General features: G+C 46.2%; 2 protein-coding genes, 1 non-coding gene and 1 pseudogene across 3 annotated transcripts; 2 read left to right on the top strand and 2 right to left on the bottom strand.

Moving 5' to 3' along the window:
• Positions 1 to 21626: 21626 nt before the first annotated feature.
• On the top strand, positions 21627 to 23428 carry LOC109780937 (uncharacterized). The gene is made up of 2 exons (XM_020339518.4): positions 21627 to 22870; positions 23149 to 23428. Exons 1-2 carry the CDS (start codon positions 21656 to 21658, stop codon positions 23215 to 23217), a joined length of 1284 nt encoding a protein of 427 aa, XP_020195107.2. The 5' UTR covers positions 21627 to 21655; the 3' UTR covers positions 23218 to 23428.
• Positions 23429 to 26232: 2804 nt separating this feature from the next.
• On the bottom strand, positions 26233 to 26314 carry TRNAS-CGA (transfer RNA serine (anticodon CGA)). The gene has a single exon. It is a non-coding gene; the product is annotated as a tRNA-Ser (tRNA).
• A 14669-nt stretch (positions 26315 to 40983) lies between these two features.
• LOC109780940 (F-box protein At5g03970) lies at positions 40984 to 45284 on the bottom strand. The gene is made up of 3 exons (XM_020339521.4): positions 44146 to 45284; positions 43006 to 43105; positions 40984 to 41242 (listed from the first exon to the last, which is right to left on the bottom strand). The coding sequence occupies exons 1-2, from the start codon at positions 45242 to 45244 to the stop codon at positions 43053 to 43055; spliced, it is 1152 nt and encodes a 383-aa protein (XP_020195110.1). The 5' UTR covers positions 45245 to 45284; the 3' UTR covers positions 40984 to 41242; positions 43006 to 43052.
• LOC109780935 (uncharacterized) lies at positions 41923 to 42817 on the top strand (annotated as a pseudogene).
• Positions 45285 to 59621: the final 14337 nt, after the last annotated feature.

Genomic DNA, 59621 nt, shown 5'->3' with positions numbered 1-59621 from the left:
AGAATGAGCAAGCTAAGGGCTGCAAATGTCCACAAGGCTTCAAGGTTGACGGCGTACACTGCTGCAAAGGTATCGCCAGTACAAACATTGATCTGCATCCTTGTGGCCAATATTGTTCCATGTTTGCATGTGCTTATGTACTCCGTCAGTACAAACATTGTTTCTTGTAGTATTTTTTAGCATTATTTGTGTTTCATAATTGGTTCAAGACTGATATTTGTGGATGGGGCAATGATAGAAATTCATCATATGTGTAAACTAGTACCGGCAAACTGGAACAATGGCTGAAGTACTGAACTGTTTGAGCTTCTTAATTCAGTAAGATTTGTACTGTACTTGAACTCTAAAATTTGGTTTTGACTGAAGATCAGTAAGATTTTGACTATGATAGTGACAAAATATCATGTTTATTCTTCAGTCAAAATTCAGTAATCTGATAGTGACTTTGATACATTATGTTTGTTTCACTATTTAGACATCACCAATTTTCATGACAAGGATGATGAAAGAGTAGATGATCCGGAAGAAAACTTGACAGTTTTCAGTACTGTCACAATTCAGGCATAAGGCATGTTTGCATGCTTTCAGTACTGTCACAATTCACATTGAAAACTGACGGAGTATAAATTCGCATGGCACTCTGAATGTAAATTCACATGGGCAGATTCATGGACCCTTTAATCATTTCATCCCAAGTTCACTTAATAATCTTTTTTTTGCATAAAGTTCACTTAATAATAATCTGAACTTTCAAGTTAACCAAGTGAGGATTTGACCCCATATGTCTTTTTGGTAAATTCACATGGAAGAGTAAGTCTTTTTGGTGCCATATTTGAACCTTCGGAGGAACAACTGAAGCTTGAATTGTTGTTCAAAACTAAAGTTATCATGCAATTTGACCGATTTTTGTTACTCCCAGAAAGCAAATGTGAAATACTGCAAGGGCCAAGGAAAACAGTGTCATTGCTTGGGTATGATGTCAAGCTAGAGTGGTGTTTTTCCTCCACTTTCTCTATGCTATCCTCGAATGAAAGTTTCCAGAAACTATATTGTTTATTTCCAAAAACTCCTCACTTATTGATTGTTTCCAAAAACTCCTCTCTGATTGTATCCAAAAACTATATTGATAGTTTCCAAAAGCTCCTCACTGATTGATTGTTATCCAGGAGTACCTACAAGAGGCGGGGCGAGGAAGGAGCAATGATTGGAGTCGCCGCAACAGCAGAGGCGAGAGCAGGGAAGGAACGATTCCGCCAGCACTGCGACTAGCTCGTTCCACGGGGTGGCGATTCCTCAGGTGGCCCGCGGCTGAGGCGGGCGGCGGAACCTGGAAGATCCTGGGCGGCGGAATCGTGTAGGTGGGCGGCGGCGCAGTTGCTGGTGGCGTAGATGGGCGCCAAAATCGCGCTGGTGGGTGGCGGTGGCATCATGAAGCTGGGCAGCGGCTGCCCCCTGGCTATGCGGGCGCGACGGACGAAGGAAGAAGGAGACGGGGACCTATTTCAAACAGTTTTGGAAGTATGTTTTTTTTGTTGTTGCTAAGATGCCAGTACACTAGGTGCGCGGCAATCTTTTTCGGAGGGAGTATTATCTTGTGAAATTCTGACCTAAATTTGGTGTGCTTTGTGTAATATAGACCAAGAGATTCGTTTGCCTTCTTCCCCACGTGCCACCTGCACCACCGGTGAGTGGTGTCTGGCATCACTTTCTCTATTGCTATCTCCATTGCTCTGCATATACATGACAGGATACATTTTATCTAAGTAACATACAGAAAGGAGAGTCCTATGAACAAAAGAGCCTGCTGGCAAGAGTGGTAAAGCAAAAAAATTAGGCATCATTGACGATCGTGAAAGATGGGTGACAGTCAGGGTGGACGCTAAAGAAAGTTTTCACTACTACATCATTTTTTCTCTCACCTGTGAACCACTACCAGAATAACTGGCGATGCCGACGGCCCCCGTCGGCATAGATTGGCCTATCCCGACGGCCCAGCCCAAGCCGTCGGCATAGAAAAGCCGTCGGCGTATATCCATCTATGCCGACGGCCCCCGTCGGCAAAGCTCAGCCGTCGGCGTTGCGAGAAATATGCCTACGGCGGCCGTCGGCATAGAACGTAGGCCCGGCTACCCAGGCGGAAACGGCCTTTTGACGGCGTCAGTCTACGCCGACGGGCTAACGGCGGCCGTCGGCATAGCCCCCACATCATCGATCCGCGTCGCCCGCCACGTCATCGATCTGCGTCGCTCGCCGGTCCGTAGGGTGGCAAATCTATGCCGACGGCCTGGCCGTCGGCATACACCTGGCCCATGGATGTTGCCACGTCATCGATCCCCGCCCTTTGCCACGTCATCGATCCGTGGCCGTGTGCGCAGGTCTTGCCGTCGGCATACTTCTATTTTTTTATTTTTTATTTTTTATTTATATTATTTACTTTTTCCTGTTTTTTTTTCACAACATAAATGTGCCTTATCTAACAAAAAAACATACCCCGATGGTATATCGATTGCCCCCCTCACGGACGTTGGTGCCGCCGTGCCCCACAGCGACACCGGTGAGGGGGGGCACACCCCGGAGCTGCGTGCCGGGTGCCTGCGCCAGCCACCACGCTTCCACAACCGTAGGAGGGCCCAAAGCAACACCTAGCAGCATTGCTACCCCCCCAGGTACACCGTCCCGTCTAACCGGGCCCTCATACATGTGGGGCGGTGTGGTGCCATGTCTGAAGAGGCGGGACGGGGGCCCTGGGGGGATAGCAATATCACCGGAGCGTCGCACCGGGCCCTCATACATGCGGGGTGGTGTGGTGCCATGTCCAAAGAGGCGGCGCGCATCTCCGTGGTGTGCCCCCCTCACGGACGGCGGCGGCGCCGACACCTGGAGGGGGGAAACGGACGCGTCGGGTCTACACGGAGGGAATCTTGCTGTGGGTCTGGCCCGGATGTTGCTCCAAAGTGTTCCTATGGGCTGACCTAACACAACCGGGTGGAAAGTTCCACTGGTCAAAGCCCGTCCGTGTAAAGTCAAAGGTCTGGATCTCGTGGTCTAACGCTACATGGTTAGGCGGGACGGGGCCCCTGGGGGGATAGCAATGCCACCGGAGCGTCGCACCGGGCCCTCATATATACATGCAGGGTGGTGTGGTGCCATGTCCGAAGAGGCGGCACGCGTCTCCGGGGTGTGCCCCCCCCACACGGACGTCGGCGCCGCCGGCACCTGGAGAGGGGAAACGGACGCGTAGGGTCTACACGAAGGGGATCTTGCTGTGGGTCTGGCCCGGATGTTGCTCCAAAGTGTTCCTATGGGCTGACCTAACACAACCGGGTGGAGAGTTCCACTGGTCAAAGCCCATCCGTGTAAAGTCAAAGGGCTAGATCTCGTGGTCTAACGCTACATGGTTAGGCGGGACGGGGCCCCTGGGGGGTAGCCATGCCACCGGAGCGTCGAACCGGGCCCTCATATATACATGCAGGGTGGTGTCGTGGCATGTCTGAAGAGGCGGCACGCGTCTCCGGGGTGTGCCCCCCCTCACGGACGGCGCCGCCGCCGACACCTGGAGGGGTGAAACAGACGCGTAGGGTCTCCACGGAGGGGATCTTGCTGTGGGTATGGCCCGCATGTTGCTCCAAAGTGTTCCTATGGGCTGACCTAACACAACCGGGGGAGAGTTTCACTGGTCAAAGCCCGTCCGTGTAAAGTCAAAGGGCTAGATCTCGTGGTCTAACGCTACAGGGTTAGGCGGGACGGGGGCCCTAGGGTTAGCAATGCTACCGGAGCGTCGCACTTGGCCCTCATACATGCGGGGTGGTGTGGTGGCATGTCCGAAGAGGCGGCACGCGTCTTCGGGGTGTGGCCCCCCTCACGGACGGCGCCGCCGCCGGCACCTGGAGGGGTGAAACAGACGCGTCGGGTCTACACGGAGGGGATCTTGCTGTGGGTTTGGCCCGGATGTTGCTCCAAAGTGTTCCTATGGGCTGACCTAACACAACCGGGGGGAGAGTTCCAAGCCCGTCCATGTAAAGTCAAAGGGCTAGATCTCGTGGTCTAACGCTACAGGGTTAGGCGGGACGGGTGCCCTGGGGGTAGCAATGCCACCGGAGCGTCGCACCGGGCCCTCATACATGTGGGGTGCTGTGGTGGCATGTCTGAAGAGGCGGCACGCGTCTCCGGGCTGTGGCCCCCCTCACGGACGGCGCCGCCGCCGGCACCAGGAGGGGTGAAACAGACGCGTCGGGTCTACACGGAGGGGATCTTGCTGTGGGTTTGGCCCGGATGTTGCTCCAAAGTGTTCCTATGGGCTAACACAACCAGGGGGAGAGTTCCACTGGTCAAAGCCTGTCTGTGTAAAGTCGAAGGGCTAGATCTCGTGGTCTAACGCTACAGGGTTAGGCGGGACAGGGCCCTGGGGGGTAGCAATGCCACCGGAGCGTCGCACCGGGCCCTCATACATGCGGGGTGGTGTGGTGGCATGTACGAAGAGGCGGCACGCGTCTCCGGGGTGTGGCCCCCCTCACGGACGGCATTGCTACCCCCCCCCCCCCCCCCCCCCCCCGCCCACAGGTACCCCGTCCTGTCTAACCCTGACACAGAGGACCGCCGGGTCTAGCCCTTTGACTTTCGCCAGACGTGGCATGTCCATCTATGCCGACGGCTAAGCTCCAGTGGCATTGCTACCCCCACGGCCTCCGTACCGCCTAATCCCCAGGGCCGGTGTCACAAGCGTCGCACCGGGTACCGGGTCCCATACAGACGGTAAACTAAGAATCTAAAAATGTAATAATTGAATTGATTAAAAACTCCGGTATTCATCATTGAAAATGTACTATCACTGTGAAACCTTTAGTGCCCGGGCACCGGGCCGGCTGCCCGGGCACTGAAAGTTTCACAGTATTTGTCCATTTTCTTCATATAAGTCTAATGAATACCGGAGCTTATAACGTATGGATTAGTGAACTATTTAAACAGGTCAAATTGCTATTCCCTCGGCGAGGTGGGACTATTTTTTCAAAAAAAAGTAGTTGCCATCTATGCCGTCGGCATAGGCCTCCTATCTATGCCGATGGCCTGGCCATCGGCATAGAGCCACCCTTATCCACTCGATGGCCCTCTCGCTGTCAGGTGGGACCACTCCCATGCCGACGGCATGGCCGTAGGCATAGATCCACCCTTATCCACTCGGGCCACGCCGTGGCCACTCGTTCAACTGCCCCTCCTCAACCACTCCTCCTACTCCGACCCACGCCGCGCCGCCGCCCGACCCCGACCCCCACCCGCGCCGCCGCCGCCACCGGATCCCGACCCTGCCGCGCCGCCGTCCACCCCTCCACCCGCTGCCGCCGTCTGCCCCCTTCCACCCCAGTCCCCCTCCACCCGCCGCCCCGGCCGCCCCTCCACCCGCCCCCCTCCACCCGCTGCCCCATCCGCCGCCTCTACCCGTCGCCGCCCTCCATCGTTGCCGCCGTCCGCCCCCCTCCACCCAAGCCCCGGCCGCCCCCTCCACCCGCCGCCCCGTCCACCTCCTGCTGCTGCTGGTGAGCTGGCCGCGGCCGTGGCTCCGGCGAACTCCGGCGCCCTCCCGGCCCTCCTCTGCTGCTGGTGAGCACAGGGGAGGCCTCGGCCGCCCACGCTCCACCGTCCGTCGCCGGCCCCTCAGACACCACCTCCGCCACCACGTCCCCCGCCGCTCCCCTACTGCCCCCTCGGTGAGCTCCCCCGCCACCGTGCCGCTCCCCCCGCTGCTGCCTTGCTCCCCTGCCGCTATTGTGTTGCTAGATGAATGGATGGATAGATAGTTAGATAAATAAATAAAAATTTGTATGTTTTTTGTTCTTCTTGCTACTGTTTTTAGGTGGATGGATGTATGGATTATTTTTTGTTAGATGGATGCATGGATGTTGTTAGAATCATAGATGGTGGATGGATGGAATGTTGGTGAATTTTTTTAGAAACTTTGTTTGTCATAAATTTAATGTTAGGTCATGTTGATAAATGGATGTTGGTCAAGTTAATGATATATGAATGGACGGATGGATGTTGGACAAAATTTTGACACTTGACGGAGATGTGATGATCTTGCTTTTTTTTATACTCATAATGATCTTGATAAAATAATTGAAGACAAAATTTTGAAACTTACTAAGATGTGATGATCTTGCTAAAAAAAATGATAGTCATGATGATCTTGCTAAAAGAATAGAAGACAAAAGTTTGACACTTGACTGAGATGTGATAATCTAAGTTGTTTTTTCGGTGGAATTTGCAGGCTTTGTGGTGTCACATTTCACCGGAGTGGCCGTTGTCCGACGCGTTGGTCCCTGAGCATCCCTCTGTTGTTCGACTACTTCCTCTACAGCGGAGGGTGAGCTACAAATCCATCACCTCCTTTTTCATGTGACTAGATTTCATTCTCAAGTCAACTGGCGTAACCTAGGCGTCTCCCGTCCGAAAGGGTTGCATCGACAAATATGCATTCAATTGCATATTTATCACCGCAGCTCTTTCGGATTGTCCAGCGTTTTCCACGGACAGCCCGAGGATGTGTAGATTGGGTATGTTCTCCATGTTCTACCCCGTTCCGAGACAGGATTTCGGCGGCGCCTCCCCATTGTTCTCCGGAGCACATTCTCTCGGCTATTTGCCGAGACGTGTATCTGGAGAACAGTGGGGAGGTGCTGCCGAAATTTTGTCTCGGAACGGGGTAGAATGGAGAACGTACTCAATCTACACATACTCGGGTGGGATTAGGACCCATCTTTACCTATTAGAGATGTAGGTGCATTCAACGCGGTAGAAACTGAAAATTTGATGTGATTAATTTAAATGAATCCTTAACTATGTTGTGTGGCTTGCAAAAAAGCAGAGGATGGCAGATAATCAGTGGATGTACAGTGGTTTTATCCGTCGGAATCGAGTAACATCAGATTGGATAGCGAAAACCGATGTGTATTTGAAGGAGATATTCCGTCGTCCAATGAGAATTATCCCACCATGCCCCTGTGCGAGATGTGCGAGACGTCACCGTAGAAATCAGACGGACATGAGTGAGCACATTCGCACGCACGGATATATGCCAAACTTTGACATGCCACCGATAAACATAGCCGAGCAGGACCGTGGTAGAGAGGAGGTGATGCGACAACGCATCGATGGATATGAGGACGACGGGGTCAGGGACATGCTAGATGATGTCATTGTTGCAGAAACGGGAAATGCGACACCTTCAGAGAATGAACCGGAGGAGCCGGAGGCAACCGCAAAGGCCTTCTTGGAGGTCTTGGCCTCGTCGAAGAAACCTCTTTATGCGGGTGCGAAAATATCTCAGCTGGATGCCATCTCGTAACTGATTGCAGTCAAGGCTGAGTACGGTTGTAGCCAGAAATGCTTCGAAGCATTCTTGGGAGTATGGGCTAACAGCCTCCCTGAGGGTCATGAACTGCCGAAAAGCATGTACGATACAAAGAAAATCATGAAGGCACTCTCTATGGATTATGAGAAAATAGATGTTTGCCCGAAGAATTGCCTTTTGTTTAGGCACGAGTATGCGGATGACAAGTACTGTAGGCAGTGCGGTTCGTCTCGGTACATTGAGGTGGTCGGTGAGGATGGTGAGAAAAAGTAGCTAACCATCCCCGTTAAGGTTCTTCGGTATCTTGATTTTATAAAAAGACTGCAGCGCCTTTTCATCACGAAGGAGTCTGCCAAAATGATGAAGTGGCACAAGGAAGGTATAAGGTACAATCCAAAAAAAATCGTACATCCATCGGAAGGGGAAGCATGGAAGTCGTTCGATGAAGAATACCCCGAGGAAGCAGCCGAGGCTGGGAATGTCAGAATAGCCATATCAGGTGATGGGTTGAATCCATATGGTATGTCGTCCAATCCATACAGCTGCTGGCCCGTGTTTGTAATTCCGCTCAATCTTCCTCCCGGTGCCCTAATGCAACACAAGACCATGTTCTTGTCGCTCATCATTCCGGGGCCTGATTATCCGGGGAAGCAATTGGGTGTGTTTATGTAGCCGCTGGTGGATGCTTTGCACCATTCTTGGTACTTTCCGACATTGACATACGACCGGGATCTGCGGAGAAATTTCTTGATGAAAGTTTGGTTGCACTATTGCATGCATGACTTTCCCGGCTATGCTCTATTCTGCGGATGGTGTACAAGTGGGAAGATGCCATGCCCAGTGTGCATGCAGGCTTTGCGAATGATTTGGCTGAGTAAGGGTGGCAAGTATGTAGCCTTTGACCTGCATCGACAGTTCCTCCCTCCAGACCATCCAGACAGGGAAGACAAGAAGAACTTCACGAAAGGCCGGGTTGTTCATGAAGTAACCGAGATTCCAACATTTTCGGGGGCAGATGTTCTTGCTCAGCTAAAAGCTCTCCAACCTAAAGTCAAAGGCAAAGCCAAAGCCAAAGGCTTCGAGGGATATGGTGAGACGCACAACTGGACTCACATTACCCCCTTCTCGCAGCTTCCCTATTTCAAGGACCTCAAACTTCCTTACAATATCGATGTGATGCACACCGAAAAGAATGTGGCAAAGTCCCTTTTCCACACGATCCTCAATATTCCTGATAAGACGAAGGATAACGTTAAAGCTAGAGCCGATCAACAGAGAATTTGTGATAGACCACGTCTGAACATGAAGCCTCCCACAGGCGGTCGAAAAAACTGGTTCAAGCCAGATGCTGACTTTGTCCTTAAACCGGCAGAAAAAAAGGAAGTACTTATCTGGCTGAAACACATTTTGAAGTTCACCGATGGTTATGCATCGAATATAAGTAAGGGAGTCAATCTTTCAACGGGCAAAGTGACCGGCCTGAAGAGTCACGACTACCATGTATGGATTGAGCGGATAATGCCGGTGATGGTTCGAGGCTATGTCCCCGAGCATGTCTGGCGAGTGCTTGCCGAGCTAAGCCATTTCTTCCGCATGCTCTGTGCTAAAGAAGTAAGTAAAGAGGTGATTGAAAAATTGCATAAGAAGGCACCGGAGTTGATAGTCAAGCTAGAGAAGATCTTTCCGCCAGGCTTCTTTACACCGATGACACATCTCATTCTGCACCTCGCGAACGAGGTATTGTTGGGAGGGCCTGTGCAGAATCGCTGGCAGTACGGCCCTGAGAGACAGAACAAGCATCTCCGACAGAAATGTGGAAACAAAGCTAAGATTGAAGCTTCCATAGCTGAGGCAGTTATCCTAGAGGAGGTGTCAGACCTCAGGACATCATACTATCCAGACCACGTTCCCCATCTGCATAACAAGGTGCCTCGATACAATATAGAAGAGCCGAAGTATCAACCCAGGCTCCATCTATTCAACGCGCAAGGTGGGAGGGCTAGGGCTCGAAACCTTATAACATGCCACGACAAGAGTGGGAGGACCTCATGTTCTATATCTTGCACAACATCAGGGAAGTTGAGGAAGTGTGGATGAGGTAATACCACTACACCATTCCTTTATATCTTCCACATCATCATGTTTTATGTTCACTTAGTCCCGGTCTAACACCGCTTTTCTTTTTTTTAGTGATTTCGTTCAAGAGGAATGGACGGGAATGAATCCTCCTACTGAGGCGGAGGTACTTACTCTTCTCCGTCATGGAAACCCTGGACGTAAAAATTTTGTTGCTTGGTTCATGAAGAAAGTAATTTTCCACACTCCCCTATTAAATACCTAGTTCAACATTTATTAGTTAACTAATGCACGCAACAATTTCAATTATACTTGTAGGGAAAAGATCCGAACATATCTATGGATGATGAATTGAGATGGGTTTCCATGGGTTTTGACCCTGCCGTCATGACATGTAAAAAGTATGATGTGAATGGGTATCGCTTCCATACAGAGGAGCACCAGAACAGCCGGCCTGATCCCAAAACTATAAATACCGGAGTGTACACCCCCGGTCAAAATTCAGTAGACTACTACGGAAGGGTACAAAATATATACGAGATTAAATTCCACCAGGGGCGCGAGACCCTAAGTCTGCCTGTGTTCAAATGTCGATGGTTCGATCCGCGGGAGGGGGTAAAACATACGCCTTCCATTGGTTTGGTCGAAGTTAAACCATCAACCGTCTATGCCGGAGCCGATCTCTTCATTGCGGCTACCCAAGCTACACAAGTATATTATCTGCCTTACCCATGCCAGAAAGAGTACCTAAAGGGTTGGGAAGTTGTGTTCAAGGTGTCGCCACATGGTAAGCTACCGAACCCGAATGAAGACGATTACTACAACATTAACCCCATGACATACGAGGGAGTGTTCTATCAAGAACAACCTGATGATGATGATGATGTGGTTAGAAACGATGACGCTAGACCATTGGGTGATGATGATGTGGATCCAAACGACGACGATGCACGGAATGATGGTGAGACCATTGTCAATGAAAATGACATACTTATGCTAGAAAAGTTAAACGAAGACGCTGACGACGAGGAAGAGCCTCCACCTCCGTCAGACAACGAAGATGATATGATTGATAGTGATGATGAGACGGACCGAGAAAGAGGTTACAACAGTGATGATTCATATGGTTTCTAGCAGATGTACGTGTCAAGTCTTTTTTTCTATAGTTTAGGAATATGCCTTTTTATGCCTTTTTATTAATGTGTTTATTATCATGCCTTTTCCTTCATTTCATTAATTTACTAATTGCTTATTCTCTTTTCAATGCAGGTTCGTGGAACATGGGCAAGGGGAAGGCCGACGGCGTGGGTTTCCTACGCAAGGTCGTCGGCCTGCCTAGTCGGAGTGGTCGAGCACGTAATCCCCCCCCCGGCTACTTGACGATGACTCCTCACAGGGAGGTCGAGGGAGAGGTGCCCCTATAGGAGGAGGGGGTGGGGGGAGAGCCCCTAGAGGGCGAGGTGGTGGGGGGAGAGCCACTACAGGGGGTCGCGGCCAGAAAGAGCGCACCCTCACCGACTTAGGGGTGTTGTCTTCGAGGCCATCCTCTAGTGAGGTACCCTCCTCTGGTGAGGAGGAGGACGAGGCAGGCGAGGAGGAGGAGGTTCAGGATGGGGCCGAGGAGGAGGTGGAGGACGAGGACGAGGAGGAGGAGGATGAGGAGGAGGTTGGGGAGGGGGAGGCAGGCGAGGAGGAGGGTGGTGGCGGGGATGATGGTGGTGGCGGGGAGGGGGTTGACAACAAGGGGTGGCTGCGTGGTAACGCAAAGCTACCAAAGCAGGTTCCTGCTACTGAGGAGCAGAAGTGGCTCATTGAGCCCACGGGAAAGAGTAAGTGCCACTTTATAATAATTTCATTATTTTGCTTGTCACATGCTCATTCCAGTTGTTATTTATTTTGCTTGTCACATGCTAATAGTTCATTCTTTTGCAGCAACTGGATATATTCTAATGGGGTCCGTATTCCCAACGGCCTCATCACCGTCTTGCTGAAGTTACACTGGCCGGGGTTGTACTGTCCGGATCCAGTCAGGCACCCGAACCATCGGGTTTGGCCACGAGCTGGGAGCACTGGGAAGCGGCCCTCCACGCGGACCATGGGACCCATGCCAAGGCCGTGATCACCACTTTCTGGGTGAGTTCTCTTCAGAAGCACAAGTCCATTCTAGTTTCATGAATGATTTAACTCATGGCTTCTTCCATTCTTGTTTCGTGCATGATTGTAGAAATTCTATCGAGTTCTCCCGGAGCACAGGGCCAGAGCGGACCAGATCGTGCTGCGCCAATGCAAGAAGAAGGCCCACCAGATGCAGTACGAGGTGCGCTATGTGGCCATCTCGACATACCATCACGACTATCTTGGTGTGAAGATGACCAAGGAAGACGCGCGGAGGATGGGCATTACCTTGGAGAGGGACGAGTTCTTGAAGGTAAGTATAAAAGATTTTTCATTATGCTTTCATTACCTTGTGGTACATTTCACCGTTTCGTGTTGACATGCCATTATGCTTTCATTATGTAGGTGTTACCAAATTGGTGTTATGGAAAAGACGAGTCCTGGGCGGCATTGGTGGATCTTTGGTGTGATGAGGCTGGAGCCTGGGCGGCTATGAGAGTAAAAAACAAGGCTAACCGAGGGAAGGAGGGAGTACATGCTCAGGGAAACCGGAACCACTATCTCCACAAGGCAGTTAATGTATGACTAACCCCATTAAACATTCTTCTTCTTCTATTTACCATCACTTTCTTATGTATGACTAACCTCTGTTTGGTGGTGCAGGAGGAGAAACTGAAGCGGCCGCTCTCACACATGCAGGCGTGGGAGATTGCCCATACGCGGAAGGACCCCAAGCCTGGCGAGCCCAAGTACTACGGCAAGAAGACCGCGCATAGGAAGAAGGCCTACTCCGATGGGTATCTGGCGTTACATCCTGACACACCTGACCCCATTGCGGCAGATCTGGACGAAAGGGTGGTGGTGGGCATGGGGCCGAAGGAGCACGGTCGGGAGGCGGTTCTCGATGCTGTGATCACTCCTACTATCTTCTACACACAGCTCCGTCGGATCGACCCGACCCTGAGCCAGCGCACGAGCACGCCCATGAGCAGTGCACCGTCACAGTCCCTCTTTCAGGAGCAGCAAAATGTAAGTATTTTCCCTTTTATCTTCATTGCTCACTTTATTTTCCGCATTTAGTAGTTTTATGAGTTTCATCATGTCATACTGTAGGCCTACATGGAGTACACACGCCAGGAGACCATGGCGTGGCACGACCGCCTTCATGCATACCATCAGCAAAGGAATCGCCAGATGCAGCACGCTTTTCAGGAAATGGCGGCCGGCAGGTGTCCTCAATGGCCATCAGCAGAGGGTCCTCCAGCACAACCAACGTTGCTGACCTTTGAGGAGTTTGTGGCACATAACGCTGGCCCCTCGCCCCAATCTATTCACTCAAAGCATATCATGCCTTTCAACACAGTCATATATCCCGTTAATATGTCTTTTCAACATCCAGGGAACCGGTGGATCAACCGTTGGCGGTGGTCTTCGCAGCACTCCCGAGTCACGGAGCCCGACCACTCCGATCCACGGAGGCGGAGGCGGAGGTGGTCTTGGCGGTACCGCTGCCGCTAGCAGTGACGACCTGAGCTTCAGCGGTCTTGGCGGTGACGACCTCCGCGGTGCTTGACGTCCTGGCGCTTAAGCCTTTGGGTCACATTGTGGCGGTTCTCGATGCTAGGATACTTATATGCTTGTGATATTTCTTATCTTATTGTTGTTTGTGAGATTCTTATATGCTTGGTGGTGATGATACTTATATGTTTATGCTTTGCGATGCTTCTTATGATGTGTGATGATGAATTTGTTGTGTGATGCTGCTCCTTATTGTTACGTGATGCTGCTTCTTATATATGCTGCTTCTTATATATGCTGTGTATATTCAAATGAATTGAGCTGAAAAGAAACAGAAAAAAGAAAAAAACTGGACAGAAACTATGCCGACGGCCTGGCCGTCGGCATAGGCCTGGCGTGAGCTCCCAGTGGCCGACACGTGGCAGGTCTATGCCGACGGCCTAGCCGTCGGCTTAGTTTGAAACTATGCCGACGGCTAGGCCGTCGGCATAGACCTGCCCCAGGAACGCCCAGTTTCTGACACGTGGCATGTCTATGCCGATGGCCTAGCCGTCGGCATAGTTTCAAACTAAGCCGACGGCTAGGCCGTCGGCATAGACCTGCCCCAGGAGCAACGGCTTCTCGCCACGTGGTGAGAAGCCATTGGTCAACACTCGACGGCGGCTGCCGTTAGGCGATGACGTTGCCGACGGCCAGGGCCGTCGGCATAGATGTACGGCCACCGTCGGGATAGGGGCTATGGCGACGGCCTTTCTATGCCGACGGGCATCCTGGCTACGCCGACGGATATGTTGCCGATGGCCCTATGCCGACGGGGGCCGTCGGCATAGGCCTGTCCCGACGGCTAGTCAGGGCTATGCCGACGGCCCTGGCCGTCGGCATAGGGTGCGATTCCGGTAGTGAACACGGTTTGCGGATGCTTCCCGCCCATCACGCCGAAACAGCCGTGTACAAACGGAACATGTGCAAGGTGCACCGCCCACCCACTGTTAACTTAGACGGCGCTGTCTACATATGCCACGTTTGTATTGGGCATATCAATTATTATGTCTCTATACGCTCGCATTTAATACAAGTTGGAATGTGTCGCTGTCCCATTGGCACGCCTACCGGGCGCAGGCGAGCTCGTCCATACCATCGCCGCTCTCAGAGTTTCCCTTCACTAGATGACCCGTTGCGCCTATGGCGCAAAGGCCGAGAGTGAAACCAAGCTTTCAAACCATGCAAATAAGAATATTTAGTGACCGAATCCTTGAAGCATAAGAAAATTGACTTTTGGATATGATGTTCATACATAGCATATTACATAGCCTGGTCGCTTTATAGGCCAAAAGAAAGGCAAGAGATCTCTTCAAAGCTACATAGGCAGAGATGCATTGTATAGATAGCTTTGGCCACTCAGCTTATGGTAACTAAGATATAAAGTCATTCACATCAGGTAGTGTCATTAATTGTAGCATGTGCCATCGGTATCGTAAATGACCTCATCGTCTAAGCAACTCCTCGCGGTGGGTGTGTTCGGTGGGCTGTCAATGGCAAAGCAGAAACCTTCCCTATCATCTTACAATACCCAATAATAGTTGCTTCACGAATAAGCTCTACACGAAAAATATACCCTACTACTCATTTCTTAAGCATGAGCTTTTACAATTGAAATTCTGGAAGAGACTCCAATCTTGGAAAGTCGCAGTCGTCATACACTGCATGCAGTTTTTGTTTAGGTTAGTCTTAGATTTCCTCTTCCATGCATCTTACTACTAAGATCTGGTTTGAGAGCATCTTTCTTATATCATTGAATCAAAGGGTAAACATGAATGCTAAATAGAATTTGTACTATACAAATGCGCAAGTAATACAAAGTCCAGTAATGAACACAAATCACTAAATCAAAGGGTAATGTTTTACAGAAAAGAATTCCAAGAGGTGATACAACATATAAGCATTTCAAATTTAACTGCAAAGATTTTTAGTAAGAAAGCTTGGATTGTCTAAACTATTTTTCATAAGAAAGCTTAGACTATTTATAGTAATGTATGTGATCATAACATCAATATATTCTCAGTATGAAATATTGGACTGTCTATTTACAGGAAGGTCTAAAATTTTAATCGCAGCTTCATTCTTTTGCCTATATTTTCGGAAGCAGGGGTGCTAGAGATGGTAGGTGTGCTGACCTGCTCAATCAATGGGGAATGTATAAATGTCGAGCTTCCCAAGCATAGGGGTGCTACGGTTCTATGTTGTGTCCCGCCTGGAAATGAGACTTCGACGGGGCGCATCAATCAACTCTAGTAGTGAAGACAAAAATAAGAATAGGAATCCAACGGTCAGAACGGAAATCGAAAATAGAACACCTTGCTGCAGATTAACAACACAGTAAATTAGCATTACAAAAGCATTCAGATATATCACACAAAAAAGTTAGGAAAGTATGTCTTGTACTGTAAGCAAACATGGAACAGAATTTTTTACAAAATTAACAGGATGCAGAATCAAAGGAGGTGCACACTGACGGAAAGGTAGAATGATCTTCATAGCTAATAAAAACAGGACATATTTATTCCAAGAAAGCACGGGACGCCAAGTACAAATGTGGAATTACTGCCTATTGTTCTAGATTAAAGCAAAAATTAGTAAAAACCAGCACTGCAGAGGACCTTCAAGTTATATTTTAGTGAGCTCTAACAAGAACAAATGGCAGGACCAAAAACAACCTCCAACCGAGCAGATGATGAACCAACAGAGTAATAGATGAAGACCAAACAGCAGATCAGAGGACAAAAGCAACCTGTGGCAGACAGAATAAATGCCTTAGGAGGGTGAAACACGAACGAAAAGAGTGTGTATAATCAGCAAACTACATAGATAATAGGCTAATTATGCTTGCAATCAGTATAAGTATAATTAGCAACTACTATCTATCCATTACTTGAATGGAGCCATGAGCCACTTTCATTCATCGTAAATACGACGGCTGCCCCTCTCTAGTCTTCTGTGCCTCATCTCATGATTAATTCTACTAATCAGTGATTTGATTCAGTTGCTGTCTAAACCAAGACAATTGTATCAAAGCACAACACAGTACATCCTAATGTAAGATCTCTAACTAATAGAAGCAAGCACCTGTCAATTTATTACTATTATTCAAGAAAGAACAACACGCCTGAAACACAGTAGGCACATCAACTAAGTTGACGCACACATATCTAGGGGCACGCTGGCACGATCACATTCAAAGAATTAATAATTATAAAAATCCTGTAGTGTATGTCACAACTATAAGTATTGTGTTCTCACCTAAAACTATCACAAAAGAGAAATAAAAACAGAGTTGCCAATATAAATGCATGCCAATGCACAACACCACGGGTGAATATTTCCAAAGACAAGCAAACATATAAGTTTAGCCGGACACATGATATTTAGCATGCTCATACAAGCACTTACGCAAACAGTTACAACAGGCTTTCATAAAGTGGACTGGAAATCAGGGCAATAGACATGGAATATTTCTCTATAGCTAACCAAGAGTGAGACATGAATGACAGAGAAGCGGCATTGCAGAAAACATGGAATTACGGTACAACCGAACGATACAAACATAAAGAGGGACTGTAGCATTTATTTTTCCTCTTACCTTAATATTTCCTTCAACTCTGTTGCGTTGACCTTGTTGATATGGTCGGCCAGCTCGTCCCTGTGACTGCAACCTGCACATAACAAAGCACAAGTCACAGCAAAAGAAAATTACCCTCCACATAACAAAAAAACTAATGAGGGAATGTCATATTATAAACAAAGACATTAAAGAACTCTATATGTGTAATAACTAATAAATAAACAATTATAGAGAGCTTGAAGGAAATTATTACAGAAACCAACCGAGGCCTTTTATTTACTAATTAAAGATAGAAAACAATTTAGCAAAATCCACTGGAACAATTGAACTACAGGACTGAATCAATGAAACATAATAACAATTGCAGAAACTAAAGGTAGCATTTTAGGTACTAATTAACCCTGGGAATATAATATATACTACTTAGTCAAATAACTGAATCAAAGTACGTTGATAGGAAGAAAAAGAATGGAGATGTTTTAGAACCACGGCTACACGTACATGACATACATCTGAAAAAGCGGAAAAAGAACAGCCTAAATACAACATAAGCAAACAGTCAGCGAAAAGACCTACGGAACCCTGAAAGCACAAGTTCATTTTATTGGATGGTGAATTAGGTCGTATGCATTAGTGAAAAACAGAAAAGGTTAATAAACATGCATGTATCAGTGAGCAACAAGGATCACTATTTGCACATGCAACAACAAACACCTACTGGACCCTAGAAGCAGAGTTTCATTCTATTAGATAGTTAATTAACTTGCATGCATTAGTGAGAAAAATGAAAGGCTTATAATAGCGATCATTAGTGAGAAGAGAAGAAGCATTTCATGTGTAAAGAGGAAATGTTCGCCCGTTGGATCCTAAAGAAAACGTACTAACGCAACATCAATAGTTGTCGTGCTAAATTCAGAAGCACACATACTGAAGTAGGTGGTGGTCTGCCGGATGAGGAAGCATACTACACCAACATCAATAGTTGTCATGCTAAATTCAGAAGGCAACCCCATCTGAGTTGATCATATATAAATAATGAACAAGCAAATAAGAAGAAGAAGCAGGTAGCATGGACTGCACACCGACCGCCAAAAGAGATGGCATGCACGAGCAAACCACACAAGCATGGATCCGAAACTAAATGATCTCACGCATCCAAGAGCAATTTGCAGGTAACTATAAGCAAAGCTTCCTAACAAAATCAGGGGGATAACCCCACAAGCAGTAGTATGAACAATGTTGGTACAATTCTAAGAAAATCTGTAGACAACAAGATCAGCTATCAATGAATTATCCTAAGAAAACATGACCAACAAAAAAACAAAAACTATAATCCCATCTAAGTTTGCAATAAACTGTAATCCCCATCTCACCACGTTTTTCTTCTCCATAGCGATATCTCTGCAACCTTCTTTAGCGAACAATATGTAGAAACAAAATGGAACGTGCTGGCTGTAACATAGACAGTCTAATACTACAAGTGAGCCTCTTAGTTCCTATTTTGCACCACAAAACTATCGATGCAAGAACAGTCAGCAAATGAATTTTTATTTTCCCCCTTTTTATGCTTTGTAGCAGCATGTACAAATGTTCATAAACTGAATAAGTTTAATTCAACATAAAAAGTAACAATGCATTTTTAAGAGGTTTATAGGTTCAGTCATCTAATGGTTAAATATTCAGAGTGTAACGCTGAAGGCTCAACACCACAACCTGAAGTGAACATACCTAGTGGGAACTGATAATCTTGAAAGCAATGAAAAAATAAAGAAAGAGTAGATGCGTAAGGTTTTTATGGTACATTCTATCGACTAAACCTTCTTTCAATATCTAAAATCAGCCTGCAAAGTACATAGCAAAAAATTCCTATGCTTGTACACACTGCTAAGCTAACCATCAGACTTACTTCAGGAATGCATGCTCAGGTCCTTGTTAATGTCAATGAATGCACAATGTCCTCAATTCTGTTGACATCAAAAAGAAAATGTAGTGCCAGCAAAATTAACTGAAGGTTTGCACTTGACTAATATCCCATGAAGTCAATGCAATTTCCGAAATGCTATTTTAATGGAGAGCAGAACTCTTAGACAAGAAACAAAAAATTCAAAGGGCGTGATGATTACTTACCATGTTTAATTACTTGTTGTTGAGATATACTCTCCATCCTTTGCTTCAAGTTATTTTTTTCAAGCTCGCCAATATATTGTGTTGAGTAAGAAAATCCATTTCAGCGAACACTTCTATCGCTTCTAATTGTATTATTCAGACATGAATATATTCTGAACATAGATAGGGCATTGTGCAGCATAAATCAATAACCATCTTGTTTCCATGATATGTGTAATGGCCCTTGCAAAAACAGGTCTTGTACTGGTTAGTCTTTACTCTAAAGCTCCTCTGAACATAATTGTATTGCATAATCTACAATGAGCACGAGAACTGATAGATATATAAACACTGAAATTAAAATTGCCCATGTAGTTAAAAATGGAAACCACATGAAGCAAATAACCAATAAGCATAAAGGGCCAAGAGCACCAATAACCAACTGACATACTTTCAGTCGGCAGATTTTTTATTTGAAGCAACCAAGGTAGAATGGAGCTCCCTGCATAATATTCATGAAAATAGTACACTGATTTATGCAATTTGATAAAAGTACAATATTGTACTGTGGATTCCATTTGTAATTTAGCAAAATTTTGGTAAGTGGTCACTCATAGGCTAACTGCATCCCATATTCTTTTAGCAACTTGTTCTCTATGGACTGCATTGATAACTATCCAGGGGAGAAATGAACATATCACTAATGCGAACATGTATGGTAGTGGATTCCATTTGTAATTTAACAAAAATTTGGTAAGTGCCTAAGTGGTCACTCTTAGGCTAACTGCATCCCATATTTTTTTAGCAACTTGTTCTCTATGGACTGCATTGACAACCGGTGGACTGTTCCTGGAAGTACAGGTCAAAACTTCTCTGAACAAATGCAGCAACACAAACATTCAATCGTACAAATCCATGACTTTCTCAATTCCTTTTACACGAAGAAACTGACCGGTGGACTGTTCCTGAAAGTATAGGTCAAAACTTCTCTAAACAAATGCAATAGCACAGAAGATTCAATCCTAATACTAATATGTGATGGTTAATAATGGTGACCGTCAGATTCGATAATGTAAAAGGAATCGAGGAAAGAGTCATGGATTATATATTGTATCCCATTTACCTTGTTGATTGGAAGATTAACGCCAATGATAGAGGAGTTCAGCTTGCACATTCCAAACACGAGACATCTGATATGTTTAATTATTACAAAAATACAAAAATAGATCTTGTTTCCATGATATGTGTAATGGGCCCTTTCCAAGCACGAGACATCTGAACATATTCCCCGCAAGTGATATGATTACAAAAAAGATAAAACATGAAAATGTTAAAACCATTGCTATCATAACTTGCAGACTGGTAACACTAAATTTATGTCATATAGGTTCAGAAATAGTTTCACGCAATTATAACAAATAATACCAGAACTCACAAAATAAAACCTCATGAAACATTAAGAATCCTAATACAGTAAGGTAGATGCCAAGTACAATGATATGGCTATGCTACCAACAATGATATTTTGTCGAGGTAAGCACAACTGAAATCTCCATCCTTGCGTGTATGCATATGAATGGCTACAACCAAAGCGACAGCCCCATCTCCATGCCTAGTGAATAAAGCTACATAAATGGTACATCCACCAAATTATGAGGCATGCGTGGTCAGTAGGAGATGGTGGAAAACCTGCAGAAAATACTACTCTTGGTGAAGGCAGAGGCATGGCTTTCTATTCTGGTACAACTGAGATGAAGAAATCATGTATGAAGTAGAAGCTGACCTGTGTGGCTTGAGACCTTGGATTTGGGCGGATGTGGTACCCAGCACCTAATCTTATCACGTGCTGATGGCGTCCTTACCCACTTGAGTCCATCCATTCTCGGTAGATGCACAGATGGGGAGGCGCCCGTGCAGCCTCACGTTGCCTCCTCGCGGGGACAACCTCCTCCTCGCTATCCCTATCTGCATATAAAAACAAAAAAGAAAGCCATGAATTAGTGGATGAGCCCAGATTACTATGGAAAGATGAGTAAACAGTGAAGAAAAAGCTCACCTGTGCCGAGCGTCTCCTCCACGAACTGCCGGCCATCCTCGACCGCTCCTCTTCTGCACGCAGCCGCCGGGGTGGGGCTTGACCAGGGTGGGATCCTCCACTGCACTCGCTGCAGCAGCCGCTCCTGCTCTCCTGCCGGCGACCTACGCCCGATCTGGAATCACGGCGCGCGGTGCCGGATGCCGGCGACCTGCGCCAGATCCGACTGGATCGAGAACGTGGCAGCGCCCACGCTACTGCACCTCGAGCGCCGGGGAAGAGGCCGGGAGAAAAGGCAGCGGTGCGAGAGGCCGTGAGGCGGCGGGGGACCGAGGAGCAGGGGAGGCCGGACGACGCGGATGGGAGAAGAGTGGCGTGGGGCTCGAGGACGGTAAAGGATTGGTCCTGGTGCGCTGTGTTTTCGTGTGAGGATTGGTCCTGGCTCTCCACACAGCTCCTTTGTCCAGCCCCATCTACCCAATACGCTGAAGTGTGGGCTCAAACGGCAAATCGGGACCACCGATGCAATAGGGAGAGACCAGCCGAGTACAAAAGCGGAAATCTATCCCTCATATCGCCCTTGCCCAATCCTGAACAGCTCATCGCCAGCCAATCATTCACGTAGCCTTCAAATAAACCCATCCTTTGTTTGTTGGCCCCCACATGCTCAGACCCCACTTGTCATCCTCTCGTGAAGCTGCTTCAAGTGTGAAAGAAAGATGACGGTTGACCAATTGCCAGCAGCCAAAAGCACTGTAGTGAATTCGCAAGCGCAATGCCTCTGGGACAGCGGGTACTCTAGGAGGCTTTATATGTTAGATTTTTATTAGGAAAAAAAATAATGACCCCATCGCACACACCACACTCCACATCGATCCCCTCTCGAAACCCCCGCCTCCGCCGCCCACCATGCCGCCGCCGCCGGCGGCACCATCGCTCGGATGAGCTCCTCGAGGAGATCTTCCTCCGGCTCCCGCCGGACGAGCCCGAACACCTCGTGCGCGCCTCCCTCGCAAGCAAGCTCTGGCTCGGCCTCCTCTGCGGCCCTCGCTTCCGCGGCCGCTACCACGACTACCATGGAGCTCCCCCCATGCTGGGCTTCCTCCATACCTGGCTGGAGAGCTGGGAGGATCAAGGCCCCGTCCCACACCTCACCTCCACCACGAAATTCGGCGCGCGCATTCCGGACCACGAACGCGACTACTCTCCGCTGGACTGCCGCCATGGCCGCGTCCTTCTTGGGGATGATGTGAATCAGATACCCATGGCGCTCGTCGTCTGGGACCCCATGACGGGCCGCCGGAGGGAGCTGGAAGCACCCGGCCTGGTGGTCGACAGCCACCGGGCCGCCGTGCTCTGCACCGTGGGCGGCTGCGACCACCGCGCTTGTCACGAGGGTCCCTTCCAGGTGGTCTTTGTTTGCGTGGGCTCGAAAGGAGATGAGGATGATGATTGCGTTGCGTACGCTTGTGTGTCCTTGCCAGAGACCGGTGACTGGAGCGAGCCGTGCCCTCTATTTGATCCGTGGGGCGAGCCATGCCCTGCTCTTCTTCTTCCGGCCGAAACATTCTTCGAGCCAATGCCCCCTGTCCTCATCGAAGAAGCAGCACTTCACTTCATGCTTGAGGTTGTTGATGATGATAGTGTAGGAATTCTTAAGTATGACTTGAGCTCTCATAGCTTGTCACTGATTGATGCACCGATTGAGGGTTCTCAAATTGCCACTGCCTCTATCCTCATGGCCATGGAGGATGGCAGTTTGGGGTTTGCACATGTCAGTGAATCAACACTCTATCTGTGGTCAAGACTGATGGATTCCGATGGAGTTGCTTCATGGAGTCAACGTACAATTATCAATCTCAGAAACCTTCCCATCCAAAATCCCGAGGAAAGCCTTAGACTGGTTGGATCTGTGGAGGGCCGTGATGTCGTCTTTGTGACCACGGAGCTGAGCATCTATGGGATTAATGTTGAGTCGCAGCGATGGAAGAAGCTATGGAAGAGAAAGAAATTACATGCTCTGATTCCATACATGAGTTTCTATACAATCCAAAAGGTATAGTTGTATCTAGATATCCTTTTTTGTGATTGGGAAACAACTGTAAGCAATACTCTATATAGGTTAGTGGAGCAAACAAAACAATGAATCTCTAATCAGATATAACGTTACAGTTCAACTGTTCCCAATCAAACTTTTGAGTCCTTGGTAATTACAGCTAATCAATCATGATTACTTAACTGGCAATTTATCCCTCAAAAAAAAACTTAACTGGCAATTTATATAGTACCATGTTTACCCTTTTTGGAATCACACTGCCAAATCTATTTTTGCAGAAAGGCGGCCACTCTCATCAAAAAGAAAGATGGCAAGCTTGGAGGCGACAAGGGTGTTGTGATGAATAAACTTGCAGAAAGGATAATCTTGTAATGAACCTCCAATTATTGCAGATGCAGTAGGAACCATGTGCTCTGTTGTTTTATTTGCTTGAAATGCATCTGCAGACAGCAGCTTTGTCTTACCATTTTGAGAACTCTACAGTTTGCTCTCCCAGCACTCTAAATTTATCTTTCAAAGAGATACGTTTGAACTTTGGTGAGTTGAGATGATGGTTTATGCATGCTGTCTCACTGATATGCCTTAATTAATTTAGTGAAGTGTTAACTTTTTAGCAAAGCAGTGTTACTGACGAGCATAAGACGTAAACTGAATCTTGAGCTGTATGTTCAAGGAACTACATATATGGGGCTGTATTGCTACCTTGAGATCTTTTAAGTTTTTATTTTCCTTCAGCAGCTCCACAAAACTGCATGAAGATCTTGAGTAGTTCGTTATTTGTTGCATAATTTGGGTCCATAGTGCACATAATAGTAGACTCAGTGTCCATTTAGTGAGATGAAGATGTTCATATGTTTGGTCAGAGTGCAATGCTACAGTGATCATTGCAGCTGTTTTAGGTGCATTCTAATTTCCAGTTTGATTCCACTGGTTTTCCTTCTTAGATAAGATCTTTTACTCAAAATCCGGAACACGTATTTCTCTATGTTTTTCTGTACCTAAATTACATGGAAGAGGTGTAGTAGTTCGTTGATCGATCTTGTTCGTCCTTGATGGGAAAAACAAGTTGCTTTTGGAGTTTGGCTGTTTTTCTGCACTCACGTGTTCCTCATATTCGGATCTTATTAGTGCACATTGCTAGATAATTGCTTGCTGTTCTGGGTATTTCTGGGGCTTCGGTAAGATATCATGTCCATTATGGCATACACGCATCAACAATGGTTGGGGTATGCTGAAGTGGGGCATGGTGCTCGACATGGAATGGCTGAACCCAAGCTCGCTTGGACAGTTTAGAAAATCTGAGAACTGTGTTTTGAAGTTTCAAAATTTTCTAAAATGAACCACTCATGTACATAGGGTAGTATAACATTTACAGGCAAATTTTTGTGATAAAATGTGCTAATTTGTGTTTTCACAAAATGTATATTCCTGATTTTGTCAGTAAGTTTGGTAAAAAAAAATTGTGTGTCCGTAAGGGTGATCCTATATGTATCTGAGTTTTGGATGATCAGCAGTGTGAAACCTTGTCCTGAGCTAGGACTTTCTGTCGATCAAGAGATGATGATGGCTTGTGCACGGCTTGATTATAGATCTTAATTAACCTTGTGAGCTGAACTAGTACTGCATGTCAGTTGCTGTTACTGCAGCAAATTAGCATTTTTTGAGCAAGGTAATATTACTGCAGTACTCTTGTGGTCGCTTTAGTTGTCAGTTTTTCTTATTGAATATTAGTGATACTTGTTGGCAAGATTATCTTGTGGTCGCTTTAGTTGTCAGTTTTTCTTATTGAATATTAGTGATACTTGTTGGCAAGATTATGAATGCAAATTCATGTTCTTGTAGTAACATAGTCCTGTCCAATCTTTTCATATCAGTAGAGCTAAACCATATTTTATTACATAGTAGTATTTGAGAAGGAAATCGTTTACTGGCATCTTTTTGGAGTGGTGACAAGTTATTCATGTTTATGGAGTGGCTCTGCGTACAACCACGTACAACCATGAGAAAGGATTGGTCCTTGCCGGAAGAACATCTGCTCAGATTAGCTTCTCCTGTTACTAGCTCCGTGTACCAATGTAACTGCCTATTTAGAGCGTGTTCGGACTCTCACCACTCCTCAACTCCACTCAAAGAGTCGACGGAGCAGGGCCGAAGGCTCTAAGAGCATCTCCAGCCGTTGTGCCTCCCAGGAGGCGTTTTTTCTGCCTCCTGGGGATGCCCCGGCGAAAGTTTTGCATTGGGGGTGTGATTTTCTCCAGTCGTCGCCCCCCTCCCCCCCCCCACGCGTACACCTCCCAGGCCACGTCCGCGCCGCTCCGGCCATGCCCAAGCCGCGCCCGTCCCGCCAAGAGCAGCCGCTCCGCCCACACGGCCCGCCTGTGAGCCACCGTCGCGCCTGAGCCGGCCCCCGCCGCTGCGGTCTCGCCTCTGCTGCGGCCCGCTTCATCGCGCCGTCGCACGCCTCCCCGAGAAGTGCGATGCTCTAACTCTGCAGAGTTGAAAACGAGGAGTGGAGGGAGCGACTATTTTGGAAATCTCAGATCTTAAAAATCCTGGAGTTGATAAGATTTACAATGGAACTGCCACCGCCAAGTGAAAAACGGTTCGAGTGGCACACCTGACTCCCTTGTTTCTGTCTCTGCTCCACCGGCCGCTAGCACCACTAGTGCCTCCCCACCGAGCTACTCCTGGATCGGGAGCAGAGCTAGCTGTCCAACAGGTTTTTCTAGTGCTATCTAATACGTGGAGCAGCATTTTGAGTGGAGGAGCTGGAGTTGAGGATTCGGAGGACTTGGATCAGTTCCGAACACGCCCTTAATAATAAGATGATCTGGCCTTACCTGAAAACTAGATTCATGAAGCAGCCCAAAGAGTGCATCCTCCTGTCGAGGGCGTGGTACTCGCGTGATGACGTGGTGCACCACGATGGCAATGCTAAGATCAAGGATTCAGCAGCCAGCCTTGTTGAAGAATTCCTGGAACTGTCTTGGGGCTCATCACCCTGTTACGGCTTAGACCACTGATCGATCATTGAGTCTGATTGCTCTGCAGTTGTGAATGCTATCAATGCCTGTGAAATCAGTAGATCAAATTGGTGGGTGGTATATGTGGAAACTAAGGGAGCGATTGGAGCTTACATTACATTGTCCGAGAAAATACTAGTGAGAGCAACCGAGTAGCACATGACATGAGCCCTCTCATTGATACCCCTTTGTGAAAGTGATTGCGACCTGATGATTCCCAATTAACATAAGCTCTCTTTTACCCCTAACAGAAATCAAATTTATGAAGAAATAAACAAGGGTAGAGCTGCAAATGTGTAGTGAGGTAGAGTGAAAAAAATGCTCGACCCAGAAAAGAGGCGTCGACAGCAGGATTCGAACCTGCGCAGGCAAAGCCCAACAGATTTCGAGTCTGTCTCCTTAACCACTCGGACATATCGACTAACTGTTTAAAGATAAAACTAGTTAGATACTCCCTCCGTCCGGAAATACTTGTCGGAGAAATGAATGTATCTAGATGTATTTTAGTTCTAGATACATCTATTTTTATCCATTTTTCCGACAAGTATTTTCGGATGGAGGGAGTACTTCTCATTTCTTTTATCTACACTGCTTTGCCCAATCCAAACGCCCCAATTGAGCGGCTAAATACAGATTCCTGGCTACCTGAATTTGAGGGGTAAAAACAATTTGAGACTCTTGCGCTGAATCTTGTGTAGACATTCTTACACGGGCCGTGCTACACGTCCGCCGGTGGATAACTTGAAAATATGCACCCCTCGGTAGCTCTTCCCGTCCTTATTATTGCAACAAAGTAGGAGCTGCGGAAACCTTTGCAACAGAGCTCATATTGCAGAAACATCCAACATAAGTTGTGTTGCAGTTTTTTTTCGTCTTCACTTTTTTCAACATAGATGATGTTGCGGGAAGACTTTTGCAACATGAATGATGTTGCAAAAGTTAGAGCAAGAACGTCTTTGTAAGATAAGGCTTGGGAGGAACACCAGAGGCATCTGCACTCGATGGATCCAGATCCAGATCCTCCAACATATGAGTTGTTGCGGTGGGGAGGCCGCAACAAGGGCTCAGTTGCAAAACCATAAGAGACATGCATCACGCGAACGAGGCGGCGGACACCCGCCTGCGATCCGCCAGTTGAAGCCAAGTGTTTTCCTTCTTACACTGAATCTCCTCCGCACATTCCTATACTGAATTTGTGTGCACATCCTTCCACTCTCCAACACTACTCATTAGTTCTTCTAGAATACGCATCAACATGTGTATTATATATTCATAGAAGACCCTCTTACAAAGCAGATTCAGCTGTGTTGCTTTATATATAAAGCGGGACGAAAGCCTTTTTCAGTATATTCATAGGAGAAAGGGCAAGACGTCCACCATACAAATTGCTAAGGCAATTACTCCCGACTAACCCGCCTAACTAATTCCGCAAAGGTTTGCGACAGGTCTCCTATAAACAAACCCACTATAAGCCAAGCCTTTCCCTCCTCCAAAATCCTCTTGAGAACCAAAGCTCTACATGGCGTGGCCTTGTTGAACACAATGTCATTGCACGGTGCTTCCAAATTTCCCACAACACCAACAACAAAATTGCGTTGAAAATCCTTCCTGATACTCGCTTGAGGCGTGTGCGAGGTGCTCCAGGAAAGCAGAATGTCTGAGGTCCATGGCGTCCACCGTTCCTTCCCCCAAGCGTCCAGAACCTGAAACCAAACCTGCCGGGCGAACACGCATGCCACCAGGAGGTGATCAATGCTTTCCATATGTGCTAGTCGCACAACACTACTCACTAGTTACAAGGGTTAAATTTGTGTTGTCAAACTAAAATCAATATGCTGCAACAAAGTAGATAAACAAAACGGAGTGCACGGGGATGTCGTCTTCGTTACAAAATCTACATCTAACGAGGAAACTCTGACGAACATACCATCTCTTGCTCCATGGAGTGCCACCTCGTGAGGACCTGTGACGCTGAATTATCACCAACAAAGCCAAGTTTGACATTCTTGGCCATGGCCACAGAAGTAGATATAGACTTTATTCGAGTTAACAACGGCTTGGTCCCGTCGTGCCTTTGTAACTCTTGTTTGTGTGTTCTAGGAGGTCGCCTTATAGCTCGCAGCAGCTATAGCCTTAGCTCAACCTCTTTCGTCTTAGGTGTTTGTCCTCCTCTAGTCCTCAAGCACATTGTCGCGACCAAGGCGATCTCGTTGATCTCACTATGGCTGACCTCCTCAACAATTTGAGCATCCATGATATCCATGGCAGTTCCATCTCTGAGCCGTCCAAGAAAGTAATGACACAAGTTCTATTTCTCACCAAGACGGTCGAGGAAAATTGGCTTCTTCCTTGTTAAGAGCTCAACGAGTATCACACCGAAATTGCCAACATTGCTCTTCTTAGTGAGCTGTCCCGTGTAGTAGTACTCCGGGTTTAAGTACCTGAATGTCCCCTGCACGATTATGATCACATGAATATGGTCGATGGAGATGGACCTGGTGGTGCCAAAGTCCAAGACCTTCATGCTGAAAGTGTCATCCAGGAGTATGTTGGCCGATTTGACATCTCTATGGAGCTGTGCCATTGGAGATGAACTCGGACACGAGAAGTGGCACCTCATACCCGAGGCGGCACCCAAAGAGTTTCACCATGTTGTGGTGGATGATCTGGGACACAAGATAGAAACCTCATTGATAAACTGGTCAATCTCACTCTGTTGTCGGCATGGTGCTTGGCAGGGCACAATGGCTCGCACTGCATCTGGTGGCTCTACGTCTGTTGATGGATCTAGCGCCTCGTTCTAGAGGTTGGTCGTCGGTGGTCTCCGCTAGGTGCAGTTGGTTGTGGTGGATCTCGATGCTTCTTCGCTGATGGGCAGTTCTGATGTTGGTGGCGGTTGGTGGGCTTGCCGCACTGGTGCGGGGTGATGTGCAGCTGAAGTGGTGTGGGAGCTTGGGTGGAGACCTTGTCTCGGCCTTGTGCCGTGACCAGCGATAGCGGCGGCTGCGGTCATTGTTAACCTTCCTGGAGGCATCATTGCTTTGCGGGCGCGCGGATCCGGACATCTCGGCCTCTACGGGGAAACCCTTGATCTGTGATCGGACGATGGGGCGCCTTGGCGTCGTATTTCCTCTTGGGGGCTTCATCTTGAGAGCTCGACATACGTGGAGAAGGGGATCATAGCATGCAAGTGTAATAAAATAAAGATGCGGTAAAGGAGCATGGAGATGGGGATCACAAACACATTGTTTATCCTGAGATTTGTTTTTTTAATCTTAACGCAAGCTTACGTCCTCATTAGAGGAGATTCAGACGCAAAGTCGGTCACTAAGATATTGGTCACCAGAGGCTCACCTATCCCTCATTGGCCTAGGTCACCAATCACTTAGGGTATATCTTCACACAATTCTCGGCTTATTCATAGATTGAAGGTGTTCGGTCGACCCTAACCACTGGTAGAAAAAGAGGCTTTCATACGCCCCCATTAGTCCCCAAAACAATCGAACCGCGACCAAAGGGGTCTTTAGTCGCGGTTCGGGAGGAGACCCGCGACCAACTATCTGGGCCCAGCGCGCTCGGTCGACAGCTGGCGGATGGGAGGGGCTTTAGTCCCGGTTGGCCTGGCCAACCGGGACTAAAGGTCCCCGAAGGCCTTTAGTCGCGGTTGGCCAGGCCAACCGGGACTAAAGGCCCATCCAGCTGGCGGACGGGAGGGGCTTTAGTCCCGGTTGGCCTGGCCAACCGCGACTAAAGGTCCCCGAAGGCCTTTAGTTGCGGTTGGCCAGGCCAACCGGGACTAAAGGCCCATCCCTATATATAGGACTCAGCTCACTTCACTTCACTCAGCTCACTTCACAATTTTCAGAAGGGGGTGGTGGGTTTGCTTTTGGTTCCTCCTATGCACACAAGGTGTTTGATGAAATGCCCGAGAGCCTGAAACAAACATGATATGAAGTGTCCGAGCCACACTTGAGCTTTCTCATTTATTTTTCCTCCGCGATCGCGGTTAGCAACTTGAACCTTTCATGTGTCATTGATAAAATATGCATGTGTGTAGTTCATTGTTTAATTTGTATTATTTCTAGCTAGTTAGTTTAACAAATGCATGATGGTTAATTATATACTTTATATAATAATAATGCAGATGAATCGGCAATGGATGTACGGTCCCCGACTCTCCGGCGAGTTCACTACGGGTTTGAAAGATTTCCTCGTAGTGGCAAATGCGAACAAGCAGCAAGGTTTTATTATCTGTCCATGTGCTGTCTGTAAGAATCAGAAGGGTTACTCCTCCTCAAGAGACGTTCACATGCACCTGCTTCGGCACGGTTTCATGCCAAGCTATAATTGTTGGACCAAGCATGGAGAAAGAGGGGTTAGAATGGAAGAAGATGAAGAAGGGGATGATATCGATGACAACTATCATGATCATTTCGGTGATACTTTCATGGAGGATGATGCTGAAGGTGGGGAAGGGTTAGGTGAAGGTGAAGAAGAGGCACATGATGAGCCCGCTGATGATCTTGGTCGGACCATTGCTGATGCACGGAGACGCTGCCAAACTGACAAGGAGAGGGAGAATTTGGATCGCATGTTAGAGGATCACAAAAAGTCGTTGTATCCAGGATGCGATAATAGTCTGAAAAAGCTGGGATGCACACTGGATTTGCTAAAATGGAAGGCACAAGAAGGTGTAGGTGACTCATCATTTGAAAATTTGCTGAAAATGTTGAAGAATATGTTTCCGAAGAATAACGAGTTGCCCGCCAGTACGTACGAAGCAAAGAAGGTTGTCTGCCCTCTAGGTTTAGAGGTTCTGAAGATACATGCATGCATTAACGACTGCATCCTCTACCGCGGTGAATACGAGAATTTGAATGAATGCCCTGTATGCACTGCATTGCGTTATAAGATCAGAGGCGATGACCCTGGTGACGATGTTGAGGGCGAGAAACCCAGGAAGAGGGTTCCCGCCAAGGTGATGTGGTATGCTCCTATAATACCACGGTTGAAACGTCTGTTCATGAACAAAAAGCATGCCAAGTCGTTGCGATGGCACAAAGAGGACCGTAAGTCCGACGGGGAGTTGAGACACACCGCTGATGGAACGCAATGGAGAAAGATCGACAGAGTGTTCAAAGATTTTGCAGCTGACGCAAGGAACATAAGATTTGGTCTAAATACTGATGGCATTAATCCTTTTGGCGAGCAGAGCTCCAGCCATAGCACCTGGCCCGTGACTCTATGCATCTACAACCTTCCTCCTTGGTTGTGCATGAAGCGGAAGTTCATTATGATGCCAATTCTCATCCAAGGCCCTAAGCAACCCGGCAACGACATCGATGTGTACCTAAGGCCATTAGTTGAAGAACTTTTACAGTTGTGGGCCAGACCTGGTGTACGTGTCTGGGATGAGCACAAAGGAGAGGAATTTGACCTACGAGCGTTGCTTTTTGTAACCATCAACGATTGGCCTGCTCTCAGTAACCTTTCGGGACAGACAAATAAGGGATACAATGCATGCACGCACTGCTTACATGAGACTGAAAGTGTACGTTTGGTTAATTGTAAGAAGAACGTGTACCTGGGTCATCGTCGATTTCTTCCCCGAAATCATAACGTAAGAAAGAAAGGCAAGCATTTCAACGGCAAGGCAGATCACCGGCCGAAGCCTGCGGAACGTACTGGTGCTGAGATATTTGATATGGTCAAGGATTTGAAAGTCATCTTTGGAAAGGGTCCTGGCGGACAATCAGTTCCGCGGGGAGTTGACGGGCACGCACCCATGTGGAAGAAGAAATCTATATTTTGGGAGCTAGAATATTGGAAAGTCCTAGATGTCCGCTCTGCAATCGACGTGATGCATGTTACGAAGAATATTTGCGTGAACCTGCTAAGCTTCTTGGGCGTGTATGGGAAGACAAATGATACAAAGGAAGCACGGCAGGACCATCAACTTTTGAAAGACCCAGATGACCGGCATCCGGAATGGTTTCAAGGTCGTGCCAGCTACGCTCTTACCAAAGAAGAGAAGGTCATTTTTTTTGAATGCCTGAGCAGTATGAAGGTCCCGTCTGGCTTCTCGTCGAATATAAAGGGAATAATAAACATGGCGGAGAAAAAGTTCCAAAACCTGAAGTCTCACGACTGCCACGTGATTATGACGCAATTGCTTCCGATTGCTTTGAGGGGGCTCCTACCGGAAAATGTTCGAGTAGCCATTGTGAAGCTATGTGCATTCCTCAATGCAATCTCTCAGAAGGTAATCAATCCAGAAGATCTACCACGGTTACAGAACGATGTGGTCCAATGCCTTGTCAGTTTCGAGTTGGTGTTCCCACCATCCTTCTTCGATATTATGACGCACCTCCTGGTCCACCTAGTCGAAGAGATTTCCATTCTCGGTCCTGTATTTCTACACAATATGTTCCCCTTTGAGAGGTTCATGGGAGTATTAAAGAAATATGTTCGTAACCGTGCTAGGCCAGAAGGAAGCATCGTCAAGGGCTATGGAAATGAGGAGGTAATTGAGTTCTATATTGACTATGTTCCTGACCTTAAGCCGATTGGTATTTCTCAATCGCGGCACGAGGGGAGACTAAGTGGAAAAGGCAAGATCGGAAGGGAATCCACGATATGTATGGACGGTCATTCTATGACTGAAGCACACCACACAGTTCTGCAAAATTCCAGCTTGGTGGCTCCGTACTTCGAGCAACACAAGAATATTTTACGCTCGGACAACCCGGGGAAGCCTGAATCCTGGATTAGAAAGGCCCACATGGAGACTTTCGGCAGTTGGTTGCGAAAACATTTAATGAATGGCAATGATGTTGGAGATCAGCTGTACATGTTGGCCAAGAAACCATCTTCGACTATAACGACTTTCCAAGGGTACGAGATAAATGGGAATACATTTTACACCATCGCCCAAGATAAAAAGAGCACCAACCAAAACAGTGGTGTCTGCTTTGATGCAGCAACCGAGAATGGGCAAAAGGTCACATATTACGGTTACATAGAGGAGATATGGGAACTTGACTATGGACCCTCCTTTAAGGTCCCTTTGTTCCGGTGCAAATGGTTCAAGCTAACAGGAGGTGGGGTAAAGGTGGACGAGCAATACGGAATGACAATGGTGGATTTCAACAATCTTGGTTACCTTGACGAACCATTCGTCCTTGCCAAAGATGTCGCTCAGGTTTTTTATTTGAAGGACATGAGTAGCAAACCGAGGAAACGGAAAGATAAGAAAACGATCAGTACATCATGCGATGATCCAAAGCGCCACATTGTTCTTTCAGGGAAAAGAAACATCGTGGGAGTGGAGGACAAGACAGACATGTCAGAAGATTATAATATGTTTGGTGAAATTCCGCCCTTCAAAGTGAACACTGACCCAAGCATTAAGTTAAATGATGAGGATGCTCCATGGATACGGCACAATCGTAAGCAAGCAGGGACACAAGGGAAGAATTGATGTGTAATAATTTATTGTACCAAACTTTGTATTTGGTCGATGAACTGAATGATGTATCAAACCTTTTATCAAACCTTCAAGGGATTTTAAAATGAATTAGTTTTATTTTTCTGATTTTTTTGATATATAATTGTATTTTTAAGATTTTAAAATGAATTAGTTTTATTTTTCTGATTTTAAAAGGAAAAAGGAAGAAGAAGAAAGAAGGAAAAGGGAAGAAAAAACAGAAGAAAAAAGGAAAAACAGAAGAAAAAAACAAACAGAAGAAAAACATAAGAAAAAAACAGAAGAAAAAAACAAACAGAAGAAAAAAACAGAAGAAAAAACAGAAGAAAAAAGGAAAAAGGAAAAAAGGAAGAAAAAAACAGAAGAAAAAAGGAAAAACAGAAGAAAAAAACAAACAGAAGAAAACATAAGAAAAAAACAAACAGAAGAAAAATGGAAGAAAAAAAAAGAAGAAAAACAAAACAAAATAAATAAAGCAAAAAAGAAAACAAAAAAAGGCAAAAAATAAAAAATATGCCACCTACTGGGCCACCACGGCCTGAATACGACTAGAAACCCATTAATGGGCCAGGATTCAGGCCCGCAGAAGGCCCAGTAGGCCCACAGGCACATAGTGACAGAATAGGCCCGTAAGCCTGCATTTGAGAGGAGCTCGAAGTGGTGAGCGCAGCCGCGCTTATAAACCACTGTCGAAGCCTCTCGGCTAGCGAGGTGGGACTAAACATCCCACCGCACCGCGCCAGTTCCAGCACAGACCCTTTAATCCCGGTTGGGGAGGAGGACCGCGACTAAAGGGTACCCTTTAGTCGCGGTTGTTGTCCCCAACCGCGACTAAAGGGTCTTTCTGCGCGGGAACTAAAGCGGCGCCAAAACCCTTTAGTCCCGGTTGGGGAGGCGGACCGCGACTAAAGGGTACCCTTTAGTCGCGGTTGGTGTGGCCAGCCGCGACTAAAGGGTCGCGGTCCGCCTCCCCAACCGCGACTAAAGGTGCGTCTATAAATACTGCACTTAGCAGTTTCGCCACTTCCCATTCTCCTCTCTCTCGACGCCGAAGCGCTGCCCCGACGCCGATCGACGCCGAAGCCCTGCCCCGACGCCGACGCCGACGCCGAAGCCCTGCGCGCCGCCGCCCCCGTCCCCAGTGAGCGCCGCCTCCGCCCGTGCCCTGCCCTTGCCCGCCGCCTGTGCCCTGCGCCCTTGCCCGCCGCCCGCCGCCCGACGCCCTGCCGCCTGCCGCCCGACGCCTTGCTGCCCGCCGCCCGCTGGCCCTGCCTGCCGTCCTCCGCGCGTCGGCAGAAGAAGAAGAAGGAAGAAGAAAAAGGAAGAAGAAGAAGCAGAAAGAAAAAGGAAAAAGGAAGAAGAAGAAAGAAGGAAGAAGAAAACAAAAGAAAAACAGAAGAAAAACAAGAAAAAGGAAGAAAAAAGGAAAAAGGAAGAAAAAAAAGAAAAAGGAAGAAAACAACAGAAGAAAAACAAAGGAAGAAGAAAAAAACAAACAGAAGAAAAAACAAAAGAAAACAAAAAAAGGAAGAAGAAAAAAAGAAAGAATAAAAAGAAGGAGGAAGAAAAAAGAAGAAGAAGAAAAACAAAAGAAAAACAGAAGAAAAACAAGAAAAAGGAAGAAAAAAGGAAAAAGGAAGAAAAAAAAGAAAACAACAGAAGAAAAACAAAGGAAGAAGAAAAAAAACAAACAGAAGAAAAAAACAAAAGAAAACAAAAAAAGGAAGAAGAAAAAAAGAAAGAAGAAAAACAAAGGAGGAAGAAAAAAAAAGGAAGAAGAAAAACAAAGGAAGAAGAAAAACAAAGGAAGAAGAAAAAAAGAAAGAAGAAAAAAAAAGGAAGAAGAAAAAAAGAAAGAAGAAAGAAAGAAGAAAAAGGAAGAAGAAGAAAAGGAAGAAGAAAAAGGAAGAAGAAAAAAATGAAAACCAAATGAAAACCAAAAGAAAGAAGAAAGAAAAAGGAAGAAGAAAAAAAGAAGAAGAAAGGAAGAAGAAAGGAAGAAGAAGAAAGAAAGAAAAAAGAAAAAGGAAGAAGAAGAAAGAAAGAAGAAAGGAAGAAGAAGAAAGGAAGAAGAAGAAAGAAAGAAGAAGAAAGGAAAAAGGAAGAAGAAGAAAGGAAGAAGAAGAAAGAGGAAGAAGAAAGGAAGAAGAAGAAAGAAAGAAGAAAGAGGAAGAAGAAAGGAAGAAGAAGAAAAAAAGAATTTTTACTTAAAGAATCTTATTTTTTAATTCCTCCTCCTCTATGTCCCCTTAATCTTATTTTTTAATTCCTTTATACTTAAAGAATTTTTACTACATGCAGGAGTGACATATGGCGGACGATAGAACCGAGCCGCTTAGGGATCCGGAGGCTGAACGTTATTTAATGGGCATCATCAACAACGAGATTCCTTATGTCCCGGGCTCAGAATATGAGCAACCAGAGGATGTAGTCTCTTCTTATCTGAACCTTGATGGTGGAACATAGATTGTCGATGATCAAGAAGGTGAAGGAACGGACATTGTCGACGGAGGTCAACCGTCAACAACCGACGATCTCGAATTGCAAGTAGCAACCACCTCCGGCGAGGTATATATATACATTGAGCCTCTCGTGATACAAACTTACTGAAATGTGAATACATATGTATTAACGCGCGCGACTCTCTTTCTTTTTTTAGCCCTCCGGATCGAGTACGACAAAGCGTGGCAAATCCAAGGCGATGAAAACAGGAGAAACATATGCCATTGAGTTTGTCAGTGAAACCGGCAAGCCCCTACAGCACACCTCAAAGTTTATCAACCAATGCAGAGTCGTTGTTAGAGACAACGTCCCGATCACCGTCCAGGAATGGAAGGAGCCAAAGAAGGCACGTCTTGGTTTCAGTTTTGTCGACAAGAGAACGAAAAAGGATTGCTGGAGAAAGCTTATGGAACATTTCATTCTACCTCCGGAATACAACAAAGTCGATGAATTCGGTAACGAGGTTCCGGGTGGACGTCAGAGGAGGAGGCTAGTTAAAGAGTTCGCTCTTCAGAAGATGGGCGAAGCATTCCGGAACTTCAAGAAAAATTTAACCCGTGACTATGTCAACAAGGGCAAGACTCCGGATTTCAATGGACAACATGAGAAACTGAAAGATGATTGGCCAGAATTTGTGAGGCAAAAGCAATCGGAGCATTTCAAGGAAATATCAAAAAAAAAAAGGATAATGCGAGTAAGAAAAAGTTCCATCATATTATGGGGCCAGGAGGATACCGCCTTTCGGAGCCTAGGTGGCAGAAGATGGAGGAGGACCTGAGGGTGCGAGGAATCCCTCTAGGTACAGAGGGATGGGACCCAAGGGCCAAAAGCTGGTGGTACGGGCATGGGGGATCGCTAGACCCGGAGACAGGGGTGTGTGTTCACCGGCAGAGACAGTTTGCTCCCACCCAAGCCCTTATTGACGCAATGACCCAAGCTCAAGAGGGCTTGATCAAGTTCAACAGAGAGAAAGACGCACTGACAACAGCCCTCGGGAATGATGAACACGGAGGACGTGTACGAGGCAAAGGCAAAGTTCCGTGGAAAGTAGGGTTTTCCCAGGACAATGACCCGTACTGTTACAGAAGCCGTAAGAGAAAGACGGACCGGGATGCAGATCTTATGACGAAGTTTGCATCGGAACTCCATGAGTTGAAGCAGACCGTGCATGAACTAGTGAAAGAAAAATCGGCTGCAGGGCCGCATGAAGATCATGAAGCGGATCGCGGAAGCCAGCAGCGGAGAAGCAGCGTGGCTTCCACGGATGCCCCGCCTGGTGCTAGTGCACCGATGATCGAGATTCGTGCACCGGAGCCTCACTACCCCGTGGATGATGTAAAGGAGATGAAAGAATGTGATCTGCATTATCCCGTGGGGAACGTTTCCACGAAGGTAGCTAGCGGCAGTGCTTTACCCTGTACACCTGGAGCACTCCACCACAACAACCCCATTGCATATGGCTATGCTCGTGTCACGGTGGAAGACATAGTCCAAGGGTTTGAGGACCTGGAGATTGACAAACCTACACCCGAAGGGGAGAGAAGACTTGGAGATGTCAAGCGCCAGTTCATTCTATGGAAAAAGAAGTACATAGTGTTTCCAGGCGAGGCGCCAAGGCTAGCAAGTCCACCCCCCTCCGATGGTGGTGGTGGTGGTGGTGGCGGTGGTGGTGGTCGTGGTGGTTCACCTACACCTCCTTCACGCCATTCGACGCCGTCCCCCGATCCACAACCTCCGGCGGGTACGACGCCCCCCAATCCTCCTCCGGCGGGTACGACGCCCCCCAATCCACCTCCGGCGAAGAAGCGGAAGCAGGCGGACAGCAAGGAAACCCGCTCCTGGACTATTAACCCGGACCCTTATGTACCTAAGACCACAAGGGTACCGGAGCCATCACTGAAGCCTCTCCTCCCAAGGCCTGGGGAACTTAGTGAAGCTGAAACCAAATTGGCCGCGTCTGCTGATTATGAGAAATGGAAGGCGGATATGAAGGCGAAAAAAGAGCCTGAGCCCAAGCAAGTATTCACTGAGAAGCAAAAGAAGTGGGCTAAGGATTTTTTGACGACACCGTCCCAAGTCGAGCTGAATATGCCTGACGACTATGGACATGAACTTCGTAGGCAAGCAAAAATATTGAAGGAGGAGAAAGAAGAAAGAAAAAAAAGCGGGAAACAAGTTGACCAACTCGGGATGCAGAAGAAACAATCGATCCCCCCGCTCATAGTGAAAGCCGGTCCGGAAGAGGACCCCGAGATCATAGCAGCTGCGGCAGCACTTGGATTGACTGTACCGGGTGCCATGAAACAAGCGTCCGAGATTGGTTTGACTCTTCGTGCCTTCTTAGGCCTTGAGGATGCGCCAGTATGTGAGATAGCATTACAATATGTGCGGAATGGGCCTCTCGTCGAGCCTGCGCGGGAAAAGAGTCTACCACCACAAATGCGAAATCTGCTACGTTGGTACAAGCAATTCATAACATGGGCCGACAAAGAATATGTTTATGCGGATGTTACAGATGAGCATCACACCAAACGGTACTCTGTAGAAATTCATATGAGTGAATTGTTCCAGCTGTTCAATCTGCGTGACCTCGACAAATCTATGCTGAGTTGCTACGTTCTGTAAGTGATTTATTTCTACCTCATCTCGTTCTTCATTGCCTGCACTATATATATATATATATATATATATATATATATATATATATATATATTGTCCTAACTATATTGTTGCGTACGCTATTATGCAGATTGAAGATTTGGGAATGCAAAATAAGAAACATCCATGATGTTGGGTTCATTGACCCACATATCGTTAATGGACATGTGTTACAACATCACCCCGAAGACGTGGAGAAAGACCTGTACAAGTTTCTTAGAAAGCATCAACTCAAAAGTCATATTCTATTTCCTTACCATTTTGGGTGAGTGTTTCTCTCTTGTGCCCATTCTCTTTTGTTTACTCCATGCATGGTATGTCTAATCGATGAGTTATGCATGACTGTGCATGTAACGTGTCCGCAGGTTCCACTGGATTCTGCTAAATATTGAACTTCACACCTCCAGAGTTCTAATCATGGACTCTATGGATTCGGATCCAAAGCGTTGGGCCGACATGAGAAAAATGCTGCAAAAGTAATTATTTTCAATCATTTGAGCTCTATATCGATCGGTCTCTTTCGTTCATTTTCTAATATCAAGTAACTAATAACTTCCTTATTCATTTAATTTTCTTTGCCCTGTAGGGTTTGGAGACGGTTCTCAGAAGAAATTGTCGGTGAATTCAAACATGAGCTAGATTTCAGAAGGTTAGTTAATGTGGATAAGCAGCCACCGGGGACCAATGTATGTGGATACTATGTTTGTGAGAACATCCGGAGACACACCACGGAGCGGAAGGCATCGGATAGCGTGCGGAACGCGACGGATAACTTGCGGAGGAGGCTTAGTCCAGAAGCTCGCTTCCGACCAATTCAAGAAGAATTAGCAGGATTTTTCATGAAGGAAGTTATCAATCCTAAAGGAGAACACTATACCGAGGACGAAGAAATTTATATGCATACCCGAGATTGAAACTTGTACGAAGTTGTATATGGTCATCCATCCTAATTGTGTATGGAAACTTGTTCGAAGTTGTATATGGTCACCCGAGATTGAATATATATTATATATTCCTCTTGAATTCTTCTTGTTTGAAATTTCATATGCATGTATATAGTAGCGTAAAATATGTGTACTGAAACTTTATCAAAATTAAAATAAAACACAAAATATAATATAAAAGAAATAAAACACTCCAAACTAAAAAGAAACCAGGTTTAGGGGGGCTAAAACCCTAAACCTGCGGAGGAGCCCTTTAGTCCCGGTTGGCCACGAGAACCGGGACTAAAGGTCCTTCGCCCCGACGGACCACGGACGCCCACGTGGACGGGCCTTTAGTCCCGGTCAGCCACAAGAACCGAGACTAAAGCCTTTAGTCGCGGTCCGTAAGAGGCGCGACTAAAGATGGGGGTCTTTAGTCGCACATATTTAGTCCCGGTTGCACAGCCGGGACTAAAGGCTGTTGCGAACCGGGACTAAAGGGCTTTTTTCTACCAGTGAACTATCTAGGAGGCACACAGCCTCCAAGATTAATAAGCCATATATACACAAGTCAAAGGGAATGAGCCCATCTAAAGATCTTAACGAAATCACTCAAAACCCCTAGATATATGTCTTAAACAAGAATAAGTGGATCACAGAGTAGAAGAGCAAATCAAGTGTGTTTCTCGTTTGAAAGGTGCAAATCCTCCAAGATCAAAGCTATGATATTTGTCTCATTTCTTGGCTTTTTTTAGAGAGAAAGAGTTTCTTGGCCAATCAACATAGAATCAACCATCTCTCTGCGCCTTAAGCTCTACTGGTTGGTGACACAATGGACATCGGTTTGTTGATGGATTCAAATCTCGTCATTTTCTTGATGAAACAGATTGTATCGGCTACGGAGAGGAGGGTATGCTACAGCGAGCCCAAGGAATATAGGGTTTTTCAATGTGGGCTCCATTGCCTCACAAACTCTCTGCATAATTTAGGATTCAAAAAATATGGATGACTGTGGTCAGTCAGTGGTCCTTCCGTGGAAGGACACATCGGGAGATGGACTTGGACGGCTCCAAGAACTAGGTTTTGGAAGAGCTAGAATTCGATGGCTTTAGGTGACTAACAACAATTCACGTGTATAAGAACCATTCTCGAGCGATCTCCCAACTTGCAGAAGATAGTTTTTCGAACGGAGACGAGCAATGCATATATTGACTAGAAAAAGGTTAACTAGCGATCACAGAGGCAACCACTCAGAACGAAAAGTGAAAGTTCAGTCGGACAAACTTGGATCATCAGACTGAAAAAGCAAGCTTCAGGAGACCAAAAGCCAAACTCCAGGATTTTGTACCACAAAAGGCTAGCTGCTGCAGCTTCTTCTTAGTTGCACCTGTCTACACACAGGCTGCTCAAATAACCTGAGATGGCGACGCTTGGTTTACTCCTGGTTCAAACAGGCGCGGATGTATCTCTGAAGCTGAAACTCCAGCACCTTAAAAATGCATCCAACACTCCAAATCCCGCTGAACGACTGAAGCATGGCTTTAAATCTTTGAAATGAACAAAAAAACATCACATGGTTCACTATTTTCGAACCCTCGACTCACATAACATAGTGTAACACCCGCATAGAATTTTAATTTGCAGAAGAAAATTTAGCACCACTACTTGCACAGAGAAAAGAAAACAGCCACATTGAGCGCCTAACATTTCCGGCATCACCAGTCAAAAGATTGAGAGGGTAAGCTGTGAGTAACTGCAACAAAGAGCATAACCTAGGTACCTGCAATAGCAAGCATTCTCATCAGTGGAGCCAATTTGGCTACTCGTGGGTGGGTGGGTGGGGGGGAATCCAAACAAAATAGTATGTGCAAGTTCAAACGTCACTAGGAAAGCAGTTTCTACCAGTTTAACATGTTCTCACATATCTCTGCACATCTAAATACATGGAAAACTTAACTACCAAGATTATCGGTCATGGGGCTTACAAGAATGCATACGAGCAAGGTGTGGTGATACATTTGTATAGGACGGTAATATCATATAGATACCAGGGGCACGACAGGTTGAAGAAACATTTTGGCTCAAGATGATTAGTAGCAAGTTGAGATTTACTGAACCCACAAAATGGGAGCACGATGTCATATTGAAGGATTGAATTGAAACTTTCCAGTCATTGTGTTTTCGCAAGTGCAGACTCCAGCTCGTACCGAGGAACTATATATATAAAGCAAAAGAATATTGTAGAGATGATATAAAATTGTTTGACATGATAAAACTGCATCGCGGTAGCATATCGGCACAATGAACTATGAAGTGTGCAGATTCAGGAGGAAGTGTTCCACAGCTCTAAGAGCATCGCACCCCCAGGAGGCATTTGTTTCGCCGCTTGGAGGGCTGCCGGTGAAAATTTTGGCCTGGGGGCGCAAATTTTTCCACTCGTTGCACCCCCCAGGAGCAGTGTTGAGCCTCAAGTAGGCAGCGGCATTTCGTCGAGCAGGTCACAGACGACGTCGTGGCGGCCCTCGCGGCCGAGCACACGGGCGGTGGTGGAGAAGCTTGAGGAGACAGGCTGTCCGTGGAAGCGCTCACGCCGCGCCGCGCCGCCCCGCCGTGACGCCGCCCGACGAGCTCGCCTGCGGCGAGCGCCACGTACACCAGGCACTGCTCCGGTGCATGCAGGCCCTGCTCGCGGCGCACTCCCTCCGTTTGGACCTGGTGAATCTTCAGGTAGCCACGGTAGCCATCTTCCTCCTGGTGACCATGGCCGCGCCGGCCCGGGCTGTGACGTTCGACGCGTCGGACACCACCGGCGGCCAGCGCTTCGACCAGGCCGTCGGCCTCGCGACGTCGTCACCCTCGTCGTGGAGGAGTTCAACGGCCTCGCCTACACCAGCGACAACGGCATCCACCTCAGCACCAGCTACGTCGGCGGCTACACCTCCGGCGACGTCAAGAAGGAGGTGACCGGCGTGCTGTACCACGAGGCGACGCACGTGTGGCAGTGGAACGGGCAGGGCGCGGCGAACGGCGGGCTCATCGAGGGGATCGCCGACTACATGCGGCTCAAGGCCGGGCTCGCGCCTGGGCACTGGAGGCCGCGGGGGAGCGGCAACCGGTGGGGGCAGCTGAGGGGAGGAGCAAGAACGGCAGAGAGATGCTGGCAGGCGGGCCAGCGCCTGCAAACGGCGAGATTAAGCCCCCCAGGTGCCCCCCAGCTTCCTGGGATTGCCTTGGGGACGCCGGCGTCGTTTTTGGTCGAATCCGGCGAAAACTAAGGGGCTGGGCGTGCGAGTGGGAGCATTTTGCCTTGGGGAGGCTTGTTGGGGGGACTAGTGGAGATGCCCTAAGAGAAAAGCCAAATAAGGTCGATCAGATAGCTGTAGTTGTCTAAGGGCCAGAGAAACAGAACTAAAACATATCGTATTCCATATAGCGCGGCAGCTTCTTTATTACAGAAGAGAATATCGACCGTTGAGCATGACATATGCATCGCAGCCACGCAAACAAAACAATAGACATACATCAAGAGAAATTTCACATCACCTCTTTATCCAACAAGGCGTCTCTGAAAATGTCACAGCATAATCATCTCAGCATCTGTTTAACAGTTCAGCTTGATCGTCTCCACCACCAGCGGTAATTCCTAAGAGAAGAATGAGTCAATAAACCAATGAAAAATGTGGGCAAGGAAATAGCTGATGAGAGAAGGAGACCAATGAAGCCACTGTTATATATCTCACCTTGCAGAAAACACTTGCTTTTGCTACAAGATAAGAATGCCATACAACATTAAAATGATTCACTGAGATACTGTAGACCATCTAACTTAGAACAAATGAAGTAATTTACTTGACCCGAAACATTTTTAGAATTACTTTGATGTGGGCTTGTTCATTACTACAGAGCATATACTTAAGTTTTGTATCATTGTATGACGATACATTATAGGAATACCAGAAGGGATGCCTTTTTTTTCCTACTCTCTGGAACAAAGAATGCTGACCAGAAATTAAGAGACAAAGTTAGCACTCTGGATCCCATCATGACACAAAGCTCAAGTGATTGACAAGATACTGTGCAGATATTAGAATTCAGTAACTTAAACTGAAAGAGATACGAGTCTTGCAATGAACCGCTAATTAGTTGTCAATATATTATGCAACACAAATGAAAGCCACACTATATTAGTCACTTTAGTTTACTTAATCGGTGCTCAGAAACAGATATACTCTTCCTAAGAAATCACCTTTGAAGCCGCAGACTAAACCTACAAACCCAAAGTCTAGCAACAAACATAATCCTAACAGTTTAGATCCGAAAGTATCACAGACAGAACATCAAGAAATTAATTTCTCCCTGATACAAAAAACCTGATTCATTCTTCATTACGAGGCACACAAATTATAGGATTTGGTTCTGGATAAAGATTAATCATGTGAAACACAAGCAAGTAAGAATGCTATTTCACAACTTTACCGGACAATTGTAGATGAAGACCATTTAGTGGCAGCCTGCTGAAACGGCTATGACGGGACTATAGCCGCTATTTAAAACTTTCGCAAATTGGTAAAGAAGTGATAATAATATTACATGAATATAAGTAAACTATGCTTGAAAATTGAAGCATCTACAAGGCAGACCAAATTAAAGTGAAGTGCACGACATTAGACACAATGGCAGTACCTGGAGCATAGAAACTTGTGTAAGGAAGTATGCTGCTGTAGTTCCCTTTCTCTGGCACCTCCTCGATCTGCATGGACTTGAGATGGATCATATAGACGCTAGGGTGCACATAAATGAAGATCACCCCAGCATCTTCAGCAAATCCAATTGGCTCCACCCAAAAGTTAAATGTGGCCGCCACCACTTCTGGCGCAAGAAAATTCTCAAGATCAATGACCCTTTCATGTGTCCATGTTACGAGCCCGTCAATGCTTGCCATCAGTGACCACAGATGGAGATTGAGTCCTTCAACTCCGGCCAAACCAAGCCGTCCATCCTCGGTCGGCATGATGACAATATGATCGTGATAGCTACCAATAGCGTCGCGTGGGAACTTCTGAGCTAGACCCAACCTATGGTTATCCAAATCAAACTCAAGGATGTTATAGTTATCCAGCAAGCAGTAGAGCGTGTTCCCAACCAGAGCCATCGGTTTCACATCAACAGATGCAAATGGTAGGACGATGGAGGTGAGCTCACTCCAGACGCCGGTCTCGGACGAGTAGGTGCAGGCAGAGGTGACGGAATTACGCTCCCGACTGAACACATATGCCACGAGGAACGGGCACGAACGGCAGTCGCCGTGGTCGGCGTGGCCGGCCGCGCAGAGGACCGCGCCGTTGCACGACCACTCTTGGGCCCGCGTGGGGAGCGGCAGGTGGCGCTGGTCGCCGGTCACGAGGTCCCAGACGAGGATCGCCCCGGTGCGGCGGTTCTGGAGGAGAGCGTGACCGTGTCGGCAGTGGAGGGCCCACCAGTCGTCGTGGGACATCTTGGCCGCGGTGGAGGCCGCGAAGCCGCCGGAGGTGGGGACGAAGAGGGGAGACCGCGGGTGGTTGTTGAAGAAGCCGAGCATCGGAGGCGTCCCGCCGTGGAACTCGCGGAAGCGGCGGAGGAATCGAGCGTCGTGGACGAGGCCGCGCCAGCGCTTGGAGACGAAGGAGGTGCGGAAGAGGTGGATGGGCTCCGGCGGGAGGAGGAGGAGGATCTCCGCGAGCATGTCGTCCGGGAGAGGCGGCGAATCGGCATGGCGGCGGCGGCCGCCCGCGAGCTCGTCCATTGGAATTGGGGATAGTTGTGCGTGTTCGCGAAATGGATCTTAGAGTCATTATCTGTGGTGTTTTATTAAAAAACCACAGATCTTTTAATTTTTCCGTATATGTTCGAGCCCTATCTTTGTTTCCCATTCTACAATCTCTAGAGTATCTATATAGCCGGACTTGGCAAATTCACCCTTTATACGCCCGCGGATGCATCTAATGCATCTACAGATAGCATTGGATGAGGCCTTATTTGGCTTGCCAGACAGTCACACACCTCAAATATGGATCCTTAAATTCATGTGTCATAGATTATAGTTCACAAATTCGAGCGTTCAATAATGCGACAAAGTAAAACAAATCATAGTTTCACAAATTGGACATGCCAAAATGAAATTCAACTCGAGTGTGATGGATCACTCGCTGGCCGAATCACTAGCCGGACGTCATCCATGCATGCCGTCTGCTACGCGGCTATCCTTGCCTTCTGCTCCGTGGCCATCCGTGCGTCCTGCTCTGCCTGCACCCTTGCAGCATCCCCTGCTTGCATCTTGCCTCTGTTTCCACTGCTACCATCGCCATTATCGCCGCCTCGTACTCCGTATGTTCATTGATCTTCTTCTTCATCCCACAAGCCACTTCTATACATGCTCATTGAAGAGGTTTCCGTCCGTCAACATGATTTTCACATCCTCCGCGTCTCGAGCAAGTTGCAACCTCTTCTTCTCAAACTCAATCTCTCCAAATGTCTGGGCCTTCTCGAGATCCCATTTGATCGCTGCTTTTTTTATTCAACTCGATCTTCTCTCTCTCAATTTGCAGTTTCTTGCTTGCCCTCTCCCGGTCCCAATCCACTCTATCCTTTTGCACATCCAACATGAGCTTGTTTGTACCTCTCCTCTTTTCCGTTCTCCCTTACGGAAAAAATGCCTGTCCATTTGGAGGACATTGTCGCCACGACGTCACGGGAGGCATCCGCCTTCTCCCACTTGTTTCTCATCACTTGCCGATTATTCTTTGGCACGGTGTCTCTTCCATTCTCCCCTACAATATCTTCTTCTTCTTCGTCCAACCCAATTGATTGGTGGGAGTTTGACCCATCATTCTTCCTCTTGTCGCCTTTAGATCTTCCACAAGTTGTGTCCACTTTGGTTTGACATTCAATAGCATCCAACGATGGCTAAAACCAAATGGCTTCTTCTCCGTTTCTTGATACATAGTGGCCGCCACCACCACATGTATGTATAACAATGAGAACGCAACAAAAAAACAAGCAACTCAAATGTTGACAAAAAAACTAGCAATTGAAATGATGACAAAAAAAACCTTACGTGCGTTGCCACTCCCATCCCACTTTGAGGGCGGCCAAGCACTTGTGCATAGCGGCTGATGTACTTGTTCATTTCCCTTTGAATGACCACCTATCGATATTGGAGAGATGCCACATTGCGAGTGGTCACGATAGGATGCAGGTCCACTAGTGTTTGTGTTCATGACAGTGCTTGTGGATCTTCTCCCAATGCCTATTGCCCTTCTGCACCGTGCTACATATGGGGTCCAAGATTGTGGCCAACCAAGATTTAACCAACAAGATATACTCAAAAGTTGTGAATGCTTAACTTCTTGCCTTGCGTACATTTGCCTTCTTTTTATTGTTGGGATTGGGTTTGATGCTCCACCAACTTCAAACGTAGGACCATTTGGATCTACCAACTCATAGTCCATTTAGGTCGGATCTTGATTATCACTGATCATGTTTGACAACATTGAGGGAGTCCTGGACTAAGGGGTCCTCGGGCGTCCGGCCTATTATCCATGGGCCGGACTGGTGGGCTGTGGAGAGATGAAGGCCGAAGGCTCTACCCAAGTCCGGATTGGACTCTCCTTGGCGTGGAAGGCAAGCTTGGCGATCAACTATGAAGATTCCTTCCTATGTAACCGACTCTATGTAACCCTAGATCCCCTCGGTGTCTATATAAACCGGAGGGCGTAGTCCGGATGGCGTATATACTCATTACCATAGTCATACCGGCTAGACTTCTAGGGTTTAACCATTACGATCTCGAGGTAGATCAACTCTTGTAACACTCATATTCATCAAGATCAATCAAGCAGGAAGTAGGGTATTACCTCCATAGAGAGGGCCCGAACCTGGGTAAACATCGTGTCCCTTGTCTCCTGTAACCATCGATCCTAGACGCACAGTTTGGGACCCCCTACCCGAGATCCGCCGGTTTTGACACCGACATTGGTGCTTTCATTGGGAGTTCCACTGTGCCGTCGAAGAAAGGTTCGATGGCCCCTTCAATCGTCGATAGTGACGCCATCCAAGGAGAAACCTTCCTTCCCAGACAGATCTTCGTGTTCAGCGGCTTCGTACTGCGAGCCAACTCGCTTGGCCATCTGGAGCAGATCGATAGCTACGCCCCTGGCCATCAGGTTAGATTCGGAAGCTTGAACTACGTCGTGGACGTCCGCGGAGACCTGATCTTCGACGGATTCGAGACCGCGAAGATCGCTCCCCCTTGCTCCGATAAACATGACCTAAATCTGTCATCGGATCGCATCCAGGAGATGGTTCCTGTTGTTGCAACGGCCTTAGAACCGGAGCAGATTGTGCCATCCGAGGCCATAGAGTCCGCGGCGTTGGAGCCGCACACAGAATCGACACCCTGCAATATTTGCGTCAACGGAACTCCGGACTCGTCTCCGGCTATAAGTTCCGGACCATGTACGACTGCGGACGCCGAGCTGGATCGGTTATCGATTTTCGAATTCAGCGCCGCAGACATCTTCGAGCACTCACCTTTGGGTGACGTGCTAAACTCTTTAAAGAATTTGTCCTTGGAGAAGGACTCACAGCCGAACTATGTTCGGTTCGGGCTAGAGGCTGACGATGGAGAATTTTGCTTCCCACCCGCCACCCACTTCATAGCCACTGTCGATGACTTAACCGACGTGCTTGATTATGGCTCCGAAGACATCGACGGTATGGACGACGATGTCGACAAGGAGCAAGGCCAAGACCCGCCATTCACTGGACGTTGGACGGCCACCTCTTCGTACGATGTGTACATGGTTGACACGCCTAAAAAAGCTAGCGACGATGACAAAGAAGATCCAGTTGCAAATAAACCTTCTGAGACACAGCCCAAGCGCCGGCGCCCTAAACGCCGTTCTAAGCCTCGTCGCTCAAAAGATGGCAACACTGGCACCGGAGAAAATAGTACTCCGGGCGACGCCGAAAACAATGAAGACCCTGTTGGAGCAGCATCCGAACAGGAGGAACAAGACAACGGGCAAGTTAACCCTGATAAACAGGCCATGCCCAATGACCCGGATGACGATAGTTATCGTCCAGTCTCTGAGGATGAGGAGAGCCTCGACAGCGAGGATGTCATCGTGCCTAAGGAACCCCTCGAGCAGGAGCGCTTCAAGCGCCAGCTAATAGCTACTGCTAGAAGCCTGAAGAAAAAGGAGCAGCAGCTCCAAGCCGATCAAGACCTACTCATTGACAGATGGACCGATGTCCGGGCAGCCGAAGAATACGGCCTCAAGCGCCCAGCCAAGAGTTACCCGGAGCGCAGACTGCTACCTCAGTTCGATGAGGAGGCACCAGATCCCGTACCTCCCTCGCGCAATGCAGAACGACCACCACGTGGTCGGGATAGTGCGGCAGACCGACCACCCCGCGGTCGGGATAAAACGGCAACTTAGGTCGAACAACAGCCCGCCCCACCGCCTCGTGAAAACAGAGACAGAACAGCTCGGGACCATACATACGACCTTCGGCAGGACCTGGACAGGAGAGCAGGACACACCAGATCAATCTACGGATCGCGAGGACGCTTCCCTACTCGGGATGACGGCTACCTATTCGGACGTGACAAACCTAGTCACGCCCGGGCCGATAACCGCAGACGGACTTCATCGGAGGTGCGCCGTGACGCGGCCCGATATAGAGGCGCCGCACACCCCCTCTGCTTCACAGATGAAGTACTGGATCACGAATTCCCCGAGGGGTTCAAGCCCGTCAACATTGAATTGTACGACGGAACAACCGATCCCACAGTGTGGATCAAAGATTTTATTCTCCATATCCATATGGCTCGCGGAGATGACCTCCACGCCATCAAATACCTCCCACTAAAATTAAAAGGGCCAGCTAGACACTGGTTAAATAGCCTGCCTGAAAATTCTATCGGCAGCTGGGAGGACTTGGAAGAAGCTTTTCTTGACAACTTCCAAGGTATTTATGTCCGGCCACCAGATGCCGATGACTTAAGTCATATAGTCCAACAACCCGAAGAACCAGCCAGCAAATTCTGGACTAGGTTCCTAACCAAAAAGAACCAGATCGTTGACTGTCCGGATGCCGAAGCCCTAGCAGCCTTCAAACACAGCATCCGTGACGAATGGCTCGCCGGCCACCTCGGCCAAGAAAAGCTGAAATCCATGGCAGCCCTCACAGCACTCATGACCCACTTTTGCGCGGGTGAGGACAGCTGGCTGGCTCGTAGCAAAAACACAGTCAGCGAGGCAGGCCCCTCCGAGGCCAAGAACAGCAACATCAAGCTCCGGCGCAATAGACAGAAACACCGAAGCAATGGCGATAACACCGATGACACCACAGTTAACGCCGGATTCAGCGGCTCCAAGTCCGGTCAACGAAAGAAGCCCTACAAAAGGAACAATGAGGGACCATCCAACTTGGACCGCATACTCGATCGTCCGTGCCAGATACATGGCACCCCAGACAAACAAGCCAATCATACCGACAGAGATTGTTGGGTTTTTAAACAGGCTGTGATACGTCCATTTTGCATCATGCTTTTATATCGATATTTATTGCATTATGGGCTGTTATTACACATTATGTCACAATACTTATGCCTATTCTCTCTTATTTTACAAGGTTTACATAAAGAGGGAGAATGCCGGCAGCTGGAATTCTGGGCTGGAAAAGGAACAAATATTAGAGACCTATTCTGCACAACTCCAAAAGTCCTGAAACTCCACGGAAGTTATTTTTGGAAATAATGAAAAATACTGAGCGGAAGAAATACCAGAGGGGGCCCACACCCTGGCCACGAGGGTGGGGGCGTGCCCTCCTGCCTCGTGGGCCCCCTGTTGGCCCTTCGATGCCCATCTTCTGCTATATGAAGCCTTTCGTCCGAAGAAAAATAAGAAGCAAGCTTTCGAGATGAGACTCCACCGCCACGAGGCGGAACCTTGGCGGAACCAATCTAGGGCTCTGGCGGAGCTGTTCTGCCGGGGAAACTTCCCTCCAGGAGGGGGAAATCATCGCCATCGTCATCACCAACGCTCCTCTCATCGAGAGAGGGCCAATCTCCATCAACATCTTCACCAGCACCATCTCCTCTCAAACCCTAGTTCATCTCTTGTATCCAATTCTTGTCTCTAAGTCTGGGATTGGTACTTGTAGGTTGCTAGTAGTGTTGATTACTCCTTTTAGTTGATGCTAGTTCGTTTATTTGGTGGAAGATCATATGTTCAGATCCTATATGCATATTAATACTCCTCTGATTATGAACATGAATATGCTTTGTGAGTAGTTACGTTTGTTCCTGAGGACATGGGAGAAGTCTTGCTATTAGTAGTCATGTGAATTTGGTATTCATTCGATATTTTGATGAGATGTATGTTGTCTCTCCTCTAGTGGTGTTATGTGAACGTCGACTACATGACACTTCACCATTATTTGGGCCTAGAGGAAGGCATTGGGAAGTAATAAGTAGATGATGGGTTGCTAGAGTGACAGAAGCTTAAACCCTAGTTTATGCGTTGCTTCGTAAGGGGCTGATTTGGATCCATATGTTTCATGCTATGGTTATGTTTACCTTAATACTTCTTTTGTAGTTGCGGATGCTTGCAATAGGGGTTAATCATAAGTGGGATGCTTGTCCAAGTAAGGACAGCACCCAAGCACCGGTCCACCCACATATCAAATTATCAAAGTACCGAACGCGAATCATATGAACGTGATGAAAACTAGCTTGACGATAATTCCCATGTGTCCTCGGGAGCGCTTTTCTCTATATAAGAGTTTGTCCAGGCTTGTCCTTTGCTACAAAAAGGATTGGGCCACCTTGCTGCACTTTATTTACCTTTGTTACTTGTTACCCGTTACAAATTACCTTATCACAAAACTATCTGTTACCGATAATTTCAGTGCTTGCAGAGAATACCTTGCTGAAAACCGCTTATCATTTCCTTCTGCTCCTCGTTGGGTTCGACACTCTTACTTATCGAAAGCACTACGATAGATCCCCTATACTTGTGAGTCATCAAGACTCTTTTCTGGCGCCGTTGCTGGGGAGTGAAGCGCCTTTGGTAGGTGGAATTTGGTAAGGAAAAATTTATATAGTGTGCTGAAATTTACTGTCAGTTGTTCCTCTGAGGGGCTTGTTCGGGGTATCTTCACCCCGACCAGAAGAGCAAAGAGTTGCTCCTCAACCTACTGAACCTACTGAAAAGGAAAATGTCTACTTTGAAATTCCTTCGGGTATGGTAGAAAAACTGCTAGCTAATCCTTTTGCAGGAGATGGAACGTTACATCCTGATGAGCACCTAATATATGTGGATGAAGTTTGTGGATTATTTAAGCTTGCAGGTATGCCCGATGATGTTATCAAGAAGAAGGTCTTCCCTTTATCTTTGAAGGGAGATGCATTGACATGGTATAGGCTATGTGATGATATGGGATCATGGAACTACAAACGATTGAAATTGGAATTTCATCAGAAGTTGTATCCTATGCATCTTGTTCATCGTGATCGTAATTATATATATAATTTTTGGCCTCGCGAAGGAGAAAGCATCGCTCAAGCTTGGGGGAGGCTTAAATCAATGTTATATTCATGCCCCAATCATGAGCTCTCAAGAGAAATGATTATTCAAAAACTTTATGCTCGGCTTTCTGATAACAATCGCACCATGCTCGATACTTCTTGTGCTGGCTCTTTTATGATGAAGACTATTGAATTCAAATGGGATTTATTGGAAAGAATTAAACGCAACTCTGAAGATTTGGACCTCGACGAAGGTAAGGATTCAGGTATGACACCTAAGTTTGATTGTGTTAAATCTTTTATGGATACCGATATTTTCCGTAAATTTAGCACTAAATATGGACTTGACTCTGAGATAGTAGCTTCTTTCTGTGAATCTTTTGCTACTCATGTTGATCTCCCTGAGGAGAAGTGGTTTAAATATCATCCTCCCATAGAAGTAAAAGTAGCTACACCTATTAAAGTTGAAGAAAAGACTATCACTTATAATGATCCTATTGTTCCTACTGCTTATGTTGAGAAACCACCTTTTCCTGTTAGGATAAAAGATCATGCTAAAGCTTCAACTGTGGTTCGTAAAAGCAATATTAGAACTTATACACCTCCTGAGCAAGTTAAAGTTGAACCTAATATTGCTATTGTTAAAGATCTCTTGGCTGATAATATTGATGGGCATGTTATTTATTTCTGTGATGAAACTGCTAGAATTGCTAAACCTTGTGCTAAAGATAAACATAGACCTATGGTAGGCATGCCTGTTATTTCTGTTAAAATAGGAGATCATTGTTATCATGGCTTATGTGACATGGGTGCTAGTGCAATACCTATTGACTTATACAAAGAAATTATGCGTGATATTGCACCTGCTGAGTTAGAAGATATTGATGTCACAATTAAACTTCCCAATAGAGATACTATTGCACCAATTGGGATTGTTAGAGATGTTGAAGTCTTGTGTGGGAAAACTAAATATCCTGCTGATTTTCTTGTTCTTGGTTCCCCACAAGATAGCTTTTGTCCCATTATATTTGGTAGACCCTTTAAACACTGTTAATGCTAAGATAGACTGCGAAAAGGATGTTGTTAGTATTGGTTTAGGTGATATGTCTCATGAGTTTAATTTCTCTAAATTTCGTAGACAACACCGTGAAGAGGAATTTCCTAGTAAAGATGAAAGTATTGGTCTTGCTTCTATTGCCGTACCTCCTAGTGATCCTTTAGAACAATATTTGCTAGACCATGAAAATGATATTTTTATGAATGAAAGAAGGGAAATAGATGAAGTGTTCTTTAAGCAGGGACCTATTCTGAAACACAACTTGCCTGTTGAAATCCTAGGGGATCCTCCTCCACCCAAGGGTGATCCCGTGTTTGAGCTTAAACCATTGCCTGATACTCTTAAATATGCTTATCTTGATGAAAAGAAGATATATCCTATTATTATTAGTTCTAACCTTTCAGAGAAGGAGGAAGAAAAATTATTGAAAACTCTGAAGAAGCACTGTGCTGCTATTGGATATACTCTTGATGATCTTAAGGGCATTAGCCCACTCAATGTCAACACAAAATAAATTTGGAGAAAGACACCAAACCCGTTATTGATCACCAACGACGGCTGAATCCTAAAATGAAAGAAGTGATAAGAAAGGAAATACTAAAGCTCCTTGAGGCAGGTATAATCTATCCCGTTGCTAATAGTCAGTGGGTAAGTCCTGTCCATTGTGTCCCTAAGAAGGGAGGTATTACAGTCATTCCTAATGATAAAGATGAATTGATTCCGCAAAGAATTATTACAGGTTATAGGATGGTAATTGATTTCCGCAAATTAAATAAAGCTACTAAAAAGATCATTACCGCTTACCTTTTATTGATCAAATGCTAGAAAGATTATCGAAACATACACATTTTTGCTTTCTAGATGGTTATTCTGGTTTCTCTCAAATACCCGTGTCAGCTAATGATCAAGCTAAGACCACTTTTACCTGCCCTTTCGGTACTTTTGCTTATAGACGTATGCCTTTTGGTTTATGTAATGCACCTGCTACCTTTCAAAGATGCATGATGGCTATATTCTCTGACTTTTGTGAAAAGATTTGTGAGGTTTTCATGGACGATTTCTCCGTTTAGGGATCTTCTTTTGATGATTGCTTGAGCAACCTTGATCGAGTTTTGCAGAGATGTGAAGAAACTAACCTTGTCTTGAATTGGGAAAAGTACCACTTTATGGTTAATGAAGGCATTGTTTTGGGGCACAAAATTTCTGAAAGAGGTATTGAAGTTGATAAAGCCAAGGTTGATGCTATTGAAAAGATGCCATGTCCCAAGGACATCAAAGGTATAAGAAGTTTCCTTGGTCATGCCGGTTTTTATAGGAGGTTCATTAAGGACTTCTCAAAAATTTCTCGGCCTCTGACTAATTTATTACAAAAAGATATACCATTTGTCTTTGATGATGATTGTGTAGAAGCATTTGAAATACTTAAGAAAGCATTGATCTCTGCACCTATTGTTTAGCCACCTGATTGGAATTTACCTTTTGAAATCATGTGTGATGCTAGTGATTATGCTGTAGGTGTTGTTCTAGGGCAAAGAGTTGATAAGAAATTAAATGTTATTCAATATGCTACTAAAACTCTAGACAATGCCCAGAGAAATTATGCTACTACTGAAAAAGAATTTTTAGCAGTTGTATTTGCTTGTGATAAGTTCAGACCTTATATTGTTGACTCTAAAGTAACTATTCACACTGATCATGCTGCTATTAAATATCTTATGGAAAAGAAAGATGCTAAACCTAGACTTATTAGATGGGTTCTCTTGCTACAATAATTTGATTTGCATATTATTGATAGAAAGGGAGCTGAGAACCCCGTTGCACACAACTTGTCTAGGTTAGAAAACGTTCTTGATGACCCACTACCTATTGATGATAGCTTTCCTGATGAACAACTAAATGTCGTAAATGCTTCTCGTACTGCTCCATGGTATATTGATATGCTAATTACATTGTTGCTAAATTTATACCACCTAGTTTCACATACCAACAAAAGTAAAAGTTTTTCTATGATTTGAGACACTAATTTTGGGATGACCCACATCTTTATAAAGAAGGAGTAGATGGAGTCATTAGACATTGTGTACCTGAGCATGAACAGGAACAGATCCTACGCAAGTGTCACTCCGAGGCTTATGGAGGACACCACGCTGGAGACAGAACTACACATCAGGTATTGCAATCTGGTTTTTATTGCCCTACTCTCTTCAAGGATGCTCGTAAGTTTGTCTTATCTTGCGATGAATGTCAAAGAATTGGTAATATTAGTAGACGTCAAGAAATGCCTATGAATTATTCACTTGTTATTGAACCATTTGACGTTTGGGGTTTTGATTATATGGGACCGTTTCCTGCCTCTAATGGGTATACACATATTTTAGTTGCTATTGATTATGTTACTAAGTGGGTAGAAGCTATTCCAACTAGTAGTGCTGATCATAACACTTCTATTAAGATGCTTAAAGAAGTTATTTTTCCGAGGTTTGGAGTCCCTAGATATTTAATGACTGATGGTGGTTCACATTTTATTCATTGTGCCTTTCGTAAAATGCTTGCTAAGTATGATGTTAATCATAGAATTGCATCTCCTTATCACCCACAGTCTAGTGGTCAAGTAGAATTGAGTAATAGAGAACTCAAATTAATTTTGCAAAAGACTGTTAATAGGTCTAGAAAGAATTGGTCCAAGAAACTTGATGATGCATCATGGGCCTATATAAATGCATATAAAAATCCTATGGGTATGTCTCCGTATAAAATGGTTTATGGAAAAGCATGTCGCTTACCTCTAGAACTAGAATATAAGGCATATTGGGCTATTAAGGAGCTCAACTATGATTTCAAACTTGCCGGTGAGAAGAGGTTATTTGACATTAGCTCACTTGATGAATGGAGAACCCAAGCCTATGAGAATGCCAAGTTGTTTAAAGAAAAAGTTAAAAGATGGCATGACAAAAGAATACAAAAGCGTGAGTTTAATGTAGGCGATTATGTGTTGCTATACAACTCTCGTTTAAGATTTTTTGCAGGAAAACATCTCTCTTAATGGGAAGGTCCTTACGTTATCGAGGAGGTCTATCGTTCCAGTGCCATAAAAATCAACAACTTTGAAGGCACAAATCCGAACGTGGTGAACGGTCAAAGAATCAAACATTATATCTCAGGTAATCCTATAAATGTTGAAACCAATGTTATTGAAACCGTATCCCCGGAGGAATACATAAGAGACACTTTCCAGAATGTTTCAGACTCCAAAAAGGAATAGGTATGTGGTACGGTAAGTAAACCGACTCCAAAACAATTCTAATGGCAATTTTTCTCCGTTTTGGAATATTTAGAAAAATAGAAAAATAAGAAGCAGTCCGGGAAGGACACGAGGACTCCACGAGGGTGGAGGGCGCGCCCCCTGCCTCGTGGGCACCTCGTGCGCTCTCCGGACTCCGTTTTCTTGCACGATACGTATTTTGGTCGGTAAAAAATTCATTATATAATCTCCCGAAGGTTTTGGCTCCTGTATCACGCAATTGTCCTTTGTTCTTGTTTCGAGTTGTTTTCTGTCAGGGTTGTCAAGGTCGGGCATCATGTCGTCCCCCTCCTCCAACAATGGTGACAACGATGCTTGGCTAATGAAGATAGAGCTGAAGAGGGAAGAACCCGTGGAGATCAACAAGGATGAAGGGATCAAGAAGGCCACGGAGGACCAAATTCCGGCAGCAGAAGAAACCCTTCAACTTGATCACAATCTTCTTAGCCCAACTGAGATCGAAGCTTTCAAGATGATTGAGTTAGCTCGTATACAAAACAAGTATCTCACACGTGAAAATATTTTGTTGAAGGAGCATATCGTCGCACTCAAGGGCATTATCCGCAAGTTGGAGGATCTCTTGCGCTCGATGTGCGACTACCCATCATCAACAACTCCACCATCTTCTTCACCAACAAAGGAGACATAACCAGATGGGTATGGGCACTCCCCTTGGCAACCACCAAGCTTGGGGGAGGTGCCCCGGTATCGTATCACCACGACATCTCCTATCTTTACCGTTTTTCTTAGTTCGGTCCTTTTAGTAGTATTTTGATCTAGTAGAATAAAGCTTTAGTATGATTTAGTTTTGAGTTTTGCTTTATGATCCCTCTATGTAATCAAGTCCGTGAGCTATATAATAAAGATTAGTGTTGAGTCAAGGGCTTGATTATTTTGCCATGATCTTGAGGGAATAAAAGAAAGAGAAAAGAATAAAAAGAAACAAAGAGATCATATTGATCTCATGAAGAGTAATGACTTCACATAGAAAGAGTATGATGATTAAAAGTTGTCGAGAGTTGACAAACATAGCTTTGGTCATCGTTGCAATTAATAGGAAGTAATAAAGAAAGAGAGGCTTCACATATAAATATACTATCTTGGACATCTTTTATGATTGTGAGCACTCATTAAAATATGACATGCTAAAGAGTTGATGTTGGACAAGGAAGACAACATAATGGGTTATGTTTTCTTATATCTGAAATAAAGTATATTGTTATGGATCATTCAACATGTTGAGCTTGCCTTTCCCCCTCATGCTAGCCAAATTCTTTGCACCAAGTACAGATACTACTTGTGCTTCCAAAAACCCTTAAACCCAGTTTTGCCATGAGAGTCCACCATATCTACCTATGGATTGAGTAAGATCCTTCAAGTAAGTTGTCATCGGTGCAAGCAATAAAAATTGCTCTTTAAATATGTATGATTAATTGGTGTGGAGGAAATAAGCTTTATACGATCTTGTGATGTGGAAGAAATAAAAGCGACGGACTGCATAATAAAGGTCTATATCACAAGTGGCAATATAAAGTGACGTTCTTTCGCATTAAGATTTTGTGCATCCAACCATAAAAGTGCATGGCAACCTCTGCTTCCCTCAAGGGCCTATCTTTTACTTTTATCTTCTACCTTATGCAAGAGTCATGGTGATCTTCACCTTTCCTTTTTATATTTTATCCTTTGGCAAGCACAGTGTGTTGGAAAGATCCAGACATATATATCTAATTGGATGTAAGTTAGCATGAACTATTATTGTTGACATTACCCTTGAGGTAAAAGGTTGGGAGGCGAAACTATAAGCCCCTATCTTTCTCTGTGTCCGATTAAAATTCCGTAACCACAAGTATTGCGTGAGTGTTAGAAATTGTGAAAGACTAAATGATAGTTGAGTATGTGGACTTGCTGAAAAGCTCTGACATAGACTCTTTCTGATGTTATGATAAATTACAATTGCTTCAGTGACTAAGATTATAGTTTGTTGGTTCTCAATGAAGTTGCTGATTCATACTTGACATTGTGAATAGATTATTACTTGAGCATAAGAAATCATATGACATTATCCATATATGTTGTTGTTATGAGAATAATCATGATGCCCTCATGTCCGTATTTTATTTTATCGACACCTCTACCTCTAAACATGTGGACATATTTATCGTTATCGGCTTCTGCTTGAGGACAAGCGAGGTCTAAGCTTGGGGGAGTTGATACGTCCATTTTGCATCATGCTTTTATATCGATATTTATTGCATTATGGGCTGTTATTACACATTATGTCACAATACTTATGCCTATTCTCTCTTATTTTACAAGGTTTACATAAAGAGGGAGAATGCCGGCAGCTGGAATTCTGGGCTGGAAAAGGAACAAATATTAGAGACCTATTCTGCACAACTACAAAAGTCCTAAAACTCCACGGAAGTTATTTTTGGAAATAATGAAAAATACTGAGTGGAAGAAATACCAGAGGGGGCCCACACCCTGGCCACGAGGGTGGGGGGGGCGCCCTACCCCCTGGGCGCGCCCCCTACCTCGTGGGCCCCCTGTTGGCCCTCCGGTGCCCATCTTCTGCTATATGAAGTCTTTCGTCCGAAGAAAAATAAGAAGCAAGCTTTCGGGACGAGACTCCGCCGCCACGAGGCGGAACCTTGGCGGAACCAATCTAGGGGTCTAGCGGAGCTGTTCTGCCGGGGAAACTCCCCTCCGGGAGGGGGAAATCATCGCCATCGTCATCACCAACGCTCCTCTCATCGAGAGAGGGCCAATCTCCATCAACATCTTCACCAGCACCATCTCCTCTCAAACCCTAGTTCATCTCTTGTATCCAATTCTTGTCTCTAAGTCTGGGATTGGTACTTGTAGGTTACTAGTAGTGTTGATTACTCCTTGTAGTTGATGCTAGTTGGTTTATTTGGTGGAAGATCATATGTCCAGATCCTATATGCATATTAATACTCCTCTGATTATGAACATGAATATGCTTTGTGGGTAGTTACGTTTGTTCCTGAGGACATGGGAGAAGTCTTGCTATTAGTAGTCATGTGAATTTGGTATTCGTTCGATATTTTGATGAGATGTATGTTGTCTCTCCTCTAGTGGTGTTATGTGAACGTCGACTACATGACACTTCACCATTATTTGGGCCTAGAGGAAGGCGTTGGGAAGTAATAAGTAGATGATGGGTTGCTAGAGTGACAGAAGCTTAAACCCTAGTTTATGCATTG

Source organism: Aegilops tauschii, chromosome 5, assembly GCF_002575655.3.
Source record: "Aegilops tauschii subsp. strangulata cultivar AL8/78 chromosome 5, Aet v6.0, whole genome shotgun sequence".
Lineage (NCBI taxonomy): Eukaryota > Viridiplantae > Streptophyta > Magnoliopsida > Poales > Poaceae > Aegilops > Aegilops tauschii.
The sequence above is the reverse complement of the archived record's forward strand: the minus strand, read 5'-3'. Positions and strand labels throughout refer to the sequence as shown.

Bases quoted from the DNA above. Each gene is read 5' to 3' on its own strand.
- LOC109780937 (XM_020339518.4), top strand. From the start codon at position 21,656: ATGACCCCATCGCACACACCACACTCCACATCGATCCCCTCTCGAAAC. The intron at 22,871-23,148 runs GTATAGTTGTAT...CTATTTTTGCAG, and splicing joins GTTTCTATACAATCCAAAAG to AAAGGCGGCCACTCTCATCA.
- LOC109780940 (XM_020339521.4), bottom strand. From the start codon at position 45,244: ATGGACGAGCTCGCGGGCGGCCGCCGCCGCCATGCCGATTCGCCGCCT. The intron at 43,106-44,145 runs GTACTGCCATTG...TTCTTCTCTTAG, and splicing joins CACAAGTTTCTATGCTCCAG to GAATTACCGCTGGTGGTGGA.